Source organism: Rutidosis leptorrhynchoides, chromosome 3 (genome assembly GCF_046630445.1).
Source record: "Rutidosis leptorrhynchoides isolate AG116_Rl617_1_P2 chromosome 3, CSIRO_AGI_Rlap_v1, whole genome shotgun sequence".
NCBI lineage: Eukaryota > Viridiplantae > Streptophyta > Magnoliopsida > Asterales > Asteraceae > Rutidosis > Rutidosis leptorrhynchoides.
In genome coordinates, this window is record NC_092335.1 from 547,041,615 (window position 1) to 547,113,703 (window position 72,089).

Sequence of the window (72,089 nt, forward strand, 5' to 3'; positions counted from 1 at the left end):
CGGTTGCACATGCACCCGTACGGTTGCACAGTGTACCTGTGTGGTTATAAGCTGCAATCGTATGGTTGTGTTCTTCGTGCAGCAGAAACTGACGGGTTTCGAACCAAAATCATCCAAATCTCGATTTCTAAACGTTTTAACACCAAAATCCGTTTAGGAAACATTTATAACACTTATAGAAACTTAAAACCCAACGAATTACATCAAAAAAACAACAATTTCAACCAATTTGGCATCAAAATCCACTTTGTTAAAAACTAACTAAAAACCCATTTTTGACACAGATTCATGTATGAAAACACACAAATCTTGCCTTGTTTAGACTCTAGAAATCACTTGCTACTGATTTTTAATAAAAACAAGGATCAATTAACAAGATTTGGAGATTAGGGTTTCAAGAATGGGACAAAATTAGGTACGAGGTGTTGTGTGGAAGTTTCAAGAAAATGGTGGAAATGAGCTGTATCATGCTTATATATTTATGTTGAATACAATGCCCCATCACACACGGGTATTTACCAGTTATCTGATAACTTTCGTACATCATTTGGCGACCCAAACGAAGTTCAAATTAAATAAACAAACCTGTTCAGTAACCCTTGTCACAAACTGGTCCTAACCACATCATCACATAATAATAAATATTATATAAAAAATAAAGCATATATTAACTTAATACAAACTTAAGGGCAAACTAGTAATCTTATAGCTAAGCCCAGTTGAGGATGTTAGACATCATCTCCATTATCTTTACTATCACTCGAAAAAATCGGAAAAAGAGATTCCTTCCGAAAACCCGATGTTATAAGCCTCTCAAGTATCATGGCAAGGTCTTGAAAAAGTTTGCCGGCAGAAAGTTTCTCGAGATATAATCTCTGGAAAAAAAATATGTATTTTCAAAGTTCTGAAAAAAAGAGCAGAACTTATAAAGAGAAACGCCGAAGAAAAACTTGACCGCAAATACTTATCAGTCCAAAGGAGAAACGTTCAAAAGTGCTTCTCAAAAATATCAGCACTCCTATCTATCCTATGTTTTCTGAAATTTCAAATAAAAGTCTTTAAAAGACTATATTACCCTTTTCTTACCTCTTAAAACAACTTCACCACCACTCCAAAATTCCTTTTCATCATTGACAAATGACCTAGAAGCTATTGTTACTACCGTTTTCACATTAGTAGCAAGAATTTGAGTCTTTATCAAGCCTATGACGATGGGTGCAACATGACTGGCTATGAGTGAATTCATTTCTTAGATCTATAGGGAACCCTAAACATTTGTGTGATTTGAGTGACCCGTGAAAGTCAGCCTAATTCATGTAACCTCCTCGCGTGCTTGCAGAGATAGTTTCAACCCTAACATAGATAACTAACCTTACTTTCCGCTTTTATAATAAAAAGCAAACCACTTAGGCTTTTAGAAAAGAAACTCCGAAAAGATTTCTTAAGGTAAAAACGAGAAGTTTGCTTGAGGACAAGCAAAATCTAAGTGTGGGATATTTGATATCGGCTACAAAGTCACATTTTCACCCCGGTATTAAGGCCCAAAAATAATAAAGTTCTGAGCTTTATCGCCAGAAATGCCCGCTCTGTCAGTTGAAATTGAAGATCAAGTGATTAAGAAGACAGTGCAAAAACAATCAAGAGAATCGGAGCTAAAACGAAGATTCTAGAGAGAAAACGGTGAAAGACAAGAAACCAAGCTACGATCAAGGAAAAAAGTTACGATTCAGTGAATTCAGCAAACCAGGACAGGCCAAACAGCTTGCCAAACGGCCTGCCACTATGGAAAATGGCTTGCCAAATAGGCCAAGCAAACGGTCATAAAAAACGAGCCACCATTGCAAACGGGCCCTGCAAACGGCTTGCCAAACGGCCCGCCAGCTGTTTGCAGGAAGAATTCACTTCTATTTAAAGGGTCTTTGTCATCCATTTTTACACACACTTCAATTCACTTCTTTCTCTCTCTTTCTACAATATTATTCATAATTTCAAGGTCTTCGACTCCATGCGGGAAACCTAGTACCTGGAGAAGAACGCCGAAGATTGTATTAGGAGCGGTCTGGAGTTTGAAGTGGTCACTTTTGTATTCGGAACTTATTCAATCTACTGGTACTTCTATCCTTTGTCTTTATACAATGTATTCCATTACTATGCTCTGTGATATTGTTGCCATAATTAGCGAGTAGTTATCTTTAGTGTATGCTATGATGTAGTCAGTTATAATGCCGAAATAATATTATGGTTTGTGAATGTTGTTAAGATGCTCTCCGAATATGCTTTAAACTCAATCGCTTTTCTAACTAATAGAACATAGTTATTGGCTCTGTTATTGAGAAGTCGCGAACCCCAATTCAGAGTACACTATCTGTGTCACCCCTTAGTAAGAGAAGTCTATCGGATACAACGTAAGTTTGACTGAGGCACACCAGTTATAGTAAGTCCACCGAGCCTTGGATTTCGACCGAGGACTCTTTCGTAGTGAAACATCTAACTAGACCCTAGCACATTGTCGGTACTAGACCATGCTAGTGTAGTCACCAAGCATATAAACTTCGTACATGTACGCTGAAGCACAACGGTTGTTGTAAGCTGCACCTCTGCTACGTAAGGCCATGGAACCCGGTCAGTGCTGATTAGTACACTTCACCATAACGCGGTCTCAAGCGTTGCACCCCGCTTGAGGGATTCTTAGTTAATTAAAGAACTGTTTGTTTAAACACATAAAGGATTGGACCGTTAGGATAATCGAACGTGTTCATGGAAGTCAAACCTGACTTGGCCATGGTGTTCTTTATGGTTAAACTCTTTTAAGGGCCTAACTATCTTTTAAACCCAATCATTAACGAAAGCATCAAAACACATCACGCCTCTCGGATATGGCACACCTTGTCTTCTATTATGCTAAAGAAAGTTTAGACCATAGTGGAGTGTTAATACGTCACCCAACAGAGTCGCTCAGTTGGATGAGTCGTCTGAACGTGTATGCCTGTGGTCAAATTGCACAGGCGTCGAGGGTAAGAGACGTTGCTGTCTATTCAGAATCTTTAAGCCTAACGCATTACCCAGTGCCATGTCTTATGACAGGGGCGTTTAGGACCAGTGTAATGTGTACAAGGTCACTACCTATTCATGAGCCAGCATTCCATAATCTCGGCAAAGTAACTGATGAAATCATAGTATGCACTTGTTTTAACATTATATGAATTACAAATTTTATCGCATTTACTTTACTTTATCTTATAAGCTAGAAAACCCAAAAATTAGGAATATCACACTACTCCTTCACCTTAGAATTATCTTAAGCTTTAATTATAGGTTCGATTCTACTGATATCTTAAAAATACGACCCTAGGTCATACTTCCCTTACTCATAATAAGGAGTAGTACGATCCCACTAAATATAAATTTAAAACTACCGATCCCCTTTCTTGGCAGCTGATTTTGACGCCTTGGGGCCTAACGACACCGCACAAATAAAACCGTCCGTTTCGGCCATATCGAGAGGGATATCAGGGTGCCATGCCCGGGTGAGGTAGTCGTGTGCAAGCCACCCTGGGCAGGCCGTGTAATTTGTGGGCAGGCCGTATGGGCAGACCATGTGCCTGATCTTCCTTGATCGTTTATGCTGATTTCTTGGATCGTAACTTGGTTTATGGGGTCGTATCTTGAGTTTCATCGTTTTCGCTCTAGATTCCTCGTTTTAAGCCCGTTTTCATCGATTCTTCTTGCATCGTCTTCGTAATCACTTAATCTATCAAATAAAGCAAATAAACGCTTAATCCAGAGATAAAGTTTATATCTTTAATATTTTAGGACTAAATATCGGGGGTAAAAACGTGACTTTTTAGCCGATATCATGGGCCAAGAAAATAGCCTATACTCTTACCCATATTCTCGGCACTCACTCACGTTTCAATTCCAAACTAATCCTAAAACTTCAGTCAACAATAATACCGATTCAAATAGCTATCAAACTTCAAACTAATTAATTAAAACATAGTAGATAACATCAATAATTATTAAACAAAAGTTACACCCAAGTGTGCAACATTCTAAACATGACCTTGAACATGACTAGCGACCCGTAAACTAAACCGGACCATCAATCAAGATTACCCAACAAAAAGAAATCTATCTGCGTTTCCAATTAAATTTGTTGTTAACCTTTATTTCCGAAAACAACGCTGAACGGCATAGTTAGACCGGAAAAGTTAGTTGGAAAAGATGACCGTAAAAGCTGGTAAAATAGTTGAGTGAAGAAGATGATGATGTGGAGTTAAAGTGGCGATGACAAAGCTGCCATATGAATAAAGTTACGTCAATTTTATATTTTGTTAAACCGTAATCATTTTCAAGTCCAAATTAAAGTATACGGTTTTTTCATGAATCAACAAAAGTGATATTACTTTTATCGTTAATTTAGGTAACTTATGTTATTTTTTTGGAACATTTGCCATTATATAAATAATATATGTTTAACCACGAGAAATTATATTTTAACCGACTTGTCTTTATTTAAAACTTTCTTATATAACACATTATTGAGCATTGATACGTAAATTTTAAATAATATTGAAGCAGGTTTCAATAAGAAGATTAGTACATACATATTTTAAACTGATTATTTATCAAACTGATTATAGTGGGTATTGGAAATTTAGTGTAATTGAGGGATTTAGTCTACACTTGTAAATGGGTAAGGAGGTACGGAGTGTACACTCATTAAGTGATAGATTACCCGGACCCAAGTGGTTTTCTTTTAGTCTCCTTAATGACTTAGTCAGCTCGAAATTTGACTAAGTGTTTTCATGCTTAATCTTCTTAGTAAGCACGAAAATGACTAAGTGTTTTCGCACTTGATCTTCTTAGTAAGCACGAAATGTTGACTAAGTGTTTTCATGCTAAGTTTTCTTAGTAAGCACGAAATCTGACTAAAGGATTGTGATTAAAAAACAATAATGATCTAATCATTAGTTAGTATCATTATGATGAGACTTTTAACCTTCTTGAAGATCAAAGGTCTTTGTGACTCTTGAGATGGATATACCTTTGAAGGATTAATTGACCATTAATTCACATAATATCTTCCATGTTTTAGGTGCCTATATAAAGATGAGAAATTATTCATGAGAAACAACAAACAAATCACCTAATACTCTCTAGCACACAGGTTCTTACTTTGTGCCAAAAGTTAGAACATAATCGTTGTCTTATCTCAAAGTGATATTTGTGTAACCCGGGCAATAAGGGTCGAATAGTTACTTTCGGAAAGTGATACCACGATTCAGTGATTTATCCGGTCATCGATTATTTTACCCTACCCGAAAACTCCAAAACCTCCAACAGTTGAAAGTAACTATTTTGATATAATCTATGGTGGCTACGATGAAGCACATGATGACGAATTTCTCCAAACTTGATAAGTTTGAAGGAATTGATTTTGAGAGATGGCAGAAGAAGATGCACTTTCTTCTTACTAGCATGAGCGTGTCATATGTTCTGACTTCTACTATTCCTGAAGATCATGGTGATGAGGCTACTGTTGAAAAAATTAGGCAAAGGAGCAAGTGGGAGAACGATGAATATATCGCTAGAGGTTTAATTCTTAATGGTATGGCTGATTCTCTTTTTGATATTTATCAAAAAATTAATTTTGCTAAAGAACTATGTGACATGTTGGAAACCAAGTATATGTCTGAGGATACTTCAAGTAAAAAGTTCCTAGTAAGTAATTTTAATAATTACAAGATGGTTGATTCTAGACCGGTCATGGAATAGTACAATGAGCTCATTCATATACTTGGTCAATTCACACAACACAAGATGAACATGGACGAGTCTATTCAAGTCTCATGCATCATTGACAAACTACCACCTTCTTGGAAAGAATTTAAATATTTTTTGAAACATAAGAAGGAGGAGTTAACTCTTGTTGAGTTGAGGAGTCATCTTCGTATTGAGGAAGGCCTCGGGTTGTAGGATAATGATAAGCCAAAAAGCATCGAAATCGCTGGTACGTCTGCTGTCAATATGGTGGAAAATAAAAAGATCACTGGTAATAATGACAAAAAGGGCAAACGTAAACATTAAGGTAATAACAAAGTTGATCCTAATAAGAAGTCTAAATTGACTTGTTGGAAGTGTGGTAAATATGGACACTTAAAGAGGGATTGCAAGGTTATTTTTGCTACTAACAATGCTTAGGGATCTAGCATAAATAGTTCGGGCAATGGTTTGAACAACCAAGCCCCGAAAGGTCAGAATATATTTAATAATTCATTTGAGAATTATTATGTCTCGTATATATCTTAGATTTGTTTTGTGCAAGATGATGATGTTGCATGGTGGGTTGACTCAGGAGATACTATTCATGTATGCAAGGATAGATGTTGGTTCAAGACTTACGAGTCGGTGACTGATGGATCAATTCTTCATATGGGAAATGAGTCAACAGCCTCTGTTCATGGACGTGGTTTTTTGGACTTAAGTTTTAGTTATGGAAAGATCGTTTCTTTGTTCAATGTATTGCATGTACCACAAATTAGGAAAAATTTGGTTTCAAGTAATATGTTGAATAATTGTGGTTACAAACAAGTTATTGAATCTGACAAGTTTGTTTTTACCTAAACATGGTTTATTTGTTAGAATTGGTTATTTGAGTAATGGAATGTTTAGACTAAACATTGAACATGTAAGTGTTGATATTGCTTGTATGTCTACTACTAGCATAAATAATTCTATCCTTTGGCATGCTAGACTAGGACATGTACACTTTAAACGAATGATTGATATGTCTAAAGATGGTTTAATACCATCCTTTGATATAAACAATGAAAAGTGTAAAACTTGTATGCTATCAAAAATTACTAAAAAACCATTTCAAAATGTACATCGTGATACTAAAATTTTGAAATTAAAACATAGTGGTTTATGTGATTTGCATGCTACTCCTACTTTAGGGAACAAGAAATATTTTGTGACATTTATTGATGATGCTTCTAGATTTTGCTATGTTTATTTATTACATACTAAGGATGAAGCATTAGATAAATTCAAAATATTTAAAACTGAAGTAGAATTACAACAAAAGGCTTTAATTAAAAAACTTAGAACGGATTGAGGAGGTGAATACACTGACCAAACTTATTTTCAATCCGTTGGTATTATCCATGAGACCACAACTCCTTATACGCCACAACAAAATGGTATATCTGAAAGGAAGAATAGGGTCCTCAAAGAGATGGTTAATTCCATGTTATCCTATTCGGGTTTAAGTGAGGGATTTTGGGGAGAAGCTATGTTAAAAGCTTGTTATTTGCTTAATAGAGTTCCAAACAAAAGGAACAAGATTACACCTTATGAATTTTGGAACAAAAGAAAACCTAACTTGAATTATCTTCGGGTATGGGGTTTTAGGGCTGTTGTAAGACTGCCTGATCCCAAGAAGAAAAGTTTAGGTGAAAGAGGTATAGATTTCATATTTATTGAATATGTTGAAAATTCCAAGGCGTATAGGTTCTATATTATAGAGCTTAATGAGTTTGTCTCAATCAATTCTGTGATTGAATCAAGGGATGCAATCTTTGATGAAAACAGATTTTTATCTATACGTAGACCAAAGGATATGATTCCAAGTAACAATGGATTCAATGACGATTGTAATGATGAAGTCTCTGAACATGCTGTTGAACAGCCACTTGAGATTCGAAAAAGCAAAAGAAAAGAGAAACCTAAATCATTTGGACCAGATTTTCAGTTATACTTAATTGAAGGTTCCAGGGATGATGTTTCTACCAATATTCATATTGCTTCAATGTTGAGGATGATCCTAAAACATTTGATGAATCAATGAGGTCTCGAGATGTTGCATTCTAGAAGAAGGCAATTAATGATGAGATGGATTCCATCATGGGCAATAACACATGGGTGTTAGCTGATATACCTCCTGGTTGCAAACCTTTAGGTTGTAAATGGATTTTCAAAAAGAAGATGAAGGTAGATGAAACTATTGAAAAGTTCAAAGCAAGGTTAGTCATTCAAGGCTTTAGACAAAAGTCTGGAATTGACTATTTTGATACTTATGCTTCAGTGGCACGTATCACTACCATAAGACTGCTGATTGCATTATCTGCAATTTACAATTTGGTTATTCACCAGATGGATGTGAAGACAACATTCTTGAATGGTGATTTGGATGAGGAAGTTTATATGAACCAACCCCAGGGCTTTTTCATGCCTAATATTGAAAGCAAGGTGTACAAACTTGCGAAGTCACTATATGGATTGAAACAAGCACATAAGCAATGGCATCAAAAGTTTGATGAAGTGGTTTTATCTAGTGGTTATAAATTAAACTAAGGAGATAAATGTGTATATATCAAATTTGATGATTCTGGTAAAGAAGTTATAATTTGCCTATATGTTAATGACATGATAATCTTCGGGACTGACAAACGTCAGGTTGATTTAACAAAAGAATTTTTTTCATCAAAGTTCTCCATGAAAGATATGGGGGAGATTGACGTTATCCTTGGCATTATATTGAGAAGGTGTTGAGAAAGTTCAATTGCTTTGATTGTACTCCTGTGAGTACACCTGTGGATCTAAGTGAGAAGCTTATGCCTAACCAAGGTGAAGCTGTATCACAACTTTAGTATTCTTAAGTGATTGGATGTTTGATGTATGCCATGACTTGTACGAGGCCGGATAATGCTTTTGCTGTGGGAAAATTGAGTAGATATACTAGTAATCCTAGTACTCATCACTGGCAAGCAATTAGGCGAGTACTGAAGTATTTGAAGAAAACTATAAACTATAGTTTATCTTATAGTGGGTTTCCTTTGGTAATAGAAGGATACACTGATGCTAGTTGGATAACCAATGCTGAAGACCATTCTTCAACAAGTGGTTGGGTGTTCTTGCTTAGGGGAGGTGCCATTTCATGGGCTTCTAAGAAGCAGACATGTATTACTAACTCAACAATGAGGTCAGAGTTTATTGCTTCAGTTGCTGCTGGTAAAGAGGCAGAATGGCTTAGAAACTTAATACTTGAGATACCATTATGGCCTAAACCTATTGCACTCATGTCTATCCATTGTAATAGTGTTGTTACATTGGCAAAGACTTATAGCCATATGTACAATGGGAAGTCTAGACACTTATGTGTCAGACATAGCATGATTCATGAACTCGTCATGAATGGGGTAATTTATATAGTGTTTGTGAGGTCACAACAAAATGTAGCCGATCACTTGACGAAGGGATTGACAAGAGACTTGGTTGACAAGTCTGCTGTGGGGATGAGTTTAAAGTCTACATAAATTCTGATAATAAGGTACCCAATTTGCTTCTGATGAAAATCAGAAGCTGAATTCAATGTAGAAGGCTTATACTTAGAAATTGGGAGTACATAAATATTGTATCATCCCAAGGTAAGGTATGTACTCGGACCTGCTGAAGGTGAGGTTGAAGTCTAGCTTCTTAATAGTTCATTTGAAAAGTGCAAGAGCAGGTACATGACTGAACTGAACTACCTATGTGAATGTGAAGTTTTGCCGCTTCAAGAAAGCTTTGAACTTTTAGCTTTGGATACATTCATGAAAGGATATGGACATATGGCTTGTAAAGTGTCATGATAGCTTTAGAGTATTTGAAAACTTATGTGTATGTTATTTTCAAGTACTCAAATGGGTTGAAGGGTTCAATTCTTAGAACACCCTGATTCTCGAATATTTGTAATGTGTACTGTACTAAGGTGGAAATTTAATCTTCAAGATATTTTCATTTATGCATGAGTTTTGTTTTATTTGTTTATTTCTCATGAAATGAATTGTACTAAATTGGGGAGGATTATTGGAAACTTAGTGTAATTGAGGGATTTAGTCTACAATTGTAAATGGGTTAGGAGGTACGGAGTGTACACCCATTAAGTGATCTGATAGATTACCCGGACCCAAGTGGTTCTCTTTTAGTCACTTTAATGACTTAGTCAGCTCGAAATTTGACTAAGTGTTTTCATGCTTAGTCTTCTTAGTAAGCACGAGTTGTGGTGCTTAGTCTTCTTAGTAAGTACGAAATGTTTTCCTGCTAGGTATTCTAGTCAGCACGAAATTTGACTAAGTGTTTTCGTGCTTGGTTTTCTTAGTAAGCACTAAAATGACTAAGTGTTTTCGCGCTTGGTCTTCTTAGTAAGCACGAAATGTTGACTAAGTGTTTTCATGCTAAGTTTTCTTATTAAGCACGAAATCTGACTAAAGGATTGTGGTTAAAAAGTAATAATGATCTAATCATTAGTTAGTATCATGAGTTAGTATCATTATGATTAGACTTTTAACATTCTTGAAGATCAAAGGTCTTTTGACTCTTGAGATGGATATACTTATGAAGGATTAATTGATCATTAATTCACATAATGTCTTCCATGTTTTGAGTGCCTATATAAGGATGAGAAATTATTCATGAGAAACAACAAACAAATCACCTAATACTCTCTAGTACACAGGTTCTTACTTTGTGCCAAAAGTTAGAACATAATCGTTGTCTTATTTCAAAGTTATATTTGTGTAACCCGGGCAATAAGAGTCGAATAGTTACTTTCGGAAAGTGATACCACGATTCAGTAATTTATCCTGTCATCGATTATTTTACCCTACCCGAAAACTTCAAAAACTCCAACAGTGGGTTGATATTAGACGTACTATCGGTTAAAAAACTTTGAAAATATTCTATTAACTTAAATTAAAGAATATATGTTGTCAGTTCATCACTTTTAACCCATTTTAATTTTAGCAAGTATGTTTAACACTTTACCTTGAACGTTTGGTTAGGGACATTCTGTTGGTTAAGTATTATCAAATGATAAACTGATCAACCTTCGAATTCAAAAGACTTATTTTAAATATAGTTTTCCCATCTTGATATTAGAGATAAAAGGCTATTATATGTAACTCTCAGTTCCATTGATTATTAGCACCTCATTTCATTTATATCCCCTTTCATCAATTTAGCTTTAACTGCTTTTATAATGAAAGGGTTGCATGTATTGGTTAAACGGGTCAAGATATACATATACAGACATGTTAAATAAGCTCAACAATTTCAAAATCGCATAAAGTATATATTTAGGGTTTGCAACCTTTAAGTTAACCATTTTTTATTTTTAGAAAAACAAACAATAGGTGTTACTCGAAATGACATTACACTCAGGACACTCAATATAAACATATCATGCAATTCGATCAAACCTTCGTTTCTGATTTTTGTTATACCATTTTTTTGTCCATTTAAATCATATAGTATTAAGAAAGGGGGTGTTATAGGTTGTGTTATTTAAAAATGGGCCAAGTAATACAAACGGTTAAATACTCCAAAAGTCCATCCAAGCGAGTTTTATCATGTATGCAAAACATTGAGATGGATGTTATAATTCATAAAATCTTCACTTCAGTACAATAATAATATACAGTAGACAAAATTGTGCCAACATTCCTGTCACAGGAGTCCTGTGGTATGCATAAAATCCTCCAACAATCCATGAACTAATTTCCTCACCCTGACAGTCCCTTGGTTTGCAGTTTTTGTGTTGACATTTCAAAGCACAAACGTCTGTTAAGATTTAACGTTAGTTCACATCATGAGCTGCTCATATGAGGTTATTTTCATCATTTTATTTGCAATTAGTCTACAATCAAACACCAATTTTAATTAAAATGATTGATGGTCTCGGTTTTTAGATGTTCTAGATGTTTGAATTACGGATCGTCTTCCGCAAAAATAATTCATCATCGTCGATTAGGATTTACAATTCGTGATACCTACGTAGGAATTTTTGTAAGCTAAAATTGAGGAATGGAGGCGTAGATATAAGGATAGTTAAATCGATGTATTATAGATGGATTGCAAAGAAAAAGAAGGAAATAACCTCACGTGACCAACACGTGATGTGAGTTAACGTTAAATCTTAACAGATTTGTGCTTTGAAAAGTCAATACAAAAACTGCAAACCACATGGACTGCCTGGGCTAAAAAACTAGTTCAGGGACTGTTGACGGGATTTATACAAATCACATAGACTGTTGGTACAATTCATGAATACTTGAAGGAAAAATATCTTAGATAAATAGAGATATTATCTATTATCCATTATCCATTATCCATACACACTAAACCCCACGAGCCTAAACCACTGTTCACAAACCATTTCGGTCATTCCAACCTTCTCTTTCACAACTTCTTTTACACTCACACGACCCTCAACAACCACTACGAACCATAACCTAGCCCACTGTTCACAAAGCCATTTCGGTCATTCCAAACTTCTCTTTCACAACTTCTTTTACACTCACACCACCCTCAACAACCACTACGAACCATCAATGACCCCCCCCCCCCCCCCAAGCAACCCTGAACCACCACCGTGAACCACCAACATAGGACACCACTTTCATACTCCTTACACAAGCGTCCGCCACCACCATGAGACACCAACGTACCAAAACTAAATTTCCGTTCTTTATCGAACCTTCGACGTCCACCACTTTCAACCTTTTGCGACAAACAACATCGTCCACAGCCGCTACTATCTTCGTCCTCCCTTCGCCATCACCATTGAACTCCGTCAACCACCACCTTCAACCTTCGTCCACCATCACCATTAAATCGGGTCAACTCCGGTCTATGACTGCCGGAGACTGCCCGACGACCTAAATCGTTTTTAGATATTTTTAGGAAAATTTTGCATGAGTTTAACACTTTAATGTATCTACACACTAGATATGAAAGAAGAAGTTTATAGTTAAAAAAGTGGAGGCGGAGTGAGTAAGAGATGGAAAAGATGAATAGAAAAGTGAATGGTGACGTTCAAAAGCAAACCAAACATGAGTAAATAAGTGGATGTAAATCATTCTAGTTTTCCAAAATTTGTAGTTTAATCCCTCATTTATAATTAAAGTAACCATTCAACCCTCGAGAATATATTTATATAATTTAATTCTTATTATTTTAACTCTTATATCAAACATCAAACAACAATGAAATACTAACTAAATATCAAGGTTGTAAAAGTCGCGAGTCGGAGACGCATCGGTCGAGATCTAAAAAGGACGCGTCGGCCGAGTCGGGGACGCGTCGGTGACGCATCGGTCGTTGACCAACGTTGACTTTATTAATAATTTCTTGAATATATATTTATATATGTATAAAATAGTTGATTCTGTACCATAAACTTCTTAAATAAGAACTTGAATTTAAATACAATCAAACTTCAAACTCAATTAATGTTACTGAGCACATAATCAGTAAGGACATAGAGAAAAGGGCTGCCCAAAAAATGAAAACTAACCCTAATTTTAGAAACATATCACATCTTGACGAAAATTTGATTCATTTTGACGGTTTTTGACTAACTTTGACCGTCTTTGACAGACTTTGACCGCCTTTTGAGTCGTTTTCAGAAAAAACGGGACGGAGAACCCAAAAAAACGAAGCATCGGCCGACGCGTCGGCCAAGTCGGCCGACTTTTACAACACTGCTAAATATGCATATATTTTTTTATAAAAAATGTTATAAATAAACAAAGCCTTTCTTTATATTTATAACGATTTTTGTTTTGAATTTAAATTTGACTCTTATATAAGCTATTATAGTTTTCATGTAATAACGGATATACCATTATGTTTTTATGCTTTATAGATTTGACAATTTATAGGATAAAACATGTTAAAGTTATACATTATGTTTTCAGCTACCACGTCTGTTTTTATTGATATTTATTCATAATTTTTTTTTTGGAAGGCAAGCAAATTATATTAGAAGAAAAAAGGAGATACAGCAGGCCATATAGGAGAATGGCTAAGATCCCATAATTACATCAGGCTACAAACTAAAAACTAAAAAGAAACACACAATAAGCTGTGAAAACATGAAAACGAAATCAGCCATGGTCGTCGAAGGATAGAGGGTTCAACATTTATTCATAATTTTACAAATCTGTTTTGACAATGTTCGACCGTTAACTTTTTTTTAAACCATATTTTTTTTAAGCGTTCAACTAACCAACCGTTCACATTTTTTCTAAATAACAGACCAAACTTTTTTCATTTCTTTTCTTCACCTTCCTTTTTCATTCATTTATTTTTTAAACATTCAATTAACCAATCGTTAACCATTTTTTTAACGTTCAATTAACTGAACATTAGCCGATCAAAACCCCCCCACAGAAAAGCGCGGTTTTTATCCTCGTTAATCACAAATCTGTTTTAAGATAATTTTAATATCGCATTGAAACTAATAATCAAAATTGGATAAGATTTCTTTCAATTATTTCAAATGCTCCAAAAGGAAATTTATTAACTCAATTGATAAAGCATACACGAATATGAATATAGGCGACATTTGAGTAAATAATTTCATTTTAAGGTCCGGTTCTTAACTAATTTTAAGCTTAGTGTTAATTTTATGCTTGACAATTAGGTTCTGGAGGTTGGGTTGCGCAACCAGTGATACATTCAGCTTGACTAGGCTGACAAAACTTTTTATCAGAACAACAACACCACATTGTGCCTCCAAAATCGTTGGGGGTAATGGTTGCATTTAAACCATTGTTCATTTGACGAAATTAAACCATTGGTTTCATGAATAATGCTTCCTATTCTTGTGCCTGCATGAAAATTCATAATAATACTAATACAATCATTACATTAATACAATTATGGTAATGTTACGTTCTCCATTAAAAAACTACATACGAATTAATCGATTAAAATCGTTTAACTTACAATGAAGAAATGAGACACAAAATGCATTGAATATAATGAAGAATGAGAAGATTAACTTGAACATCTTCATGGTACCTATAAGACTTCTTTCTTTCTGATTAATTAGGATAATAAAGTGAAAGGTGAATGAAACAAATGAATTGAGGAGGCTTAAGATGTAAATTGTGTATAGGTTATTATGTTTATTTAGAAAATATTGAATAGCAATTAAAACCAAGGTTGTAAAAGTCGCGAGTCGGGGACGCATCGGTCGAGACCTAAAAAGGACGCATCGGCCGAGTCGGGGGACGCGTCGGGGACGCATCGGTCGTTGACCAACATTGACTTTATTAATAATTTCTTAAATATATATGTATATATATGTAAAATGGTTGATTATGTACCATAAATTTCTTAAATAAGAACTTGAATTTAAAAACAATCAAATTTTAAACTCAATTAATGTTACCGAGTAAATAATCAGTAAGGACACAGAGAAAAGAGCGGCCTAAAATATGAAAACAAACCCTAATTTTAAAATATATCAGATCTTGGCGAAAATTTGACTGACTTTGACCGTTTTGACGGTCTTTGACAGACTTTGACCGAACTTTTAGCTCTAACCGTCTTTTGAGTCGTTTTCAGAAAAAACGGGACGGAGAACCCCAAAAAAACGACGCATCGGCCGACGCGTCGGTCAAATCGGACAACTTTTACAACACTGATTAAAAATGATATAATTATCATAAATGCGTTATATTAACATAATTAAGCGATTGAATTATAATTGGATTTAAATACAGCAATATATTATATATAGCAATTAATCATTGAATTAATATATGCAATCGAACACATTTATATGATTATTACTAGGTGCAGTGCTCGTGCGTTGCACGAACACTTGTATGGTTTGTGGTTAGTGTGGTGGGTCGTATAGTACTCGGCTGAAGGGGGTAATTCCTTTGGTAATTGGTTCAACAACAATGATATTGAGCTAGTATAAAGTTAGAAATATATGAAAAACACACGAGGTTTAATTTATTTATCTATAACCATACAAATGATGACACAAAAAAAAAAAACAATAGTATCACAGGGGGGTTCTGTGTTGGATGAAAATAACACTTGTATTATAAAGGATGAGAACGGGAATGATGGACATAGTAAGTCCGTTGTTGATGTGCCTTCCACTTTAGTAGCAGCCGATGTTTTGTAACAGATCCGATGCTTTGTTGGTATAATATATCTCTGGAAATAAAGGAATTCGAATCAATGAATGTCTTTATGTGTAAAACGAATAAAGTGAATAAGTATATGAAAGTAAAATGCTAATAAAATACCTCGTGAAGGCTGGTGTTGGGGGTACCAAAATGTGTGTAATCTTCAGTGTGGAATAATAACATCAAATCAATTTGTTAGAGATGAAATAATTAAGCAATTGAAATTAGTAGTAAGCATACCTCTATGAATCATGTTTCAAGTTGAAGAAAGTTTCCCTGTACACAACATTTCGTGTGTGATCCTTTAAACGTTCGTCGCTATCATTTATCATGACTATTTTTAAACCAGCTGGGTCGGTTACTCGTGATAGGGCAACGTATAGTTGGCCGTGGCTAAAAACTGGTTTCGGTAGGTAAAGACCGACAAATTTTAAAGATTGTCCCTGGCTTTTGTTTATTGTCATTGCATAACAGGGCTTGACTGGGAATTGGATTCGTTGCATGACAAAGGGCCATTTTGATTGGGCCGAAGTAAGAACAATCTGTGGAATGATGATTGTTTTTCCTATATGCGAGCCTGTTATAATCCGGGCTTGAAGAACAAACTTTTGGAAATCTGTTAGGATGAGACGTGTTCCGTTACACAGCCCTGCGCTTGGGCACAGATTTCGCAACAACATAACTGGTTGACCTATTTTTAGCTTAAGTTTGTGAGGAGGAACACCTGGGAAGTTTAATTTATTTAAGTATTCCACGGGATATGTTTGTTGTTGTTCCATGTTGTCGGTTGATCCCTTGCAAATCTCATCAGAGCTTTTATATGTCATTGTTGCTCCTTGCAATTGTTTGAATATATGTTTATTATTCGCATCCGCGTCGTCATTTCTTGGGGTCAAAATAGCCCTCTCTTGCAAGTAATCTTCATCTTCCTGTCTCACCGGGAAATCTGGAAATATTGTGTCAACGATCGTTTCAATCGGTGGTTTTTTGGAAGATATAATGTATTCTTTGGGAATTTTTTATCCATGTTGGCTCATCCGCCCCATCTTTAGCAATTGCAGGAACCTTACCTTCCCCTATATCTAGTACCCATTTATTGAAGTTTTGTTTTCGTGTATCAAGATATCCATCTGGAGTGTATTCGTTCACCCGCATAATGCGGGATAGTGTGTGGAGGTTACAATGTTGCCATAAATCGGACCTGTTAATGCATGCATGAACTATTTCTTGTCTTTTGCCTTTTGGTATCACTGGAAGTATTTGTCTAAAGTCGCCCCCTAGTAAGACAGGCATACCTCCGAAAATCTTTGATATGTTTCTGTCATCCTTCGCCCCTAAAATGTCTCGTAAAGTTTTGTCAATGGCCTCGAAAGCGAACCTTTGAGTCATCGGCGCTTCATCCCAAATCATTAAACGGGTTTCTTGAATAAGTGATGCCAAGTGTGTTTGTTGTTTTATTCTGCATGTGCTGTTTTCCATTAATTCCAGGGGGATGACAAATCGACTGTGTGTTGTCCGGTCTCCGGGTAAAAGCAATGATGTGATACCTGTTGTTTAGGTTTGTTAGTGTTTTTAGCGGTATCATATACGAAATGTTTTTTTGTGTAGTAGGAAATATGTTAATGGTAATATGAGTTGGAAATCATATATAATCAAAGGTAAACACACATTGAAGATGCAACTGCGAGCACAATCATCCTTTCTGACATTAATTTTGTGAGGACGGCATTGTATAAGAATGTTTTTCCGGTGCCGCCGGGACCATATAAAAAAAAAGACCACCTTGTTGTTTATGAACAGCGTTAAAGACCTGGAGATATATTTCTAGCTGCTCTGGGTTGAGTGAGTTGAAAAGGGTGTTATGTAAGGTAGTCATTTCTTTTATATTGTAGTTTAATTCCTCTCGTATTAGACGATTATCCATTTGGGTTAGCATTGATTGGTCCGGTTGCGAAGCTCCGGGAAGTCAGCTAATGATTTGCCATTTTTATTTAAAATGCCTTGTATCTCCACTAAGCAATAATTTTTAAGCTGAGCCTCGGTTAGGATTAAATCTGGGAAGTTAAATATTTTTCTTTTTTTATAGAGAATGTCCTCTGATAAAGCTTCCCAATTTAGTTCCCATAGTGTGAGTGGCTTACTTACATTGCAAAAGAGTAACATGGTTACAAATAAGTCTTGAAGTTGGGAACCTGTTGCCCATAGCCTTGCTTCGGAGATGGCTTCCATTCTTTATCACCGTTCAACAAACCATGTGCAAAGCAAGCATCTTTAAACGTGGGGTGTAATGTGAAATGTCCCGTTCTTATTGATTAAAAATGTTCCATATTAATTGATTTCGTTGCGAGGTTTTGACCTCTATATGAGACGTTTTTCAAAGACTGCATTCATTTTTAAAACAAACCATAACCTTTATGTCATAGATAAAGGTTTTAAAAAGCTTTACGTAGATTATCAAATAATGATAATCTAAAATATCCTGTTTACACACGACCATTACATAATGGTTTACAATACAAATATGTTACAACAAAATAAGTTTCTTGAATGCAGTTTTTACACAATATCATACAAGCATGGACTCCAAATCTCGTCCTTATTTAAGTATGCGACAGCGGAAGCTCTTAATAATCACCTGAGAATAAACATGCTTAAAACGTCAACAAAAATGTTGGTGAGTTATAGGTTTAACCTATATATATCAAATCATAATAATAGACTACAAGATTTCATATTTCAATACACATCCCATACATAGAGATAAAAATCATTCATATGGTGAACACCTGGTAACCGACATTAACAAGATACATATATAAGAATATCCCCATCATTCCGGGACACCCTTCGGATATGATATAAATTTCGCAGTACTAAAGCATCCGGTACTTTGGATGGGGTTTGTTAGGCCCAATAGAGCTATCCTTAGGATTCGCGTCAATTAGGGTGTCTGTTCCCTAATTCTTAGATTACCAGACTTAATAAAAAGGGGCATATTCGATTTCGATAATTCAACCATAGAATGTAGTTTCACGTACTTGTGTCTATTTTGTAAATCATTTATAAAACCTGCATGTATTCTCATCCCAAAAATATTAGATTTTAAAAGTGGGACTATAACTCACTTTAACAGATTTTTACTTCGTCGAGAAGTAAGACTTGGCCACTTTTGATTCACGAACCTATAACAATATATACATATATATCAAAGTATGTTCAAAATATATTTACAACACTTTTAATATATTTTGATGTTTTAAGTTTATTAAGTCAGATGTCCTCGTTAGTAACCTACAACTAGTTGTCCACAGTTAGATGTACAGAAATAAATCGATAAATATTATCTTGAATCAATCCACGACCCAGTGTATACGTATCTCAGTATTGATCACAACTCAAACTATATATATTTTGAAATCAACCTCAACCCTGTATAGCTAACTCCAACATTCACATATAGAGTGTCTATGGTTGTTCCGAAATATATATAGATGTGTCGACATGATAGGTCGAAACATTGTATACGTGTCTATGGTATCTCAATATTACATAATATACAATACAAGTTGATTAAGTTATGGTTGGAATAGATTTGTTACCAATTTTCACGTAGCTAAAATGAGAAAAATTATCCAATCTTGTTTTACCCATAACTTCTTCATTTTAAATCCGTTTTGAGGGAATCAAATTGCTATGGTTTCATATTGAACTCTATTTTATGAATCTAAACAGAAAAAGTATAGGTTTATAGTCGGAAAAATAAGTTACAAGTCGTTTTTGTAAAGGTAGTCATTTCAGTCGAAAGAACGACGTCTAGATGACCATTTTAGAAAACATACTTCCACTTTGAGTTTAACCATAATTTTTGGATATAGTTTCATGTTCATAATAAAAATCATTTTCTCAGAATAAAAACTTTTAAATCAAAGTTTATCATAGTTTTTAATTAACTAACCCAAAACAGCCCGCGGTGTTACTACGACGGCGTAAATCCGGTTTTACGGTGTTTTTCTTGTTTCCAGGTTTTATATCATTAAGTTAGCATATCATACAGATATAGAACATGTGTTTAGTTTATTTTAAAAGTCAAGTTAGAAGGATTAACTTTTGTTTGCGAACAAGTTTAGAATTAACTAAACTATGTTCTAGTGATTACAAGTTTAAACCTTCGAATAAGATAGCTTTATATGTATGAATTGAATGATGTTATGAACATCATTACTACCTTAAGTTACTTGGATAAACCTACTGGAAAAGAGAAAAATGGATCTAGCTTCAACGGATCCTTGGATGGCTCGAAGTTCTTGAAGCAGAATCATGACACGAAAACAAGTTCAAGTAAGATCATCACTTGAAATAAGATTGTTATAGTTATAGAAATTGAACCAAAGTTTGAATATGATTATTACCTTGTATTAGAATGATAACCTACTGTAAGAAACAAAGATTTCTTGAGGTTGGATGATCACCTTACAAGATTGGAAGTGAGCTAGCAAACTTGAAAGTATTCTTGATTTTATGTAACTAGAACTTGTAGAATTTATGAAGAACACTTAGAACTTGAAGATAGAACTTGAGAGATATCAATTAGATGAAGAAAATTGAATAATGAAAGTGTTTGTAGGTGTTTTTGGTCGTTGGTGTATGGATTAGATATAAAGGATATGTAATTTTGTTTTCATGTAAATAAGTCATGAATGATTACTCATATTTTTGTAATTTTATGAGATATTTCATGCTAGTTGCCAAATGATGGTTCCCACATGTGTTAGGTGACTCACATGGGCTGCTAAGAGCTGATCATTGGAGTATATATACCAATAGTACATACATCTAAAAGCTGTGTATTGTACGAGTACGAATACGGGTGCATACGAGTAGAATTGTTGATGAAACTGAACGAGGATGTAATTGTAAGCATTTTTGTTAAGTAGAAGTATTTTGATAAGTGTATTGAAGTCTTTCAAAAGTGTATAAATACATATTAAAACACTACATGTATATACATTTTAACTGAGTCGTTAAGTCATCGTTAGTCGTTACATGTAAGTGTTGTTTTGAAACCTTTAGGTTAACGATCTTGTTAAATGTTGTTAACCCAATGTTTATAATATCAAATGAGATTTTAAATTATTATATTATCATGATATTATCATGTATGAATATCTCTTAATATGATATATATACATTAAATGTCTTTACAACGATAATCGTTAAATATATGTCTCGTTTAAAAATCATTAAGTTAGTAGTCTTATTTTTACATATGTAGTTCATTGTTAATATACTTAATGATATGTTTACTTATCATAGTATCATGTTAACTATATATATATCCATATATATGTCATCATATAGTTTTTACAAGTTTTAACGTTCGTGAATCACCAGTCAACTTGGGTGGTCAATTGTCTATATGAAACATATTTCAATTAATCAAGTCTTAACAAGTTTGATTGCTTAACATGTTGGAAACATTTAATCATGTAAATATCAATCTCAATTAATATATATAAACATGGAAAAGTTTGGGTCACTACAGTACCTACCCGTTAAATAAATTTCGTCCCGAAATTTTAAGCTGTTGAAGGTGTTGACGAATCTTCTGGAAATAGATGCGGGTATTTCTTCTTCATCTGATCTTCACGCTCCCAGGTGAACTCAAGTCCTCTACAAGCATTCCATCGAACCTTAACAATTGGTATCTTGTTTTGCTTAAGTCTTTTAACCTCACGATCCATTATTTCGACGGGTTCTTCGATGAATTGAAGTTTTTCGTTGATTTGGATTTCATCTAACTGAATAGTGAGATCTTCTTTAGCAAAACATTTCTTCAAATTCGAGACGTGGAAAGTGTTATGTACAGCCGCGAGTTGTTGAGGTAACTCAAGTCGGTAAGCTACTGGTCCGACACGATCAATAATCTTGAATGGTCCAATATACCTTGGATTTAATTTCCCTCGTTTACCAAATCGAACAACGCCTTTCCAAGGTGCAACTTTAAGCATGACCATCTCTCCAATTTCAAATTCTATATCTTTTCTTTTAATGTCAGCGTAGCTCTTTTGTCGACTTTGGGCGGTTTTCAACCGTTGTTGAATTTGGATGATCTTCTCGGTAGTTTCTTGTATAATCTCCGGACCCGTAATCTGTCTATCCCCCACTTCACTCCAAAAAATCGGAGACCTGCACTTTCTACCATAAAGTGCTTCAAACGGTGCCATCTCAATGCTTGAATGGTAGCTGTTGTTGTAGGAAAATTCTGCTAACGGTAGATGTCGATCCCAACTGTTTCCGAAATCAATAACACATGCTCGTAGCATGTCTTCAAGCATTTGTATCGTCCTTTCGCTCTGCCCATCAGTTTGTGGATGATAGGCAGTACTCATGTCTAGACGAGTTCCTAATGCTTGCTGTAATGTCTGCCAGAATCTTGAAATAAATCTGCCATCCCTATCAGAGATAATAGAGATTGGTATTCCATGTCTGGAGACGACTTCCTTCAAATACAGTCGTGCTAACTTCTCCATCTTGTCATCTTCTCTTATTGGCAGGAAGTGTGCTGATTTGGTGAGACGATCAACTATTACCCAAATAGTATCAAAACCACTTGCAGTCCTTGGCAATTTAGTGATGAAATCCATGGTAATGTTTTCCCATTTCCATTCCGGGATTTCGGGTTGTTGAAGTAGACCTGATGGTTTCTGATGCTTAGCTTTGACCTTAGAACACGTCAAACATTCTCCTACATATTTAGCAACATCGGCTTTCATACCCGGCCACCAAAAATGTTTCTTGAGATCCTTGTACATCTTCTCCGTTCCAGGATGTATTGAGTATCTTGTTTTATGAGCTTCTCTAAGTACCATTTCTCTCATATCTCCAAATTTTGGTACCCAAATCCTTTCAGCCCTATACCGGGTTCCGTCTTCCCGAATACTAAGACGCTTCTCCGATCCTTTGGGTATTTCATCCTTTAAATTTCCCTCTTTTAAAACTCCTTGTTGCGCCTCCTTTATTTGAGTAGTAAGGTTATTATGAATCATTATATTCATAGATTTTACTCGAATGGGTTCTCTGTCCTTCCTGCTCAAGGCATCGGCTACTACATTTGTCTTCCCCGGGTGGTAACGAATCTCAAAGTCGTAATCATTCAATAATTCAATCCACCTACGCTGCCTCATATTCAGTTGTTTCTGATTAAATATGTGTTGAAGACTTTTGTGTTCGGTATATATAATACTTTTGACCCCATATAAGTAGTGCCTTCAAGTCTTTAATGCAAAAACAACCGCGCCTAATTCCAAATCATGCGTCGTATAATTTTGTTCGTGAATCTTCAATTGTCTAGACGCATAAGCAATCACCTTCGTTCGTTGCATTAATACATAACCGAGACCTTGATTTGATGCGTCACAATAAATTACAAAATCATCATTCCCTTCAGGCAATGACAATATAGGTGCCGTAGTTAGCTTTTTCTTCAATAATTGAAACGCTTTCTCTTGTTCATCATTCCATTCAAATTTCTTCCCTTTATGCGTTAATGCAGTCAAGGGTTTTGCTATTCTGGAAAAGTCTTGGATGAACCTTCTGTAGTAACCAGCTAGTCCTAAAAACTGGCGTATGTGTTTCAGAGTTTTCGGGGTTTCCCACTTTTCAAAAGTTTATATCTCTGATGGATCCACCTTAATACCTTCTTTGTTCACTATGTGACCGAGGAATTGAACTTCTTCCAACCAAAATGCACACTTTGAAAACTTAGCGTACAATTCTTCCTTCCTCAATACTTCTAACACCTTTCTCAAATGTTCACCGTGTTCTTGGTCATTCTTTGAGTAAATAAGTATGTCATCAATGAAAACAATGACAAACTTGTCAAGGTATGGTCCACACACTCGGTTCATAAGGTCCATGAACACAGCTGGTGCATTAGTTAAACCAAACGGCATGACCATAAACTCGTAATGACCGTAACGTGTTCTGAAAGCAGTCTTTGGAATATCATCTTCTTTCACCCGCATTTGATGATACCCGGAATGTAAGTCAATCTTTGAATAAAAGACGAGCCTTGTAGTTGATCAAATAAGTCGTCGATTCTCGGTAGTGGGTAGCGGTTCTTGATGGTAGGTTTGTTCAACTCTCGGTAGTCGATACACAACCTGAATGTACCATATTTCTTCTTGACAAACAAAACAGGAGCTCCCCACGGTGATGTGCTTGGTCGAATGAAACCACGCTCTAAAAGTTCTTGTAATTGGCTTTGCAGTTCTTTCATCTCGCTGGGTGCGAGTCTGTAAGGAGCACGAGCTATTGGTGCAGCTCCTGGTACAAGATCTATTTGAAATTCAACGGATCGATGTGGGGGTAATCCCGGTAATTCTTTCGGAAATACATCGGGAAATTCTTTTGCAATGGGAACATCATTGATGCTCTTTTCTTCAGTTTGTACTTTCTCGACGTTCGCTAGAACAGCATAGCAACCTTTTCTTATTAGTTTTTGTGCCTTCAAATTACTAATAAGATGTAGCTTCGTGTTGCCCTTTTCTCCGTACACCATTAAGGGTTTTCCTTTTTCTCGTATAATGCGAATTGCATTTTTGTAACAAACGATCTCTGCTTTCACTTCTTTCAACCAGTCCATACCGATTATCACATCAAAACTCCCTAACTCTACTGGTATCAAATCAATCTTAAATGTTTCGCTAACCAGTTTAATTTCTCGATTCCGACATATATTATCTGCTGAAATTAATTTACCATTTGCTAATTCGAGTAAAAATTTACTATCCAAAGGCGTCAATGGACAACTTAATTTAGCACAAAAATCTCTACTCATATAGCTTCTATCCGCACCCGAATCAAATAAAACGTAAGCAGATTTATTGTCAATAAGAAATGTACCCGTAACAAGCTCCGGGTCTTCCTGTGCCTCTGTCGCATTAATATTGAAAACTCTTCCGCGGCCTTGTCCATTCGTGTTCTCCTGGTTCGGGCAATTTCTAATAATGTGGCCGGGTTTTCCACATTTATAACAAACTACATTGGCATAACTTGCTCCGACACTACTTGCTCCGCCATTACTCGTTCCGACACCATTTGTTCCTTTCGTTCTATTAACCCCTGGTCCGTAGACCTCACACTTCACCGCGCTATGACCATTTCTTTTACACTTGTTGCAAAATTTGGTGCAGAACCCCGAGTGATACTTTTCACACCTTTGGCATAGCTGCTTCTGATTGTTGTTGTTGTTGCGGTTATTATTGTTGTTGGGATGATTGTTGTAGTTGCTATTGTTGTTGTTGTTGTTATTGTTGTTGGGCCGTTTGTTGTAGTGGCGATTGATGTTGCGATTGTTGTGATAATTGTTGCGATTATTGTTGTAATTGCTGTTGTTGTTGTATTGGTGATTCTTATCACCGTTTTCCTCCCACTTTCTTTTGACTTGCTTCACATTGGCCTCTTCAGCATTCTGTTCTTTAATTCTTTCTTCAATCTGGTTCACTAGTTTGTGAGCCATTCTACATGCCTGTTGTATGGAGGCGGGCTCGTGTGAACTTATATCTTCTTGGATTCTTTCCGGTAATCCTAACGCGTCGATCTTCTCTTCCTCATCTTCGAATGCTCCCGGACACAATAGGCACAATTCTGTGAATCGTCTTTCGTACGTGGTAATATCAAATCCTTGGGTTCGTAACCCTCTAAGTTCTGTCTTGAGCTTATTGACCTCGGTTCTGGGACGGTACTTATCGTTCATCAAGTGCTTGAATGCTGACCACGGTAGTGCGTACGCATCATCTTGCCCCACTTGCTCTAGATAGGTATTCCACCATGTTAACGCAGAACCTGTGAAGGTATGCGTAGCGTACTTCACTTTGTCCTCTTTAGTACACTTACTTATGGCAAACACCGATTCGACCTTCTCGGTCCACCGTTTCAATCCGATCGGTCCTTCGGTTCCATCAAATTCCAAAGGTTTGCAGGCAGTGAATTCTTTGTAGGTGCATCCTACATGATTTCTTGTACTGCTAGATCCAAGGTTATTGTTGGTATGTAGCGCAGCCTGTACTGCGGCTATGTTTGAAGCTAGAAAAGTACGGAATTCCTCTTCATTCATATTCACGGTGTGTCGAGTAGTCGGTGCCATTTCCTTCAAAATAGTCAAATGGAACAAGTTAATCATACAGAATATTAAGAGTAGTTAATAGTATTTCGTAGCATAATATGAACTCATTTATAAAAGCTTTTTCTTCATATTAGCATTTTATAAGTTTAAATTCGGGTAGTACCTACCCGTTAAGTTCATACTTAGTAGCTAATATACAATTCAACTACTACAATTCTATATGAAAAACTGATTATAATAATATTTCGCGTTCAAACTTTTACACAATATTTTACAAACTTACAATACCGCTTATTTTACATATAGCATGAAATATAGCACACAATAAATTTGATACAAGATGGTTGTGAAGATAATTATAGCTAGTACACAAGTCGTTCAACAAAGGCAATAAAGACACGTAATTCATACGTCCAGAAACAAGTGATGCATTCTGGTTTTACTAGGATTACTTCCCATCCTTGGTCTTGTGGAACATAACCGTTATAGCCGTTGATAAGACAGCGTGTTGTAACGTCGTCAAAGGGACGAGGGTTACGTAATGTCCAACAGTCCCGTAACAATCTAAAAACCTCATTTCTTACCCCAATTACCGACTCCGTCACTTGTGGGAATGTTTTGTTTAATAGTTGTAGGCCGATGTTCTTGTTCTCACTTTGGTGAGAAGCGAACATTAATAATCCGTAAGCATAACATGCTTCTTTATGTTGCATGTTAGCCGCTTTTTCTAAATCACGAAGTCCAATATTCGGATATATTGAGTCAAAAAATTTTCTTAACCCATTGCGTAAAATAGCATTTGGGTTCCCCGCAATATATGCGTCAAAGTAAACACATCGTAACTTATGGATTTCCCAATGTGATATCCCCCATCTTTCGAACGAAAGCCTTTCATAAACCAAGGCATTCTTGGAACGTTCTTCGAATGTCTTACAAACTGATCTCGCCTTAAATAGTTGTGCCGAAGAATTCTGACCGACTCTAGACAAGATTTCTTCAATCATGTCTCCGGGTAGGTCTCTTAAAATATTGGGTTGTCTATCCATTTTGTGTTTTTATACTGTAAAATAGACAAGAGTTAGATTCATAAAAAAAAAATACTTATTAATACAAGCAATTTTTACATATATCATAAAGCATAAGCACACTATATTACTTATAATACACCACACGAATACAACTATCTTATTCCGACTCGCTTGTTTCTTCTTCTTTGGTTTTGGTTCGTTTTGCCAAGTTTCTAGGGATATATGATGTTCCCCTAATACGAGCCGTCGTTATCCACATTGGTTTAGAAAAACCTGGTGGTTTAGAGGTTCCCGGGTCATTGTTACAACTTAAGGACTTCGGGGGTTGATGATACATATAAAGTTCATCGGGGTTGGAATTAGATTTCTCTATTTTTATGCCCTTTCCCTTATTATTTTCTTTTGCCTTTTTAAATTCAGTTGGGGTAATTTCTATAACATCATCGGAATTCTCGTCGGAATCCGATTCATCGGAGAATTGGTAATCCTCCCAATATTTTGCTTCCTTGGCGGAAACACCATTGACCATAATTAACCTTGGTCGGTTGGTTGAGGATTTTCTTTTACTTAACCGTTTTATTATTTCCCCCACCGGTTCTATTTCTTCATCCGGTTCCGATTCTTCTTCCGGTTCCGATTCTTCTTCCGGTTCCGACTCTTCTTCCGGTTCCTCTTCGGGAACTTGTGAATCAGTCCACGAATCATTCCAATTTACATTTGACTCTTCATTATTATTAGGTGAGTCAACGGGACTTGTTCTAGAGGTAGACATCTATCACATAATATCAAACACGTTAAGAGATTAATATATCACATAATATTCACATGTTAAAAATATATAGTTTCCAACAAAATTTGTTAAGCAATCATTTTTCAAGTAAACACGGTCGAAGTCCAGACTCACTAATGCATCCTAACAAACTAGATAAGACACACTAATGCAAAATTCTGGTACTCTAAGACCAACGCTCGGATACCAACTGAAATGTCCCGTTCTTATTGATTAAAAACGTTCCATATTAATTGATTTCGTTGCGAGGTTTTGACCTCTATATGAGACGTTTTTCAAAGACTGCATTCATTTTTAAAACAAACCATAACCTTTATTTCATAGATAAAGGTTTTAAAAAGCTTTACGTAGATTATCAAATAATGATAATCTAAAATATCCTGTTTACACACGACATTACATAATGGTTTACAATACAAATATGTTACAACAAAATAAGTTTCTTGAATGCAGTTTTTACACAATATCATACAAGCATGGACTCCAAATCTCGTCCTTATTTAAGTATGCGACAGTGGAAGCTCTTAATAATCACCTGAGAATAAACATGCTTAAAACGTCAACAAAAATGTTGGTGAGTTATAGGTTTAACCTATATATATCAAATCATAATAATAGACTACAAGATTTCATATTTCAATACACATCCCATACATAGAGATAAAAATCATTCATATGGTGAACACCTGGTAACCGACATTAATAAGATGCATATATAAGAATATCCCCATCATTACGGGACACCCTTCGGATATGATATAAATTTCGAAGTACTAAAGCATCCGGTACTTTGGATGGGGTTTGTTAGGCCCAATAGATCTATCTTTAGGATTCGCGTCAATTAGGGTGTCTGTTCCCTAATTCTTAGATTACCAGACTTAATAAAAAGGGGCATATTCGATTTCGATAATTCAACCATAGAATGTAGTTTCACGTACTTGTGTCTATTTTGTAAATCATTTATAAAACCTGCATGTATTCTCATCCCAAAAATATTAGATTTTAAAAGTGGGACTATAACTCACTTTCACAGATTTTTACTTCGTCGAGAAGTAAGACTTGGCCACTGTTGATTCACGAACCTATAACAATATATACATATATATCAAAGTATGTTCAAAATATATTTACAACACTTTTAATATATTTTGATGTTTTAAGTTTATTAAGTCAGATGTCCTCTTTAGTAACCTACAACTAGTTGTCCACAGTTAGATGTACAGAAATAAATCGATAAATATTATCTTGAATCAATCCACGACCCAGTGTATACGTATCTCAGTATTGATCACAACTCAAACTATATATATTTTGAAATCAACCTCAACCCTGTATAGCTAACTCCAACATTCACATATAGAGTGTCTATGGTTGTTCCGAAATATATATAGATGTGTCGACATGATAGGTCGAAACATTGTATACGTGTCTATGGTATCTCAAGATTACATAATATACAATACAAGTTGATTAAGTTATGGTTGGAATAGATTTGTTACCAATTTTCACGTAGCTAAAATGAGAAAAATTATCCAATCTTGTTTTACCCATAACTTCTTCATTTTAAATCCGTTTTGAGGGAATCAAATTGCTATGGTTTCATATTGAACTCTATTTTATGAATCTAAACAGAAAAAGTATAGGTTTATAGTCGGAAAAATAAGTTACAAGTCGTTTTTGTAAAGGTAGTCATTTCAGTCGAAAGAACGACGTCTAGATGATCATTTTAGAAAACATACTTCCACTTTGAGTTTAACCATAATTTTTGGATATAGTTTCATGTTCATAATAAAAATCATTTTCTCAGAATGACAACTTTTAAATCAAAGTTTATCATAGTTTTTAATTAACTAACCCAAAACAGCCCGCGGTGTTACTACGACGGCGTAAATCCGGTTTTACGATGTTTTTCGTGTTTCCAGGTTTTATATCATTAAGTTAGCATATCATACAGATATAGAACATGTGTTTAGTTTATTTTAAAAGTCAAGTTAGAAGGATTAACTTTTGTTTGCGAACAAGTTTAGAATTAACTAAACTATGTTCTAGTGATTACAAGTTTAAACCTTCGAATAAGATAGCTTTATATGTATGAATTGAATGATGTTATGAACATCATTACTACCTTAAGTTACTTGGATAAACCTACTGGAAAAGAGAAAAATGGATCTAGCTTCAACGGATCCTTGGATGGCTCGAAGTTCTTGAAGCAGAATCATGACACGAAAACAAGTTCAAGTAAGATCATCACTTGAAATAAGATTGTTATAGTTATAGAAATTGAACCAAAGTTTGAATATGATTATTACCTTGTATTAGAATGATAACCTACTGTAAGAAACAAAGATTTCTTGAGGTTGGATGATCACCTTACAAGATTGGAAGTGAGCTAGCAAACTTGAAAGTATTCTTGATTTTATGTAACTAGAACTTGTAGAATTTATGAAGAACACTTAGAACTTGAAGATAGAACTTGAGAGAGATCAATTAGATGAAGAAAATTGAAGAATGAAAGTGTTTGTAGGTGTTTTCGGTCGTTGGTGTATGGATTAGATATAAAGGATATGTAATTTTGTTTTCATGTAAATAAGTCATGAATGATTACTCATATTTTTGTAATTTTATGAGATATTTCATGCTAGTTGCCAAATGATGGTTCCCACATGTGTTAGGTGACTCACATGGGCTGCTAAGAGCTGATCATTGGAGTATATATACCAATAGTACATACATCTAAAAGCTGTGTATTGTACGAGTACGAATACGGGTGCATACGAGTAGAATTGTTGATGAAACTGAACGAGGATGTAATTGTAAGCATTTTTGTTAAGTAGAAGTATTTCGATAAGTGTATTGAAGTATTTCAAAAGTGTATAAATACATATTAAAACACTACATGTATATACATTTTAACTGAGTCGTTAAGTCATCGTTAGTCGTTACATGTAAGTGTTGTTTTGAAACCTTTAGGTTAACGATCTTGTTAAATGTTGTTAACCCAATGTTTATAATATCAAATGAGATTTTAAATTATTATATTATCATGATATTATCATGTATGAATATCTCTTAATATGATATATATACATTAAATGTCTTTACAACGATAATCGTTACATATATGTCTCGTTTAAAAATCATTAAGTTAGTAGTCTTGTTTTTACATATGTAGTTCATTGTTAATACACTTAATGATATGTTTACTTATCATAGTATCATGTTAACTATATATATATCCATATATATGTTATCATATAGTTTTTACAAGTTTTAACGTTCGTGAATCACCGGTCAACTTGGGTGGTCAATTGTCTATATGAAACATATTTCAATTAATCAAGTCTTAACAAGTTTGATTGCTTAACATGTTGGAAACATTTAATCATGTAAATATCAATCTCAATTAATATATATAAACATGGAAAAGTTCGGGTCACTACATAATGTACCATCTACAGTTCGAATTTCCTCAAAAGTACGGGGACCTTTAACTATGTTCAGCAACATCCGCAGGTAGTAACGTTCACCCGATGCAGGATTTGAGTAGACAATACGTCCGATGCAGGTTCTTAGTTTTCTCCCGGTCCACATTTTTGCGTCTTGGTTCCACACATAGTCTTTGGGGATTTTTGCGTAAGTTAGGGTGCGTGCATGTTCATCCTGTTTGTTAAGTTTAAACCACTGTATGAACATTGTCTCTTTAATGCTCTCTCTGTGTAGAAGGGGAGGAAGTTGCTGGGAATCGCGCAATGTCACTGATTGTTGATTAGGCAAATGGTATGACAATTTGATAACCGATGGTCTTGAGTAGTGGATGTCAAATGAAAACAATCGCCATACGGCCTCACACGGTGATAAATATCGACAATCCAAATAATTCTTTATTTTGTCAACGTGAATAACATTTTGTACTGTTGAGTTTTCGTTGGGGATCATGTTTTCTTGTATGACTATTGTTGCTCGATCCGGACCTTTGTTTAAGTATTTGAATAAGTACTTGATTGCGCGTGATCTATTGCACCATTCGACGTTAATATTGGCGTCGTACTTGAGTAACAAATATCTGTTGTAGGGTACCACAAAACTATTATTAAGGTTAGTGTTATTCTTGCGAAATTTGACTCCGTTGTTCCGGCGCCTATAATTAGCGTACACGTCTTCGTCAATAGTGGTTTCTGCATAATATGGTTTAGGAAAGTGTTTGGAACATTTCCTATCAATAATGCAAGGAGCATCCATATGCGCACTACCGCAAGGTCCGTGCAACATGTATTCAGTGACTGCTTTAAACCCTGCTGGATCGTGTATTTGAGAGGGTATCTCTGCTGATATGAGATCATCGATGTCTGCTGGCATCTTGCACTTGTAATCACGTGTCAACCATATTAACATATGTACATGAAGTAATCCGCGCTTATGGAATTCAATAATGTAGAGTCCTGCAACAACATATGGGATTAAAGGGATTGTTAACATATGTGTAACCTGGTGGGTGGTTTTTTAAAACGGTTAATTATCAAATTAAAAAAACATGGCATTATGCGTAATCGCAAATGCTTAAGTAGGCGTTGACAGTACCTGCTTGGCACGTGCTAAATATGTGTTGTTTCATGATATCAATTGTGAGAGCATCTAGTTTCTGTTTGAATACTCTTGCGACAATCTCAGGGCGATCTGGTGCCTTTTGACCCTCGACATAGGAGAGCATTCCATCAATTTCGGGCCATTTAGGATTAGAAGTGAAGGTGATGAATAAATCAGGGTTATCAGATTCCCGATATAAAGCCATTGCATCTTGGTAATTCTGGACCATATATCGTGGACTCCCTTTATGGGAAGCTGGCAAAATAATTCTCTTTCCGATTGATGCCGCTGACGTGTCGCCCCTTGTAACAGCATCACAAACATTATTGTATAGGTCGGTTCTCAACTCATTTTGGTGATGTCTTACCCACTGCAATCTTTGTTCTTCAACGGATGTATATGCGCGACCAAGAATTGTTGGAATAATCGACCACCTCTTAGGAGAGTTGTGCCCTCATTTTCGCGATGCTAAATTCTATAGCGATAGTACTCTCGCATTGTGACGTAACCTCTGGCAGTCTTCCTTTTTCCGCTATTATTATTATATGGTATCTCTTCGTGATATCCGGTTTCACCATATGGAAATAGTAAAGGGTATTGCAACGCCATATAAAGTTGATGCAGCTCTGATATTTTTTTCGGGGCACAATTCTTTTTTTGCACAATGATATCTCGTGAAGAATTGCAGTGGCCAAAGTCGCTATTGACTAACGCAGCTATTTCACCAACATTAGGTGCATTATATTGTCGTGAGCTAGTAATCTTAGTAACTAAATGTAGTTCACAATCTAATGTTGGGTTATTACTTGACCAATCCCTTGCCATACGAAATGCCTTTGCTACGGCACTGTATTCATCTAGCATGCTAATGAGATTCTTGGTTAGGGTTTCATCAACTGTCTCTTTAGAATCATGGCCTAAGAAAGCGGACATACGATTTCTCGCTTCATTTTGTGTATCATAAAAGTAGAGTTGTGCATATTTTGGTGTCCCTTCTTCCTCTGGTATAAGTGAACCAATTTTATGATAGGTTTGCCTGCTTATCCTAAATGTATACGGACCAAAGTCCACGGTTGACAGAATGGTCTATTTTAGCCCCAAAAGATGTAAAACAAAACATGCTGTTATATATGCGTATTTGTTCTCGGAATTTAGATGATGTAGAATCATTGTAATCAAGCAATGTTTTCAACAACGGAGGAGACGGCATGAGCTGTGGGAGTAACACTTTACCATTTTGACAACACATCGAGAAGGACGGTTTGGAAGTGTTTTTTGGCTTGTTGTTCCGTTCTTCATACCACATTGTTGCGTTACAGTTTCGGCACTTATACGAAGGAGGTCCATGAGAACGGTAAGAGACATGTGTGCCTGGTGGATTAAAGTAACAGGGGTTAGGTTTTAAGTTTTTCAATGTATGTGTAATAATTTATAAATATAATGTGGTAATAAGGAAATTAAATATGTTATACATAACAGCAACAACCGATATTTTTTAGTCATTACAGTATAACGATTTAATACACAACACCCGGAACCATAAATGAGCAATTTATTTAGTGTAAATGTTTTTTTATTTTATTTTAATTGAAGGCAAAGGATGAAGCGGAAAATTATATAGTTATAAATTTTAAATAAAATACCCCAATAAATGATAAAATGGATGCGCCACTGAAGTAAAGATTGTAACTTTTATCTAACCTCAAGAGTTCATGTTAACCTTACGTATCTTAGTTTTATTTTATAATTCTAACTACACCTATTAGGTTAATAATGGAAACATATGGACAACCAGTCTACTATTTTTCAACAATTAATGGGTAATACAAATCTTCGTAAACCTAAGTGCAACTTGTCATTAACCATTGGCATATATTATATAGGAATTAGAAGGACATTCAGTAGGCATACACAGGGGAACCAATATACTATAATCTATGAAGTGTGCTTGTGCTACGTTGCCGTTTATCGACATTTGGTTAATTTTAAATAAACAACAACACTGTAAGTAATTTAATGCGGGAATGATTACATGCCGAGGTGGATGCGGGTGTTATTGGACGTTTGTTACAAACTGTTGGCTCCGTAGTCAACGCAGCTGACACAATATAAATAAATGGAGTAAACAGGCGGTGGTATGGTAAAGAGTGGAATATTATGAAGATGGAGTATAATGTCTCAGGTGAAATGTCCCGTTCTTATTGATTAAAAACGTTCCATATTAATTGATTTCGTTGCGAGGTTTTGACCTCTATATGAGACGTTTTTCAAAGACTGCATTCATTTTAAAACAAACCATAACCTTTATTTCATCAATAAAGGTTTAAAAAGCTTTACGTAGATTATCAAATAATGATAATCTAAAATATCCTGTTTACACACGACCATTGTGATGACCCGGGAATTTCTGACTAAATTTAAACTTAAGCTTTATATGATTTCGATACGATAAGCAAAGTCTATAATGTTGAGTCTCGAAAATTTTGGAACTATGTTCATATATTCAATTTAACCTTTGACCATCCCCGACGATTCACGAGCAATTGTTTGTATATATACATATTGTAAAAAAAAAAATTATAAAGCTTAACTAATAATTAGAAATAATAAAATACAATTTAATCAATTAAAATTAAAAATGTAAACTAATGAACAGAATAATTAAGTTGCTATGAATAATATTATTTACAATTATTATTAGCAGTATTATTATTAATTATTATTATTAATATTAACATTATTATTATTCATTAAATATAGAAAGAATTACATCAAAAATTGCATACAGATACATGAATCCGTTTTATTTTCAACATTTACTGTTTTAATTCTTGTTTTCTATCTCAATTATGATTACCAATGTATCGAATCAAATCCATTACGATCACGTTCTGTTAACAATCCCTCTCTACTTTATTCTTTTTATTTTTTTCCTCCTTGTCTGTGTCTGAAGGTTGATATACACCTTCCCTATACAATCGATCAGGTCAGGAGTTTAATAAGAAAATATTAGAATTTCTCCATCATCAATAATACCCCACTTATATCACCTTCAACCTTTCACTTCACCATCTCCCTCGTTCTCTCTCTTATTGGTAATCATGAATCACCTTATAATTTCCTGCCGCAACTTCAATTGTTTTTCCGTTTTGTGATTAAGCTCGACCCAACACCATATATCCTTCCAACCACCACGACACCATAACAATTAAACGTTTTTACATATATTTTTATGTGTGCCTTCGTTCGAACCACCCAACAATCTCCATCACCATTATGAAACCCACTTAATCACCTATCTTTCTCCTTCTCTTTTGTTTCTCCTATTCCTCTTCGTGTTCTCAACTCAAACAACCGAAGTCCACCACCTTTCCATACTTATATATATCACGCTTTCAATTCCTGTTAAACCGTATTCTATGTCGATGATAATGCTAAAAACGAACATATATTTCATAGCATTATTCCTCAAGAAAGACAAGCTTTTAGTTGCAATTGTTCTATTTACAAGTAATATTCGTTTAAATAATAAAAGGTGAAGACAAAAGACAGATTCGACGAATTGAAGACGCAAACGACCAAAAAGCTCAAAAGTACAAAAGACAATCAAAGAGGTTCCAATTATTGATAAGAAATGTCTCGAAATTACAAGAGTACAAGATTCAAAACGCAAAATACAAAATATAAAATTGTACGCAAGGACGTTCGAAAATCCGGAACCGGGACCAGAGTAAACTCTCAACGCTCGACGCAACGGACTAAAAATTACAAGTCTACTATGCACAAGAATATAATATAATATATAAATAATTATATTAATTATTTATATTTTATATTTATATATAAAATCTGTCGGCAAGAAAGACTCCAAAAGATGTGAGCTGTAATTTCTGTAGTGACCCGAACTTTTCCATGTTTATATACATTAATTGAGATTGATGTTTACATGATTAAATGTTTCCAACATGTTAAGCAATCAAACTTGTTAAGACTTGATTAATTGAAATAGGTTTCATATAGACAATTGACCACCCAAGTTGACCGGTGATTCACGAACGTTAAAACTTGTAAAAAAACTATATGATGACATATATATGGTTATATATATAGTTAACATGATATTATGATAAGTAAACATATCATTAATTATATTAACAATGAACTACATATGTAAAAACAAGACTACTAACTTAATGATTTTGAAACGAGACATATATGTAACGTTTATCGTTGTAACGACATTTAATGTATATATATCATATTAAGAGATATTCGTACATCATAATATCATGATAATATAATAATTTAAAATCTCTTTTGATATTATAAACATTGGGTTAACAACATTTAACAAGATCGTTAACCTAAAGGTTTCAAAACAACACTTACATGTAACGACTAACGATGACTTAACGACTCAGTTAAAATGTATATACATGTAGTGTTTTAATATGTATTTATACACTTTTGAAAGACTTCAATACACTTATCAAAATACTTCTACTTAACAAAAATGCTTACAATTACATTCTCGTTAAGTTTCATCAACAATTCTACTCGTATGCACCCGTATTCGTACTCGTACAATACACAGCTTTTGGATGTATGTACTATTGGTATATACACTCCAATGATCAGCTCTTAGCAGCCCATGTGAGTCACCTAACACATGTGGGAACCATCATTTGGCAACTAGCATGAAATATCTCATAAGATTACAAAAATATGAGTAATCATTCATGACTTATTTACATGAAAACAAAATTACATATCCTTTATATCTAATCCATACACCAACGACCAAAAACACCTACAAACACTTTCATTCTTCAATTTTCTTCATCTAATTGAACTCTCTCAAGTTCTATCTTCAAGTTCTAAGTGTTCTTCATAAATTCCAAAAGTTCTAGTTTCATAAAATCAAGAATACTTTCAAGTTTGCTAGCTCACTTCCAATCTTGTAAGGTGATCATCCAACCTCAAGAAATCTTTGTTTCTTACAGTAGGTTATCATTCTAATACAAGGTAATAATCATATTCAAACTTTGGTTCAATTTCTATAACTATAACAATCTTATTTCAAGTGATGATCTTACTTGAACTTGTTTTCGTGTCATGATTTTGCTTCAAGAACTTTGAGCCATCCAAGGATCCATTGAAGCTAGATCCATTTTTCTCTTTTCCAGTAGGTTCATCCAAGGAACTTAAGGTAGTAATGATGTTCATAACATCATTCGATTCATACATATAAAGCTATCTTATTCGAAGGTTTAAACTTGTAATCACTAGAACATAGTTTAGTTAATTCTAAACTTGTTCGCAAACAAAAGTTATTCCTTCTAACTTGACTTTTAAAATCTAATATTTTTGGGATGAGAATACATGCAGGTTTTATAAATGATTTACAAAATAGACACAAGTACGTGAAACTACATTCTATGGTTGAATTATCGAAATCGAATATGCCCCTTTTTATTAAGTCTGGTAATCTAAGAATTAGGGAACAGACACCCTAATTGACGCGAATCCTAAAGATAGATCTATTGGGCCTAACAAACCCCATCCAAAGTACCGGATGCTTTAGTACTTCGAAATTTATATCATATCCGAAGGGTGTCCCGGAATGATGGGGATATTCTTATATATGCATCTTGTTATTGTCGGTTACCAGGTGTTCACCATATGAATGATTTTTATCTCTATGTATGGGATGTGTATTGAAATATGAAATCTTGTGGTCTATTGTTACGATTTGATATATATAGGTTAAACCTATAACTCACCAACATTTTTGTTGACGTTTTAAGCATGTTTATTCTCAGGTGATTATTAAGAGCTTCCGCTGTCGCATACTTAAATAAGGACAAGATTTGGAGTCCATGCTTGTATGATATTGTGTAAAAACTGCATTCAAGAAACTTATTTTGTTGTAACATATTTGTATTGTAAACCATTATGTAATGGTCGTGTGTAAACAGGATATTTTAGATTATCATTATTTGATAATCTACGTAAAGTTTTTTAAACCTTTATTGATGAAATAAAGGTTATGGTTTGTTTAAAAATGAATGCAGTCTTTGAAAAACGTCTCATATAGAGGTCAAAACCTCGCAACGAAATCAATTAATATGGAACGTTTTTAATCAATAAGAACGGGACATTTCAGTTGGTATCAGAGCCAGGTTCTTAGAGAACCAGAAAATTTGCATTAGTGTGTCTTATCGAGTTTGTTAGGATGCATTAGTGAGTCTGGACTTCGACCGTGTTTTCTTTAAAAATGATTGCTTAACATTTTTGTTGGAAACTATATATTTTTAACATATGAATATTATGTGATATATTAATCTCTTAACGTGTTTGATATTATGTGATAGATGTCTACCTCTAGAACAAGTCCCATTGACTCACCTAATAATAATGAAGAGTCAAATGTAAATTGGAATGATTTGTGGACTGATTCACAAGTTCCCGAAGAGGAACCGGAAGAAGAGTCGGAACCGGAAGAAGAATCGGAACCGGAAGAAGAATCGGAACCGGATGAAGAAATAGAACCGGTGGGGGAAATAATAAAACGGTTAAGTAAAAGAAAATCCTCAACCAACCAACCAAAGTTAATTATGGTCAATGGTGTTTCCGCCAAGGAAGCAAAATATTGGGAGGATTACCAATTCTCCGATGAATCGGATTTCGACGAGAATTCCGATGATGTTATAGAAATTACCCCAACTGAATTTAAAAAGGCAAAAGAAAATAATAAGGGAAAGGGCATAAAAATAGAGAAATCTAATTCCAACCCCGATGAACTTTATATGTATCGTCAACCCCCGAAGTCCTTAAGTTGTAACAATGACCCGGGAACCTCTAAACCACCAGGTTTTTCTAAACCAATGTGGACAACGACGGCTCGTATTAGGGGAACATCATATATCCCTAGAAACTTGGCAAAACGAACCAAAACCGAAGAAGAAGAAATGAGCGAGTCGGAATAAGATAGTTGTATTCGTGTGGTGTAATATATGGAATATAGTGTTCTTATGCTTTATGATATATGTAAAAATTGCTTGTATTAATAAGTATTTTTTTTTTATGAATCTAACTCTTGTCTATTTTACAGTTTAAAAACACAAAATGGATAGACAACCCAATATTTTAAGAGACCTACCCGGAGACATGATTGATGAAATCTTGTCTAGAGTCGGCCAGAATTCTTCGGCACAACTATTTAAGGCGAGATCAGTTTGTAAGACATTCGAAGAACGTTCCAAGAATGTCTTGGTTTATAAGAGATTTTCGTTTGAAAGATGGGGGATATCACATTGGGAAACCCATAAATTACGACGTGTTTACTTTGACGCATATATTGCGGGGAACCCAAATGCTATTTTACGCAACGGGTTAAGAAATTATTTTGACTCAATATATCCGAATATTGGACTTCGTGATTTAGAAAAAGCGGCTAACATGCAACATAAAGAAGCATGTTATGCTTACGGATTAGTAATGTTCGCTTCTCACCAAAGTGAGAACAAGAACATCGGGCTACAACTATTAAACAAAACGTTTCCACAAGTGACGGAGTCGGTAATTGGGGTAAGAAATGAGGTTTTTAGATTATTACGAGACTGTTGGACATTACGTAACCCTCGTCCCTTTGATGACGTTACAACACGCTGTCTTATCAACGGCCATAACGGTTATGTTGCACAAGACCAAGGATGGGAAGTAGTCCTAGTAAAACCAGAATGCATGACTTGTTTCTGGACGTATGAATTACGTGTCTTTATTGCCTTTGCCGAACGACTTGTGTACTAGCTAGAATTGTCTTCACAACTATCTTGTATCAAAGTTATTGTGTGCTATATTTCATGCTTTATGTAAAATAAGCGGTATTGTAAGTTTGTAAAATATTGTATAAAAGTTTGAACGCGAAATAATTACAATCAGTTTTTCATATAGAATTGTAGTAGTTGAATTGTATATTAGCTACTAAGTATGAACTTAACGGGTAGGTACTACCCGAATTTAAACTTATAAAACGCTAATATGAAGAAAAAGCTTTTATAAATGAGTTCATATTATGCTACGAAATACTATTAACTACTCTTAATATTCTGTATGATTAACTTGTTCCATTTAACTATTTTGAAGGAAATGGCACCGACTACTCGACACACCGTGAATATGAATGAAGAGGAATTCCGTACTTTTCTAGCTTCAAACATAGCCGCAGTACAGGCTGCGCTACATACCAACAATAACCTTGGATCTAGCAGGACAGGAAATCGTGTAGGATGCACCTACAAAGAATTCACTGCCTGCAAACCTTTGGAATTTGATGGAACCGAAGGACCGATCGGATTGAAACGGTGGACCGAGAAGGTTGAATCGGTGTTTGCCATAAGTAAGTGTACTGAAGAGGACAAAGTGAAGTACGCTACGCATACCTTCACAGGTTCTGCGTTAACATGGTGGAATACCTATCTAGAGCAAGTGGGACAAGATGATGCGTACGCACTACCGTGGTCAGCATTCAAGCACTTGATGAACGAGAAGTACCGTCCCAGAACCGAGGTCAATAAGCTCAAGATAGAACTTAGAGGGTTACGAACCCAAGGATTTGATATTACCACGTACGAAAGACGATTCACAGAATTGTGCCTATTGTGTCCGGGAGCATTCGAAGATGAGGAAGAGAAGATCGACGCGTTTGTGAAAGGATTACCGGAAAGAATCCAAGAAGATATAAGTTCACACGAGCCCGCCTCCATACAACAGGCATGTAGAATGGCTCACAAACTAGTGAACCAGATTGAAGAAAGAATTAAAGAACAGACTGCTGAAGAGGCCAATGTGAAGCAAGTCAAAAAAAAGTGGGAGGAAAACGGTGATAAGAATCACCAATACAACAACAACAGCAATTACAACAATAATCGCAACAATTATCCCAACAATCGCAACATCAATCGCAACTACAACAAATGGCCCAACAACAACAACAACAACAACAACAGCAACTACAACAATCATCCCAACAACAATAATAACCGCAACAACAACAACAATCAGAAGCAACTATGCCAAAGGTGTGAAAAGAATCACTCGGGGTTCTGCACCAAATTTTGCAACAAGTGTAAAAGAAATGGTCATAGCGCGGCGAAGTGTGAGGTCTACGGACCAGGGGTTAATAGAACGAAAGGAACAAATGGTGTCGGAACGAGTAATGGCGGAGCAAGTAGTGTCGGAGCAAGTTATGCCAATGTAGTTTGTTATAAATGTGGAAAACCAGGCCACATTATTAGAAATTGCCCGAACCAGGAGAACACGAATGGACAAGGCCGTGGAAGAGTTTTCAATATTAATGCGGTAGAGGCACAGGAAGACCCGGAGCTTGTTACGGGTACGTTTCTTATTGACAATAAATCTGCTTACGTTTTATTTGATTCGGGTGCGGATAGAAGCTATATGAGTAGAGATTTTTGTGCTAAATTAAGTTGTCCATTGACGCCTTTGGATAGTAAATTTTTACTCGAATTAGCAAATGGTAAATTAATTTCAGCAGATAATATATGTCGGAATCGAGAAATTAAACTGGTTAGCGAAACATTTAAGATTGATTTGATACCAGTAGAGTTAGGGAGTTTTGATGTGATAATCGGTATGGACTGGTTGAAAGAAGTGAAAGCGGAGATCGTTTGTTACAAAAATGCAATTCGCATTATACGAGAAAAAGGAAAACCCTTAATGGTGTACGGAGAAAAGGGCAACACGAAGCTACATCTTATTAGTAATTTGAAGGCACAAAAACTAATAAGAAAAGGTTGCTATGCTGTTCTAGCACACGTCGAGAAAGTACAAACTGAAGAAAAGAGCATCAATGATGTTCCCATTGCAAAAGAATTTCCCGATGTATTTCCGAAAGAATTACCGGGATTACCCCCACATCGATCCGTTGAACTTCAAATAGATCTTGTACCAGGAGCTGCACCAATAGCTCGTGCTCCTTACAGACTCGCACCCAGCGAGATGAAAGAACTGCAAAGCCAATTACAAGAACTTTTAGAGCGTGGTTTCATTCGACCAAGCACATCACCGTGGGGAGCTCCTGTTTTGTTTGTCAAGAAGAAAGATGGTACATTCAGGTTGTGTATCGACTACCGAGAGTTGAACAAACTTACCATCAAGAACCGCTACCCACTACCGAGAATCGACGACTTATTTGATCAACTACAAGGCTCGTCTGTTTATTCAAAGATTGACTTACGTTCTGGGTATCATCAAATGCGGGTGAAAGAAGATGATATTCCAAAGACTGCTTTCAGAACACGTTACGGTCATTACGAGTTTATGGTCATGCCGTTTGGTTTAACTAATGCACCAGCTGTGTTCATGGACCTTATGAACCGAGTGTGTGGACCATACCTTGACAAGTTTGTCATTGTTTTCATTGATGACATACTTATTTACTCAAAGAATGACCAAGAACACGGTGAACATTTGAGAAAGGTGTTAGAAGTATTGAGGAAGGAAGAATTGTACGCTAAGTTTTCAAAGTGTGCATTTTGGTTGGAAGAAGTTCAATTCCTCGGTCACATAGTGAACAAAGAAGGTATTAAGGTGGATCCGGCAAAGATAGAAACTGTTGAAAAGTGGGAAACCCCGAAAACTCCGAAACACATACGCCAGTTTTTAGGACTAGCTAGTTACTACAGAAGGTTCATCCAAGACTTTTCCAGAATAGCAAAACCCTTGACTGCATTAACGCATAAAGGGAAGAAATTTGAATGGAATGATGAACAAGAGAAAGCGTTTCAGTTATTGAAGAAAAAGCTAACTACGGCACCTATATTGTCATTGCCTGAAGGGAATGATGATTTTGTGATTTATTGTGATGCATCAAAGCAAGGTCTCGGTTGTGTATTAATGCAACGAACGAAGGTGATTGCTTATGCGTCTAGACAATTGAAGATTCACGAACAAAATTATACGACGCATGATTTGGAATTAGGCGCGGTTGTTTTTGCATTAAAGACTTGGAGGCACTACTTATGTGGGGTCAAAAGTATTATATATACCGACCACAAAAGTCTTCAACACATATTTAATCAGAAACAACTGAATATGAGGCAGCGTAGGTGGATTGAATTATTGAATGATTACGATTTTGAGATTCGTTACCACCCGGGGAAGGCAAATGTGGTAGCCGATGCCTTGAGCAGGAAGGATAGAGAACCCATTCGAGTAAAATCTATGAATATAATGATTCATAATAACATTACTACTCAAATAAAGGATGCGCAACAAGGAGTTTTAAAAGAGGGAAATTTAAAGGATGAAATACCCAAAGGATCGGAGAAGCATCTTAATATTCGGGAAGACGGAACCCGGTATAGGGCTGAAAGGATTTGGGTACCAAAATTTGGAGATATGAGAGAAATGGTACTTAGAGAAGCTCATAAAACCAGATACTCAATACATCCTGGAACGGGGAAGATGTACAAGGATCTCAAGAAACATTTTTGGTGGCCGGGTATGAAAGCCGATGTTGCTAAATACGTAGGAGAATGTTTGACGTGTTCTAAGGTCAAAGCTGAGCATCAGAAACCATCAGGTCTACTTCAACAACCCGAAATCCCGGAATGGAAATGGGAAAACATTACCATGGATTTCATCACTAAATTGCCAAGGACTGCAAGTGGTTTTGATACTATTTGGGTAATAGTTGATCGTCTCACCAAATCAGCACACTTCCTACCAATAAGAGAAGATGACAAGATGGAGAAGTTAGCACGACTGTATTTGAAGGAAGTCATCTCCAGACATGGAATACCAATCTCTATTATCTCTGATAGGGATGGCAGATTTATTTCAAGATTCTGGCAGACATTACAGCAAGCATTAGGAACTCGTCTAGACATGAGTACTGCCTATCATCCACAAACTGATGGGCAGAGCGAAAGGACGATACAAACGCTTGAAGACATGCTACGAGCATGTGTTATTGATTTCGGAAACAGTTGGGATCGACATCTACCGTTAGCAGAATTACGGGTCCGGAGATTATACAAGAAACTACCGAGAAGATCATCCAAATTCAACAACGGTTGAAAACCGCCCAAAGTCGACAAAAGAGCTACGCTGACATTAAAAGAAAAGATATAGAATTTGAAATTGGAGAGATGGTCATGCTTAAAGTTTCACCTTGGAAAGGCGTTGTTCGATTTGGTAAACGAGGGAAATTAAATCCAAGGTATATTGGACCATTCAAGATTATTGATCGTGTCGGACCAGTAGCTTACCGACTTGAGTTACCTCAACAACTCGCGGCTGTACATAACACTTTCCACGTCTCGAATTTGAAGAAATGTTTTGCTAAAGAAGATCTCACTATTCCGTTAGATGAAATCCAAATCAACGAAAAACTCCAATTCATCGAAGAACCCGTCGAAATAATGGATCGTGAGGTTAAAAGACTTAAGCAAAACAAGATACCAATTGTTAAGGTTCGATGGAATGCTCGTAGAGGACCCGAGTTCACCTGGGAGCGTGAAGATCAGATGAAGAAGAAATACCCGCATCTATTTCCAGAAGATTCGTCAACACCTTCAACAGCTTAAAATTTCGGGACGAAATTTATTTAACGGGTAGGTACTGTAGTGACCCGAACTTTTCCATGTTTATATACATTAATTGAGATTGATGTTTACATGATTAAATGTTTCCAACATGTTAAGCAATCAAACTTGTTAAGACTTGATTAATTGAAATAGGTTTCATATAGACAATTGACCACCCAAGTTGACCGGTGATTCACGAACGTTAAAACTTGTAAAAAAACTATATGATGACATATATATGGTTATATATATAGTTAACATGATATTATGATAAGTAAACATATCATTAATTATATTAACAATGAACTACATATGTAAAAACAAGACTACTAACTTAATGATTTTGAAACGAGACATATATGTAACGTTTATCGTTGTAACGACATTTAATGTATATATATCATATTAAGAGATATTCGTACATCATAATATCATGATAATATAATAATTTAAAATCTCTTTTGATATTATAAACATTGGGTTAACAACATTTAACAAGATCGTTAACCTAAAGGTTTCAAAACAACACTTACATGTAACGACTAACGATGACTTAACGACTCAGTTAAAATGTATATACATGTAGTGTTTTAATATGTATTTATACACTTTTGAAAGACTTCAATACACTTATCAAAATACTTCTACTTAACAAAAATGCTTACAATTACATTCTCGTTCAGTTTCATCAACAATTCTACTCGTATGCACCCGTATTCGTACTCGTACAATACACAGCTTTTGGATGTATGTACTATTGGTATATACACTCCAATGATCAGCTCTTAGCAGCCCATGTGAGTCACCTAACACATGTGGGAACCATCATTTGGCAACTAGCATGAAATATCTCATAAGATTACAAAAATATGAGTAATCATTCATGACTTATTTACATGAAAACAAAATTACATATCCTTTATATCTAATCCATACACCAACGACCAAAAACACCTACAAACACTTTCATTCTTCAATTTTCTTCATCTAATTGAACTCTCTCAAGTTCTATCTTCAAGTTCTAAGTGTTCTTCATAAATTCCAAAAGTTCTAGTTTCATAAAATCAAGAATACTTTCAAGTTTGCTAGCTCACTTCCAATCTTGTAAGGTGATCATCCAACCTCAAGAAATCTTTGTTTCTTACAGTAGGTTATCATTCTAATACAAGGTAATAATCATATTCAAACTTTGGTTCAATTTCTATAACTATAACAATCTTATTTCAAGTGATGATCTTACTTGAACTTGTTTTCGTGTCATGATTTTGCTTCAAGAACTTTGAGCCATCCAAGGATCCATTGAAGCTAGATCCATTTTTCTCTTTTCCAGTAGGTTCATCCAAGGAACTTAAGGTAGTAATGATGTTCATAACATCATTCGATTCATACATATAAAGCTATCTTATTCGAAGGTTTAAACTTGTAATCACTAGAACATAGTTTAGTTAATTCTAAACTTGTTCGCAAACAAAAGTTAATCCTTCTAACTTGACTTTTAAAATCTAATATTTTTGGGATGAGAATACATGCAGGTTTTATAAATGATTTACAAAATAGACACAAGTACGTGAAACTACATTCTATGGTTGAATTATCGAAATCGAATATGCCCCTTTTTATTAAGTCTGGTAATCTAAGAATTAGGGAACAGACACCCTAATTGACGCGAATCCTAAAGATAGATCTATTGGGCCTAACAAACCCCATCCAAAGTACCGGATGCTTTAGTACTTCGAAATTTATATCATATCCGAAGGGTGTCCCGGAATGATGGGGATATTCTTATATATGCATCTTGTTATTGTCGGTTACCAGGTGTTCACCATATGAATGATTTTTATCTCTATGTATGGGATGTGTATTGAAATATGAAATCTTGTGGTATATTGTTACGATTTGATATATATAGGTTAAACCTATAACTCACCAACATTTTTGTTGACGTTTTAAGCATGTTTATTCTCAGGTGATTATTAAGAGCTTCCGCTGTCGCATACTTAAATAAGGACAAGATTTGGAGTCCATGCTTGTATGATATTGTGTAAAAACTGCATTCAAGAAACTTATTTTGTTGTAACATATTTGTATTGTAAACCATTATGTAATGGTCGTGTGTAAACAGGATATTTTAGATTATCATTATTTGATAATCTACGTAAAGTTTTTTAAACCTTTATTGATGAAATAAAGGTTATGGTTTGTTTAAAAATGAATGCAGTCTTTGAAAAACGTCTCATATAGAGGTCAAAACCTCGCAACGAAATCAATTAATATGGAACGTTTTTAATCAATAAGAACGGGACATTTCAATTTCAATCTCCGCGACTCGCGGAGTTTGAAGGCCAAAAAGGCCGCGAGTCGCGGAGCCCCAATTTCAGAAACTTCCTATAAAAGCAAACGAATTCTGATCGAAAAAACAACCAAATATATCCATCTCTCTATCTATATCGTATATATTTATATTTATATTTTAATTTTAATTTTAATTTTAATTATAATTCTAATAATAAGGGTATGTTAGCGAATATTGTAAGGGTGTAAGTCGAAATTCTGTCCGTGTAACGCTACGCTATTTTTAATCATTGTAAGTTATGTTCAACCTTTTTATATTAATGTCTCGTAGCTAAGTTATTATTATGCTTATTTAAAACGAAGTAATCATGATGTTGGGCTAATTACTAAAATTGGGTAATTGGGCTTTGTACCATAATTGGGGTTTGGACAAAAGAACGACACTTGTGGAAATTAGACTATGGGCTATTAATGGTCTTTATATTTGTTTAACTAAATGAAAGTTTGTTAATGTTAATATAAAGATTTACAATTGGGCGTCCCTATAAATTACCATATACACTCAATCGGACACGATGGGCGGGGTATTTATATGTACGAATAATCGTTCATTTAACCGGACACGGGAATGGATTAATAGCCACTAGAATAATTAAAACAGGGGTGAAATTACATTCAAGGGTAATTGGTGTAATTGTTAGCAAAGTAGTAAAACCTTGGTTTACACGCAGTCGATAACCTGGTGTATTCATTAAACAAAGTATTAAAACCTTGTTACAATTCGAATCCCCAATTAGTTGGAATATTTAACTTCGGGTATAAGAATAATTTGATGAGGACACTCGTATTTTATATTTATGACTGATGGACTGTTATGGACAAAAAACCAGACGGACATATTAAATAATCCAGGACAAAGGACAATTAACCCATGGGCATAAAACTAAAATCAATACGTCAAACATCATGATTACGGAAGTTTAAATAAGCATAATTCTTTTATTTCATATTTAATTTCCTTTATTTTATATTTAATTGCACTTCTAATTATCGCATTTTTATTTATTGTTATTTAATCGCACTTTTAATTATCGTACTTTTTAATTATCGCAAGTTTATTTTATCGCACTTTTATTATTCGCAATTTCATTATCGTTATTTAATTTACGCTTTAAATTAAGTCTTTTATTTATTTAATATTTTACATTAGGTTTTAACTGCGACTAAAGTTTTAAAATCGACAAACCGGTCATTAAACGGTAAAAACCCCCCTTTATAATAATAATATTACTTATATATATGTTTGTATTTTTATAAAAGTAAACTAATATAGCGTTACGCTTTGTTTAAAGATTTCCCTGTGGAACGAACCGGACTTACTAAAAACTACACTACTTTACGATTAGGTTCACTGCCTATAAGTGTTGTAGCAAGGTTTAAGTATATCCATTCTATAAATAATTAAATATCTTGTGTAAAATTGTATCGTATTTAATAGTTTTTCCTTGTAAAAATTAATAGTATTTTATACCCCTCTGCTTTGACATCAAGTATTTTTGGCGCCGCTGCCGGGGAACTATCTTAAAAGCCGGAAGCGCAACGCTAATATAAAAAAAAAATAATAGATTTTTAGTTAACTTTTATTAAAATTCGTTTTTGTAAAAATACGTGTTAATTATTCAAAAATATAAAAAGAAAAACAAAAATATAAGTATTTTTTTTTTAGATTTTGTTAAATATTTAAGTTTTATAAGTTTCTTTATTTTTAGTTTAGTTTATAAAAATATTAGTTTTATTTTAATATCTTTTATTTATATAAAAATAGAAAACAGAAAATAAAAATAAATAAATAAAGAAAAAACGCGTCGAAGATTAAAACTGTCAACTGAATTTTTGAACCCCGCGACTCGCGGGGTTTGAAGCATTAAATACCGCGACTCGCGGAGCTTCTCTGACACGCGAACAGGAAGCTCTAATTCAGCATTAATTACGGTAATTATTAATTATAATTATTATTTAACCCTAATTATTATTATTATTATTATTAGTTTTATTTTTACTTTTACTTTTTATTTAATTTATGTATTTAGTATTAATTAGTTTTATTAAATTGTAAAATTAGTAGTTTTAGTAAATAAATAATATAAAAATAATATTTTTATAAAAATTGTACCTTTTACAACTTTTTGTATATTTTTATATTTTGTCCCTTTTTAATCGTTGTAGCGTAATATTTGTATTCTTAGCTCATATTTAATTTTAAACTTAGTTTTTGCTATAGTTATTTTTACTCCTAGATTTTTAGGCTTTGCCGTAGAATTCCTTAAGTGCTTTTTCTTTAGACTAAGATTTAGGTGCTTTAGAATTTTGCGACGCCTTTTTAAGTTTTAGTTTCTTTTTAAGTTATTTCCATTTGGGATTTAGTTTTTCTTGTAAGCTTTAATATTTTTAGACCTTTTACTATGTATCAATTATCATTCCAATTAGTAATTTCAATTTGCGATTATAATTTTAAGTTAGTTGTAGTAATAAAGTTAGGTTAGTCAAGTATTTTTAAGTTTTTATAAGTTTCTTTTATTTTTCCGTCACCTTTTATTTTTCAACCATTTTTCTTTTTCGACCTTTTGCGACGAACTCTTTTTCTTTCTTATTTCTCGCTATTCCAGTTTTTAGGACATAGATTTTTATTCTACTTCTTATCTAAATTTCTTAAAATTACGAAAATTTATTTTAAGTGGTTAAATTAATAGACATCAAAATTTTCTGGTTCGTAGTAATAGTTGGATTTGTACGTGGACCGGGTTATTGGAGCCAAACAGTCCTCAATTATATTGAGACCAAACGAATCCTGCCCCTCTGCTGCATCTTTTGGCTATTCGAAACGTGGGCAAAATCAGAAAAGTCTATTAATTGGATAACTTATTATAATTTTTCTTTCCTTTTAAAAACTAATAGGATATTCAGTGAATGCACCGAGCAAGACGTTCATCACCTTTTGTACATTCACCACCTGTAACTAGATCAAGACATTTAGCAAATATAACCGCCGTTGATTTTTCTTTAGAATCGTCATCTAGTCGACCAAGTACTTCAGTTCAAATTTCCGATAATCCATTTTTTGAACCCGACCTCACAATTGAGAATCCGGAGAATATTCAGGAACGGTTCGTAGATCCTGAACAACTAAATTTTCCTCCGGAACCACCAATCATTCAAACAGAGATTGTTGAAGAACGAACCATTAAATCAGAATCATTTAGTGATACCGATTCAACAAATTCAATTATGGAGAATCTGGAACCTTTAAGTATGGAAGACCGAATGAGAGCTAAACGCACTGGCCAAGGTCACGCAATTACTCATCCAGACATTAATGCGCCAGATTATAAAATCAAAGGACAAATTCTACACATGGTGACTAATCAATGCCAATTTAGTGGTGCGCCGAAGGAAGATCCAAATGAACATCTACGTACCTTTAATAGGATCTGCACACTATTTAAAATACGAGAAGTGGAGGATGAACAGATATATCTCATGTTATTTCCCTGGACTTTAAAGGGAGAAGCCAAAGATTGGTTGGAATCGTTACCTGAAGGGGCGATTGATACATGGGACGTTTTAGTTGACAAATTTCTTAAACAATTCTTTCCTGCATCTAAAGCCGTAAGACTTCAAGCAGAAATTGTTACGTTCACACAGAAGCCAAATGAAACTCTATATGAGGCGTGGACTAGATATGGAAAGTTGTTAAGAGGATGTCCGCAACATGGTTTAGACACCTGTCAAATAGTACAAATATTCTACCAAGGATGCGACATCACTACAAGAAAAGACATAGATATAGCAGCTGGTGGTTCTATTATGAAGAAAACCGAAACTGATGCTTACAAAATTATTGATAACACTGCTTCCCACTCACATGAGTGGCACCAAGAAAAAGATATCATTAGATCATCTAAAGCAGCTAGAGCCGATTCTAGCCATGACTTAGATTCCATTTCCGCAAAGATAGATGCTGTGGAGAGACGAATGGAAAAGATGACTAAGGATATTCACTCAATACGAATTAGTTGTGAGCAGTGTGGAGGACCACATTTGACAAAAGATTGTCTCAGTATTGAATTAACAATGGAACAAAGAGAAAATATTTCCTACATAAACCAAAGGCCTGGAAATAATTATCAGAATAATTATCAACCGCCAAGACCGATTTACAATCAAAACCAGAATTATAACAGAAATATTCCATACAACAACCAACAAGGTCCTAGCAATCAACAAGTATCCAATAATACTTATAATCAGCAAAGACCTAATTTTCAAAACAAACCACCACAACAAACCGATGATAAAAAGCCGAATTTAGAAGATATGATGACGAAGCTAGTTGAAACTTAAACGCAGTTTTTCACATCTCAAAAACAAACAAATGAACAAAATGCTCAAGCATTTAGAAATCAACAAGCTTCTATTCAAAATCTGGAACAAGAAGTAAGTAACCTAGCAAGGTTAATAGGTGAAAGAAAACCGGGAAGTCTACCTAGTGATACCAATGCTAACCCCAGGAATGAAACAGCTAAAGCTATTACCACAAGAAGTGGTACAACACTTAAACCACCTGAAATACCTGTAACTTCTGATGAAACTATTCCTACTCCACAAGAACCACAACCTGATCAAGATAAGGAAAAAGATCCGGTAGTTGAGAAGGTTAATGAAGATAACACAGTTAAGGATAAACCTTATGTTAAACCATACCAACCACCACTTCCTTACCCGAGTAAAATGAAGAAAGAGAAACTTGAAGCCGAGCAATCCAAATTCTTGGATATGTTTAAACAGATAAATGTAAATCTTCCTTTCATTGATGTGATTTCAGGAATGCCAAGATATGCTAAATTCTTGAAAGATCTAATCTCAAATAGAAAGAAAATGGAGGAACTCTCGGCTGTTACTATGAATGCTAATTGTTCAGCAGTGCTGTTGAATAAGATACCAGAAAAACTATCTGATCCAGGAAGTTTCACAATTCCATGTTTTCTGGGTAGTCTTAGTTCAATAGAAGCATTGGCAGACTTAGGTGCTAGTATAAATCTAATGCCGTATTCACTATACACTAAACTAGACCTTGGAAAATTGAAACCAACCAGAATAAGCATACAACTAGCCGATAGATCAATAAAATATCCTAGAGGGATAATGGAGAACATGCTAGTTAAAGTTGGTACTTTAGTATTCCCAGTAGATTTTGTTGTTTTAGACATGGAAGAAGATTCTCAAGTTCCTCTCATATTAGGAAGACCATTCTTAAACACGGCTAAAGCAATGATAGACGTGTTCGGTAAGAAATTGACCCTAAGTATAGAGGATGAGAGTGTTACCTTTTCAGTTGATAGAGCAATGCAACAACCACAATCTGCAGATGATACATGTTATTATATTCAAACTATAGATGCATATGCAGAATTATTAGAAGAATTTCCAGAATTACAAGGAACAGGAGAATGTTCTTTAGGAGAAGGTAATGAACCAATTGATGAAGCTGAAATGTTAGCTACACTTATAGCTAATGGATATGAACCAACAACAGAAGAAATTCAAATGCTAAAAGAAGAAGACAGATATCGATATAAATCATCGATAGAAGAACCTCCGAAATTAGAGTTAAAGCCACTTCCAAACCATTTGGAATACGCTTATTTACATGGTGAATCTGAATTACCTGTAATAATATCGTCTTCTCTTACTAAAAATGAGAAATCACAACTCATTTCTGTGTTGAAAGCTCATAAACCAGCCATTGCATGGAAGATTCATGATATTAAAGGAATAAGTCCTTCGTATTGCACACATAAAATCCTTATGGAAGAAGGTCATAAAACGTATGTGCAACGCCAACGAAGACTAAATCCTAATATGCAAGATGTAGTTAAGAAAGAGATTATTAAACTGCTAGATGCAGGTCTGATATATCCAATTTCTGATAGTCCATGGGTAAGCCCAGTTCAATGCGTACCTAAAAATGGTGGCATGACTGTCATTACAAATGAGAAAAATGAGCTTATTCCTACTAGGACTGTAACAGGATGGCGTGTATGTATTGATTATAGAAAATTAAATGACGCCACCAGAAAAGGTCACTTTCCCTTACCTTTCATAGATCAAATGTTGGAAAGATTAGCCGGAATTAGCTACTATTGTTTTCTAGATGGATTTTCCGGATATTTTCAAATTCCAATAGCACCCGAGGACCAAGATAAAACCACATTCACGTGCCCTTATGGTACTTTTGCTTACAAACGCATGCCATTTGGACTTTGTAACGCCCCTGCAACCTTTTAAAGGTGTATGATGGCGATTTTTCACGACATGATAGAAGAATGCATGGAAGTATTCATGGATGACTTTTCAGTCTTCGGTGATACATTTAAATCATGTCTAGTTAATCTGGAACGAATGCTAATTAGATGCGAAAAATCAAATCTAGTACTTAATTGGGAGAAATGCCATTTCATGGTTAAAGAAGGCATCGTTCTTGGACATAAAATTTCAAAAGAAGGAATTGAAGTGGATAGAGCTAAAGTAGATGTAATTGCTAAACTTCCACATCCCACCAATGTTAGAGGAGTTAGGAGTTTTCTAGGGCATGCCGGTTTTTACCGACGTTTCATAAAAGATTTTTCTAAAATTGCCACTCCTATGAATAAACTCCTAGAAAAGGATGCGCCATTCATCTTTTCAGATGAGTGTATCAAATCTTTTAATATTCTTAAAGAGAAACTCACTAATGCGCCGATCATGATAACGCCAAATTGGAATCTACCATTTGAACTAATGTGCGATGCAAGTGATTTTGCAATGGGAGCCGTTTTAGGACAAAGGATTGAAAAACGATTTCAACCTATATATTATGCTAGTAAGACGTTACAAGGAGCACAAACGAACTATACAACTACTGAAAAAGAACTCCTTGCTATTGTCTTTGCTTTTGACAAATTTCGATCATATCTCGTTCTAGCAAAAACGGTGGTCTATACCGACCATTCTGCTCTTAGATACCTATTTTCAAAACAAGATGCTAAACCAAGATTAATCCGTTGGATCTTACTCTTACAAGAGTTTGATATTGAAATCCGAGATAAAAGAGGAGCAGAAAATCTCGCCGCTGATCATCTTTCTCATCTTGAAAATCCTGAGTTAGAAGTTCTAAATGAATCGGCCATACAAGACAACTTTCCTGATGAATATCTATTGAAGATAGATTATAAAGAAATCCCATGGTTTGCAGACTATGCAAACTACTTAGTTTGTGGATTCCTTGAAAAAGGATTATCATACCAAAGACGAAAGAAATTCTTCAGTGATATAAAACACTATTTCTGGGAAGATCCACATCTGTTTAAAAGTTGTCCCGATGGAATAATACGCCGATGTGTATTTGGAGATGAAGCTAGTAAAATTTTAAACCATTGTCACACAGGACCAACAGGAGGGCATTATGGGCCTCAACTAACAGCAAGAAAAGTTTATGAAGCTGGATTCTATTGGCCTACAATTTACAAAGACGCACACCTTCTTTGCAAATCCTGTGATGCATGTCAAAGGGCCGGAAAAATAAGTCAACGTGATGAAATCCCACAAAATATCATCCAAGTATGTGAAGTATTTGACATTTGGGGTATTGACTTTATGGGTCCATTTCCAAAATCTCATAATAATCTATATATACTCGTAGCCATTGATTATGTATCTAAATGGGCGGAAGCACAAGCTCTCCCAACTAACGATGCACGAGTTGTAGTCAATTTTTTAAAACGTCTTTTTGCAAGGTTTGGAACACCGAAAGCTTTAATAAGTGATCGGGGTACTCATTTCTGTAATAATCAACTTGAGAAAGTTCTTAAAAGATATGGAGTAACTCATAAAATCTCCACCGCATATCATCCACAAACAAGTGGACAAGTTGAAAATACCAACCGAGCTTTAAAACGTATTCTAGAGAAAACCGTAGGATCAAATCCGAAGGAATGGTCCATTAAATTGGAGGATGCACTCTGGGCTTTTAGAACAGCCTACAAAACTCCAATTGGAACCACACCTTTTAGACTTGTTTATGGAAAAGCATGTCATCTTCCAGTAGAAATTGAACACAAAGCATTTTGGGCTTTGAAAACATGTAATCTTGATTTACATGAAGCCGGACGTCTACGATTAAGTCAACTAAATGAATTATAAGAATTAAGACATGAAGCATACGAAAATTCGTTAATCTATAAAGAAAGAACGAAGAAATGGCATGATAAAAGAATCAGAAGTTCAAAAGAATTTAAAGAAGGAGACAGAGTTCTTCTTTTCAATTCACGATTCAAGCTATTTCCTGGAAAATTGAAATCAAGATGGTCTGGACCATTCATAGTCAAAAGAGTTTTCCCATACGGAACGATAGAATTAATAAATTCAAATGGGATTGAATTTAAAGTTAATGGTCACAGAGTTAAACATTACATACATGGTCCGATGGAAGTCGACAACGAAGTTAATCACAATTTCGACACCACAGCTAACTAAGTGTGGGGAGAATCAAGTCTTTAAAGGATAATATGTATTTCTGTTAGAGTTAGATTGACTGTTTTCGTGTAAATCTCGAAAATGGAACCCGAATGGTCTTTCCCTAGCAGACCCTAAAGAACTAGTCTTCTCCCCCCATTCTGAATTTTTATTTTTTTTTAGGTTTTTACGAAATGAAGACTGCCTGTGAACTAAACCATGGTCTAATGCTACACGCTTTGATCACTAAACGTAATAATAACATACTCCCGAGTGAAATAGTATCAGTAATCAGAGAAAGAATGGACGGAGTTAGAAAAGAATCCAGATGCGAAGATAATAAGTTACAATTTGGTAAAGGAAAATCAAAATCCGCAGCGAAAAGAAGAGCACGACACCTAGAAAGATGTCACAAATGCGGAAAATGGTCACATGGAGGTAAATGTTCAAATAATCAAACCTATTCAAATACCGAATTTGTTACTTTATGCAGAGAAGGACCGTTCATATGTTTAGAAGAAAAGACACTGAATGCTCGAGGTTACGCCTATGTAGCCATGGAAAATCAATTAAACCGACTATCTTATGAATGGGATAGATCATATAACTAAGAAATCTATTCCACAGGTATGTCTGTACAGTTTTTATTTTTATTTTTATTTTTAACCTTTTGATAATAAACGCTAATTTGTTCGCTAAAAAGTATTAAATTGGTATTAAATAAAATTAGGTTTGGCGACCGAAATTATTGATATCATTCAAAAATTTATTACATCACTGCGAAATTTAACGTTTATTCTTAAGGTATAAATATCTTTAATCAATCAACCCAAAATATTTCAAAAATTCGTCATGAGTTAAATTAGGTCTTGGAACCGAAATTACTTTACCGAAAAGAGGGGCGCATATTTTTGATAATATTTGATTGATTAAAGTGGGATAAAAAGACAAAAAGATTTTTAATTTTATTTTTATCATATTTTTAAAATTAATATTTAAATCTTAAATTAATATTGTAAACTTTGTAAAAACAATATATTTAAAATTGTAAATATTTGAAAAATTAATATAAGTTTGATATGAATTTATAAATTTTTAAATTAAGTTTGGTGTGAACTTTTAATTTTTAAAATATAAATTTTTAATTTTATGCATTTCAAATTTTAAGTTTGGTGTGAATTTTTAATATTAATTTTGAATTTTATATTTAAGTTGTGTGAATTTAAAAACAAAAATTTACTTTATCTCATTAAGTTAAGAATATGATTTTTAAAATTCGTCGTAAGTTGAAGACTAGGTCTTTGAACCGAAATTGCTTTACCCGAGGAAGGGACGAGAACTTTTATTATCATTATTTTTAATCTTATTGATTTAAAGTATGCCAAAAACATTAAAAAACCCAAAAATCTTAGCTTTTAAAACAATCGCTACAAAAAGACAAATTTTAAAATTTTGTCGAAGGACGGACTAGGACATCGATCCGAAACGACCTCGTCCTAAATAACAAGGGAAACAAAATTTTAAAATTAATTACTTAATTATTTTAATAAGTTAATGATTATAAAAAAAAAAAAAAATATACCAAACTCCGCGAGTCGCGGAGTTTGGAGGGTTAATCCCCGCGACTCGCGGAGGAGCCGGATTACAGAAAAAAAATAAGAGCTGCAAACTGATCAGTTTCATACTCCTCAACCCAAAAATACAGCTCGAAAAACTGCACCCGAAAAACACGAAAAAACCCCCCCAAAATCACAATTTTTAACCGTTAATCACAAAATCTTTTGCTAAAATCATGTTGAGAAGGATGCTATCTAAGAATTACTCAAGAAAAACGGTAAATTTCTACACCTAAACACCATTTAATTCGAAATTAAGTGTTCTTGAGCTATTTTTTTCCCAATTTGATTTTGATGCTTTTTAGTGTAATTAGGCTTAAATTGTTTATGTATTATGCTTGTATAACCTAGATTGATGCTGTTTAACATGATTAGAAGCCTTAAACTTCAAATTTTGAATAATCTAGGGTTTGTGTTCTTGAGCAAATTTGGGGCTTTTTGATATAAACAGGTTATGGCCGATTTTTGTCATGAATTGTTGCTAAATTGAGTAGTGTAACATGTCTAGGTAGTTAAATGATCCAAACTTTGAGCCTAAACATGATTTTGAGAATTAAAGTGGACTTTTTCAAGTCTAAAATTCATGAACTTGATTTTTGAAAGATAATGTCATTTGAGACTTGTTTAATTGCTAGTAATGATTATTTTGACATGTTATTTGAGTTGAATGCTTATGAACTTGGCGAACATTTTCGTATATGCTTATTTGAAAAAGTGTAGATTTGATAAAAATGTGAAAATGAGCTTAAGTTTGATATAAGTTGATAATGTCATTGTAATTATTTTGATTGATGATTTTGCTAACACTAATGCATATTTGGATGCACAAAAATTGTGTTTGATGTGTTTTGCAGAATGAAAGGGGTGAATCTTCATCCCAAGCCCGCAATGCTCCTGCTGAGAATTTGGAACAACAGGAGGTGGATAACTACTACAAGCAGGATATACCTCATCCAGTCATGACCTTTTCCGATATGCACTTGGAAGAGTTGCACCCGAACCTGAGATTTGACAGACTTTGGATAGATTATCCAAAATATCAACGGGGTTTGCATACTCTTCATTCTAAGGTTGTTGAGGTACCGAGGGTCATAGAATGGGGACCCTTAGAAGCTGTAGAATTGGCCGAGCCAATTAGGGAATTACTTGTACAGAGGTATGGTAATTCTTCTTTTAATGACTGAATATGTTTATTCACCATACGTAGACCTGTATATAAAGTATGGTGTGAAGAATTGTTATGTAGTATAGAGTTGAATGATCGGGTAGCTAGTTTAACCGATCGTTCTTTTATTAGATTTTTGTTAGGCGGTTCGATGCGCCACATGTCTTTACTGGACATGGCTCAGGCTTTACGTATATATACGCCTGAGGAGTTAGCGTCTGCCGATTGTAGAGGATTGATACTAAACGGTAGAAAGATAGATGAAAATTTTGATACACACGGTGTGTGGAGTCAAATGACAAGCCATCACCGTTTCAAAGGGGGAAATTACTCTTATTTGGATATAGATAGAGCCGAATTAAGAGTGATACATAGGTTTTTAGCTAATTCGATTACACAAAGGGGTAAAAACAAGGAAAAAGTAAATGAACAAGATTTGTTTTACCATATGTGTATTCGAGACCCACAAAGCGCTGTAAGTATACCATATTGTGTGGTTTATTATTTATCAGCTATGGTTCGGGGGATGCGACCACATAGCATAATAGGAGGTGGAATTTTTATTACTTTGATTGGTGAATATCTCGGTGAGGATATAAGTCGGGGGGGATTATTAGTAGAAGAACCAGAACCCCGCGATACTATAGGTTTAAATGTATACCATGGTGCGAAAGTTTTGAAGAGGCAAAATAACGCCGCAGTACGATACCATGGTAGACATCCACAGGTGGAGAAAAACCAGCAGCAAGGTAATGTAGGAGGGGGGAATGAGATGCAAGAAATGCATAGGTTTATAGCTTCTCAGGAATACGAAAATGCTAGACAGAGAGCATTTGAAGATTGGCAAGTTCATCAGAACCAGATCATAGCTCATTGCCAACATATAGGTAGAAACTATATTCCTACACCGAAACCCATCTTCCCTCCTTGGTCTATAGAGATGCAGCCACCATATCCTACGTATGACCCTGCCGAAGCATTCTATAGCACTTATAGTTATGCCTGGAACCCCTATTGGTACCAATATCATCCTTAGTTTACTTATTATTTTTTTATTTTGTAATTTGTAATTATTGATACATTTAATATTTTTGTTAATATTGTAATCATTTTTATAATTATCTAACTTTTATTCTTAGATTTTAATAATTTTTTGAATGTGGGGTAATAAACCAAACTTCAAAAATATGTATATATGTTTGCAGTTTATCTTATGTACACAACAAGGTAAAACAACGCATTTTCAAAGACTGGCATTAAGTTCAGCAAAAGCAACTAATTTTGACGACAAGATGCAAAATATATGTGAAATAACAACAAGACGGAATGAACAAATGATGTGCACCATTTATCATTCAGCAAACAAACGCCAATATATTTGGAAACTTTGATAAAAATTTAATCATTTTTACACAAATCACCCTCAATAATTTAAATTGTTACTGATTTCTTGCAAATGAGGGCATTGCAAGATCTTAAGTGTGGGAAGGGGTTAAATTCTTTCGGATTTTAAAATTTTTATCTTAAACACTTGGTTACCATTAAAAATACTAGTAAAGCAGTAGTTGTATTAGAATCTAGTGCTCTCTGATAATAAAGAACAGCCCTGGTCTTATATACTGACTACCCAATTCTAGTAAAATTTTTCAAAATTTTCAATTAAATGAATTCAAAATCATGTTTATACATATTTATGAACGATAAAACTAGGTTTTAACACCGAAATTATTGTTACCTCGGAAAGGACATAAATTAAGAAACAAACTAAAATGTCAAAATTCATTTAAAATGGAATAGAGAACGATAAAAAGAAAAATAAAAAGCCAAGTGTGGGAAAATTTACCAAGTTATCTTAACATATGTCACATATATATCTGTAACAAATAACTGAAAATACTTTTGCTTTGGACTAAACTAAACTGTTTTACCCGATGAAAGAAAAGAAGAGATGCATCTACACGATGAATCAATTCCATCATTAAAAGGAAGTAAAGTCTTCCGAAAAAGAAACGCGCTTCTTGATTTAGGTCATGAAGTTGTCATCCAGACCAGCTGTAGGTTGACAAAAAATCTAGAAAAGTCATCACTAAAATCAGCAGGAAATCCACGGACCTCAGCATTAAACAGGGTCGCCAAGTGGTCAGATTTATCCTAACCATGAGAAGGATTTATCTCGTACAATGGGGGGGCACCATGCAAATTAGCTGGATAAGACTAATGAATCAGATCCCCAGAAAGGATAATCTCCTTAAAGATTAAAAATCAGCTTTTAAGACTGATATTACTCAATCCTAGAGATTGACCTTAAAGATTGAGAATTACAAACTCATGGAATTCGATGATATCTAAACTCGAGCTTAAACGAGAAAATATTTTGATCAAAATTACAAACCGATTTGTTTTCTGAAAACCCTATTTTCAATGCGTTCATTACCATTGAACGTAAAATCCTAGGAATTCACCTGGAATTCATTAGGTCACCTGAACCAAATCGGGTGTCAACCGTAAGAACGGTGGTTGCATAGTGGTCAAAGACAGGACCTTGTGCCAGACCGAAAAATTATAAGGGTGAGCTTTACTATTGCTCCTACCAAGGATAGTAATTGCGTCCGACACGTTATAGACCATAATCAAAAGCATGTCACGGGACATTGCCTTAACAGTTGCTTGTTCAACGCTTTCCTTTACAACCGGACGGTAGTTTACCGAAAGGTAATATACGGGACAAGTAAACTGGACGTGTTGCTTTCCAAATACAAGGTTAGCAAGTGGGTGACACAAAACCATAAGTTTTGAGCTAAAATTTTCAAATCTGAAACCCACCAAACCCACAAAAATATTTTGCAAATACCGGTAAAGGGTTATCCCGGAAAACTTATCTAGGGTAAAAACTAGATTTAATTTTCAAAATATCAAATGTTTTCATAAAGATCCAATTTCCTTAATGGATCTAAATTTTTATAGTCATGTGGGACTGTAAACCATATCGTTACTACCATTGTTTATACCGCCGTATAGAAATCACTGATGTACAAAGTGTGAAGAATAAAGAAGTGATTCTAGTATTTCAAGACGATATTGCTTGAGGACAAGCAACGCTCAAGTGTGGGAATATTTGATAATGCTAAAAACGAACATATATTTCATAGCATTATTCCTCAAGAAAGACAAGCTTTTAGTTGCAATTGTTCTATTTACAAGTAATATTCGTTTAAATAATAAAAGGTGAAGACAAAAGACAGATTCGACGAATTGAAGACGCAAACGACCAAAAAGTTCAAAAGTACAAAAGACAATCAAAGAGGTTCCAATTATTGATAAGAAACGTCTCGAAATTACAAGAGTACAAGATTCAAAACGCAAAATACAAAATATAAAATTGTACGCAAGGACGTTCGAAAATCCGGAACCGGGACCAGAGTCAACTCTCAACGCTTGACGCAACGGACTAAAAATTACAAGTCTACTATGCACAAGAATATAATATAATATATAAATAATTATATTAATTATTTATATTTTATATTTATATATAAAATCCGTCGGCAAGAAAGACTCCAAAAGATGTGAGCTGTAATTTCAATCTCCGCGACTCGCGGAGTTTGAAGGCCAAAAAGGCCGCGAGTCGCGAAGCCCCAATTTCAGAAACTTCCTATAAAAGCAAACGAATTCTGATCGAAAAAACAACCAAATATATCCATCTCTCTATCTATATCGTATATATTTATATTTATATTTTAATTTTAATTTTAATTTTAATTATAATTCTAATAATAAGGGTATGTTAGCGAATATTGTAAGGGTGTAAGTCGAAATTCTGTCCGTGTAACGCTACGCTATTTTTAATCATTGTAAGTTATGTTCAACCTTTTTATATTAATGTCTCGTAGCTAAGTTATTATTATGCTTATTTAAAACGAAGTAATCATGATGTTGGGCTAATTACTAAAATTGGGTAATTGGGCTTTGTACCATAATTGGGGTTTGGACAAAAGAACGACACTTGTGGAAATTAGACTATGGGCTATTAATGGTCTTTATATTTGTTTAACTAAATGAAAGTTTGTTAATGTTAATATAAAGATTTACAATTGGGCGTCCCTATAAATTACCATATACACTCAATCGGACACGATGGGCGGGGTATTTATATGTACGAATAATCGTTCATTTAACCGGACACGGGAATGGATTAATAGCCACTAGAATAATTAAAACAGGGGTGAAATTACATTCAAGGGTAATTGGTGTAATTGTTAGCAAAGTAGTAAAACCTTGGTTTACACGCAGTCGATAACCTGGTGTATTCATTAAACAAAGTATTAAAACCTTGTTACAATTCGAATCCGCAATTAGTTGGAATATTTAACTTCGGGTATAAGAATAATTTGATGAGGACACTCGCATTTTATATTTATGACTGATGGACTGTTATGGACAAAAAACCATACGGACATATTAAATAATCCAGGACAAAGGACAATTAACCCATGGGCATAAAACTAAAATCAACACGTCAAACATCATGATTACGGAAGTTTAAATAAGCATAATTCTTTTATTTCATATTTAATTTCCTTTATTTTATATTTAATTGCACTTCTAATTATCGCATTTTTATTTATTGTTATTTAATCGCACTTTTAATTATCGTACTTTTTAATTATCGCAAGTTTATTTTATCGCACTTTTATTATTCGCAATTTCATTATCGTTATTTACTTTACGCTTTAAATTAAGTCTTTTATTTATTTAATATTTTACATTAGGTTTTAACTGCGACTAAAGTTTTAAAATCGACAAACCGGTCATTAAACGGTAAAAACCCCCCTTTATAATAATAATATTACTTATATATATGTTTGTATTTTTATAAAAGTAAACTAATATAGCGTTACGCTTTGTTTAAAGATTTCCCTGTGGAACGAACCGGACTTACTAAAAACTACACTACTTTACGATTAGGTACACTGCCTATAAGTGTTGTAGCAAGGTTTAAGTATATCCATTCTATAAATAATTAAATATCTTGTGTAAAATTGTATCGTATTTAATAGTTTTTCCTTGTAAAAATTAATAGTATTTTATACCCCTCTGCTTTGACATCAGTCGAGCATTTAACCCAAAAGGAATGGATTAGAATATATGTATACAAGTTAAAATAATACCAACTTGGGAATAAATAATTAACATAGCACTCCATGTATTAATCAAGTGGGTCAAAGTAAACTAAAATGGCCGACACTTTTAATTAGTGGAAAGGTTATGGACGTGAAAAGGGGTATCCAAGGGAAACTTTATATTTTGTTTCGGTTCCACGCTGCAAAGGAAATGAAATGGGACGAAGCTCATGCTGGAAAGAAACGACAGCCGCTCCTTTATTTTGTTCAAACCGAAGGAAAACAGATTTAGAGGTATTTTTTTTTAACTTGTTATAAGTTGGCGATGTGAGATAGTGATTATAATCATAATCTCAATTATGATAATAAACGATACTTAGGATGAAGAAATAGGCGAGAGATTAGGGGTAGTGATAAACTATAAGTTTATGAATTGATCGATGTGTTTCCCATTCTCATAATCGATATATATACAAGATTTCCTATGCAAGACTATAAAGTAATTAAGGGAATGATTTCCCATACAGCTATACACGTATCAGTATATAAATAAAAAAAAATATACACGCTAAGTTATAGGAGATATTCTGTTACATAGTGAGCTGTACGTATCTTGGACTAGTATAAACTAGTAAGGATTGATGATGACGTGATTATGGTAACCGGAGATCAATATGATAACGATAAAATATGATGATGAAGTATTAAAGAAGAAGCATAATTCTGGGTTTCATTTGGAAGAAGAATAGAAATAGAAAATGGGTTTTTAAGGGGAAAAAAAACCGAAATATATCAGTTTTATATTTTAAGCTGTGTATAAAAAAAACAGAAAAGTAATAGCAGCACAGATGGTTAAGGTGTTGTGATGGTTAGAGGGAGGTCGCAGGTTCTAATCCCGCCGCTGGCAGGTTTTTATTTTGTTTTTTTTTTAGAGCTTTTAAATTCTGTTGGGCCATGGGTTTGCAGTTGGGCCGAAAGCTATTATTTTCAGTTGGGCCGAAAGCTATTATCTTGTGTTGGGCCGTAGGTTTGCAATGGATTATTGGATTGGGCTTAATGATCCGTTAATCAATTTAATAAAGATTGGATGTCGGGGGTTTTAGAAGAAAGAAATGAGAACAGAATGTACGTATTAGATATATTTAAAATACGAATAATAAAAGAAGAATGGAATGGTTCAGTTGGTTTGGGTGTTTGTTGGATGAACAAGTGGTTGAGGGTTCGAGTCCCACTTTAAGCATTTTTTTTTGAGGAGTCTCTAAGGTAGTTTCTATTATTAATTCTATTATTATTATTATCAATCATTATTATTATTGTTATTTTTATTAAAAAAATTAACACTATTATTATTAGTATTATTACTATTATTAGTATTATCCTTCTTATCATTTTAGTAACATTACAAATAGATATATTTTTTTTTAAAAATGCATTACAATATATCACTCTATTTTGTTATTTAAAATAATAATAACTAAGCTATATATGAAGAATATCAATTAATATATAAAAATATATTTTTATCATATATAAACTTTAATATAAAATTGTATTATTAATATGTTATAATGAATATTAGTTATATAAAATATACATAAATCTAATACATTAAATTTATCTATATAACACAAGTATGATTATAAATAATAAATATATATAATCTTATCCGATTACGATTATATGTATTAATGAATATACAAATGATATAGGTTCGTGAATCTGAGACCAACCCTGCTTTGTTCAGTTGTTCAATATAGTCATATGTATTTTTACTACAAAATACATTAGGTGAGTTTCATTTGCTCCCTTTTACTCATTACATTTTTGGGCAGAGAATACATGCAAATGCTTTATTAACTGTTTTAAAATATTATATGCGTGAGTTTCATTTGCTCCCTTTTACTCATTACATTTTTGGGCTGAGAATACATGCAAATGCTTTATTAACTGTTTTAAAATATTTATATGCGTGAGTTTCATTTGCTCCCTTTTACTCATTACATTTTTGGCCTGAGAATACATGCAAATGCTTTATTAACTGTTTTAAAATATTTATATGCGTGAGTTTCATTTGCTCCCTTTTACTCATTACATTTTTGGGCTGAGAATACATGCAAATGCTTTATTAACTGTTTTAAAATATTTATATGCGTGAGTTTCATTTGCTCCCTTTTACTCATTACATTTTTGGGCTGAGAATAAATGCAAATGCTTTATTAACTGTTTTAAAATATTTATATGCGTGAGTTTCATTTGCTCCCTTTTACTCATTACATTTTTGGGCTGAGAATACATGCAAATGCTTTATTAACTGTTTTAAAATATTTATATGCGTGAGTTTCATTTGCCCTTTTTACTCTTTACGTTTTTGGGCTGAGAATACATGCAAATGCTTTATTAACTGTTTTACAATATTTATATGCGTGAGTTTTCATTACTCCCTTTTTATATATATTTTTGGGACTGAGAATACATGCGCTGCTTTTATAAATGTTTTACGATATAGACACAAGTAATCGAAACTACATTTTATGGTTGAATTATCGAAATCGAATATGCCCCTTTTTATTAAGTCTGGTAATCTAAGAATTAGGGAACAGACACCCTAATTGACGCGAACTCTAAAGATAGATCTATCGGGCCCAACAAGCCCCATCCAAAGTACCGGATGCTTTAGTACGTCGAAATTTATATCATGTCCGAAGGAGGATCCCGGAATGATGGGGATATTCTTATATACATATTGTGAATGTCGGTTACCAGGTGTTCAATCCATATGAATGATATTTTTGTCTCTATGCATGGGACGTATGTTTATGAGAAATAGAAATATGAAATCTTGTGATCTATTAAAATTATGAAATGATTATTTATGCTAAACTAATGAACTCACCAACCTTTTGGTTGACACTTGAAAGCATGTTTATTCTCAGGTACGAAAGAAATCTTCCGCTGTGCATTTGATCATTTTAAAGATATTACTTGGAGTCATTCATGACATATTTCAAAAGACGTTGCATTCGAGTCGTTGAGTTTATCAAGATCATTATTAAGTCAATTATAGTTGGATATATTATGAAATGGTATGCATGTCTGTCAACTTTAGATGTAATGAAAGATTGTCTTTTCAAAAACGAATGCAACGTTTTTAAAATGTATCATATAGAGGTCAAGTACCTCGCGATGTAATCAGCTAATGTGAATCGTTTATAATCGATATGGACTTTGTCCGGATGGATTAGGACGGGTCCTTTCAGTTGGTATCAGAGCGGTGGTCTTAGTGAACCGGGTCTGCATTAGTGTGTCTAACTGATAAGTCGTTAGGATGCATTAGTGAGTCTGGACTTCGACCGTGTCTGCATGTCAAAAGTTTTGCTTATCATTTTTGTCAGAAATCATTTGTTTATCATCCTTAGTAAATTATCTGCTTATTATTCTTAGTCTAGACACATCTTATTGCATTGACTGCATGAATAGTGTATAGACAAAATTCATATCTTAGCGTATCTGCTAATTCATATCTTAGCGTATATGTTATTGTTATCGTTACCTGACAGCTTCCGTAAATTCCTCCGTAACTTATGAGATTTTAGTATTACATTTGTATATGTAAATTATGTATTGCAGGATACTAATCTACATCTTATAATCTATTTCTTATCGAAAATCCTTCATCTGATCGTACGAGATGAATTCTTCAACTAGTTCGAGTCCCTCTGTAATGACCCGGACTTTTTCGATCAATTTATACTTATAAGATTAATATTTACATAAATTAAACCTTACCAACATGATAAGCAATCCAAATTATTGAAACTTATGTTTTCGAAAAGAGTTTTACACAACGTTTGACCGTCTAGTTTGACCGATGATATCACGAACTATATAATATATGATAATTATACGTTTGTGTATATATATGTATATATACATATTTAACATGATTTATGGATGTTTTAATATCTCATTTTGTATTAATAACAATAAGTTATAAGTATATTTTGAAACTACTAACTTAAGTTTTCAAAACGATAACCATACGTAACGTTATTTGACATAAATACTTATGACCTATAATGTTTATACATATATCGTATATATAATGTATTTAATCACTTTTTAAGGACTTAAATACATAAAACCATATAAGTATATTCACAAAAGATAGCTATATTTGAATTCTCATTCCGTTTTCACAAGATTTCTATACGTATATCTAGAGTATATGTACTCGTATCATACCTAGCTTCTATACGTATTTACTATTGGTAAATACACATCAAATCATCACCAACCAGCCCTTGTTCATGCCTTATGTATAAGGTAATTACTTTTGTATGATTGCTTGACTAAATACATAAAATTACAAACTAAAATTTTGTCTTGGTTCCCCCCCATTCACGTTTTTTAAGAGCCATGGGGGATCATCATTTTGATTCATTTTTACTTCAATTCTCTAGCTAAAAACACACACACTTATGAGCCTTAAACCCCTTAACCATCTCAGCTCACAACCATGAAGATCTAGTTCCAAAAACATCACTTAATCATCATAAGAAAACACTTACAAAAACACTTCAAGAATCCTTCCAAGAACACAAGTTTACTTCCAATCTTTCATCCAATTCCATCACTCTTTTGGTTCTAGGTTTTTACTCCTCTTTTACAGCAATCTTGTCCAAGTAACTTGAGGTAGTAACTTTGTTCATAACCTTATTCGATTCATATATATATATAGCTATCTTATTTTATGGTATAAAATTTTAACAACAAGAACATAGTTTGAATGTTTTCAAACTTGTTTGCAAACTAAATAGATCCTTCTAACTTAACTTTTAAAATACTTCAAGACATGTAATATATCATAAATATATGCTAATTTAACAAGGTATAACTTGGTTTTTCAAAGAACACCTTAAAAACTGTTTTTACGACGTCGGAGTGCAACCGGGGGCGGTTTTGGGTTGGATAATTAAAAACTATTTTGAACCTTGAATTGGAGGTTTATTTTCTGGAAAAATGATATTTACTATGAATATGATAACACATAAAAATTTCATGATTTAACTCAAAGTATAAGTATTTTTAGAAAAATAATCATTTAATGTTGTTTACATAAGGGAAAATGATTAACTTCATAAGTTTCACCAAAGTTTGACCTATGACCTATGATTTCGAATACAAACTAAGGTATTTACAGTTCATAGTCTTAAAGAAGAACTCGATCCAAGGAAGTGGCAAGTTGAACCAACGAAAACGGAGTTGTAACGAAGAAACTATGACCAAAACAAGATCGGATATCCAAAACTAGTTTAGCCACGAAAATAGTTGGAGAAAAATTAAATGAATCACATCTTTCTAAAATAACATGATATTTTATATATATGTACTCATAATTTAATTTTATATATTTCAGGACCACCCGTAAACAATACGAGAAGATTAATCATAAGATCCCATGATTGTACGCAACACGTCATTTGACAACACCGGTACTTTATGTACGCAACACGTCATTTGACAACACCGGTACCGTGGGTCAAGATTAATCCCGACCAATACAAATACGATGGGGTTTTATTTATTTCGATGGGGGTTTTATTTATTAAACACCTAAATATGAACCATTAAAATTGAATTACTAACATCGGACTGCTAACTACGGACTAAGAAATTATTAAAACTATTAAAAGTATAATAAGTATATATATGTGACGATTGTTTAAAATGGAAATATATTGATAAACTATATATGGATAGGTTCGTGATATCAACCGGAGACCAAGTCAAAATATATATATCTTCAAGGCAAAAGTGAGTATATAGTCCCACTTTTAAACTCTAAGTATTTCGGGATGAGAATACATGTATTTTATGTTTACGTTATGGACACAAGTAACTGAAAAATATATTCTACGTTGAGTTGTACCACTGGCATACTTTCCTGTAGCTTGGTAACTATTATTTACAGCGGTATTGTAAACGCGAATCCTGTTGATAGATCTATCGGGCCTGACAACCCCAACCGGACTGGACGACCAGTATTCAACGGTTGCACAGTACTTCGTTTCGTGACTACACTTGGTACGGTGTAGTAAGATTTCATAATAAAGGGAATATGCGACGTGATTAAATGTTAAGTATGGTTACCAAGTGCTCAACCACTTAGAATATTTTTATTAAAATGTTTACATATGAAATCTTGTGGTCTATATTTATATCGCTGCCGGCATTAAACCTATATCTCACCAACTTTATGTTGACGTTTTAAACATGTCTATTCTCAGGTGATAATTAAAAGCTTCCGCTGCAACATGTTGAATTTAAGCAAGATCTTGAGTATGCATATTTGTGTCAAAAATAAAACTGCATATCCGAGGAATTGTAATGTAAAATATGCTAGAAATCGTATTGTTATCATCACATGTAAAGTTTGTAAGTCTAAGATTATCGCTAAACGATAATCATCTTTATATTGTCTAAAGCTTGTATTAACATAAGAGTTATGGTTTGTAATGTAAAATAAATGCAGTTGTTCTTTTAAAAATGTCGCATATAGAGGTCAATACCTCACAATGAAATCATACGTTATCTAACTCGTTCTTATGGTTAAGGACGGGTTATGACATGTGGTATCAGAGCGGTGGTCTTAGCGAACCAGGTTTGCATTAGTGTGTCTAACTGATAAGTCGTTAGGATACATTAGTAAGTCTGGACTTTGACCGGGTCTGATTTAACAACCATTGCTTATCATTGTTGGTTAAAATTTATATGTAAATATTATGTAGTACTAATGGGTTAGTTGTTGTGTGATAGATGTCGGGCTCAAAACTTATTATCACATTCAGCGACTCCGAATCAGAATCTTCAGATGGTGTTTCAGTCATTAACCTATCCGATGACGAAAATAATATCTTTGGGGAAGACTCACAAATTCCGGATGAACCAACTATAGGGAACCCGGAAAGTGAACCCGAGGAGGAAAGTGAACCCGAGGAGGAAAGTGAACCCGAGGAAGAAATACAGGAAATTACGAAAGACAAGTTCGAACTAGGAAAGAAACGAAAGGCTAATGAATTAGAAAATTCAAATCTCGAAGAGGATGGTGTGGCACCAACTCCACTAGACACTACCACCCCTATTCCCGCTATTCCTATTCGTTCTATCCCGGAATCTAGTTCTTCAGCCCCACAGCCAAAATATAGGCAGACAGCTAGGATAAGTGTTAGGCCATTCCTTGAACCTAAACGTCCTAGAAAATAGACCAAACGATGCGCTGCCGTATTAAACCATGGGATCATATAATGTTTTGTATAATATTATTAGTGTGGTTTGCTTAATGTTCGATGTAAGATAAGCATATGTAAAATAGTGAAGTATGAAATGCAATAATTTTCCATGGTTAAGTATTATTTAGATGGTAGTAATTGGTTCTGTACTAAGCTATTAAGTATGAACATTAACGGGTACGTACTACCCTAGATATAATTATAAAATGCTAATAAGAAGAAAAGGCTTTTATAATAATACCTGGTTCATATTGTTAACAAGCTATAATGTACTATAAATACACACTACATCTATAATATTCCATGTGAATAATTATTTTCTTTCATTAGGAAATGGCGCGATTGAATCGAATGACGGAACAAGAAGTCGAGGAATTCATCAACCAGCGAGTGAACGACAGAATGTTATGGGTCGAAGCTACAAGAGCTACTGCAGTTAACCCAAATCCTCGTGTAGGATGCACCTACAAGACTTTTCAAGCTTGTAAGCCCTCATCATTCAGTGGAACAGAAGGACCGATCGGTTTAACCCGATGGATAGAAAAGATGGAGACTGTGTTTAAAATCAGTGGTTGAAAAGGACATGACCAAGTATGCATCGTGCACTTTACAAGATAGTGCACTCACGTGGTGGAAAAATTACGTGAAGACTGTAGGAGGAGATGTAGCTTATGATACCCCATGGGAAGAATTCAAAATAATGTTAATCAACGAGTATTGTCCAAGGAACGAGGTTAGGAAGTTGGAAGATGAATTACGAAGCCTGAAGGTTGTTGGTACTGAAATCACCAACTACAATCAGCGATTCATGGAATTAGTTTTGCTATGTCCTGAATTGGTTCCAATCGAAGAACGGAAGATTGAAATGTACAAAGATGGTTTGCCCAAAAAGGTCAAGGCAAATGTTACAGCATCGAAACCTAAGACAATTCATGAAG

The 72,089-nt window shown here is 34.4% G+C and overlaps 1 protein-coding gene across 1 annotated transcript; it reads right to left on the bottom strand.

Annotated features, from left to right (window-relative positions):
- Positions 1 to 16,219: 16,219 nt before the first annotated feature.
- On the bottom strand, positions 16,220 to 32,710 carry LOC139902012 (uncharacterized). The gene is made up of 4 exons (XM_071884669.1): positions 32,500 to 32,710; positions 31,371 to 32,360; positions 17,048 to 17,524; positions 16,220 to 16,923 (listed from the first exon to the last, which is right to left on the bottom strand). Exons 1-4 carry the CDS (start codon positions 32,708 to 32,710, stop codon positions 16,220 to 16,222), a joined length of 2,382 nt encoding a protein of 793 aa, XP_071740770.1.
- Positions 32,711 to 72,089: the final 39,379 nt, after the last annotated feature.

Excerpts from the sequence above, each read along its gene's own strand:
- LOC139902012 (XM_071884669.1), bottom strand. The coding sequence starts at position 32,710 with ATGGCTTTATATCGGGAATCTGATAACCCTGATTTATTCATCACCTTC. Across the intron at positions 32,361-32,499 it reads ATTTAGCACGTGCCAAGCAG|GACTCTACATTATTGAATTC; the intron begins GTACTGTCAACG and ends ATGTTGTTGCAG. Across the intron at positions 16,924-17,047 it reads GGTACTAGATATAGGGGAAG|ATTTCCCGGTGAGACAGGAA; the intron begins GTAAGGTTCCTG and ends CAATATTTCCAG.